Below are 65,114 nucleotides of genomic sequence, written 5' to 3'. Positions count from 1 at the left end.
AATTCTACAGTACAAACGATATGGAGAATCCATATTAATTCCACGTTAATGTTACGTTAGTCTGTACTTAACTATGTATTTCACTAAAAAATGCAACATTTTAACTCGGTTTTTGGTAGATTTTTACGTGACTAACATAAGTCTACTGTGGAAGTGCCCATTTCGGTTACAACGACATTCGTTTATAACGACACTATTTTTAGGTCCCTTTGATGACGTTATAACCAAGTTCTGCTGTGTATATGTTAGCTGGAAAAGCTTATGGGAAGAAACAACTTCGTAGATATAGCAGTGGATGGGACAATAATATGAAGTCCGATTTTCCAGAGTTAGGTGGTGAGAACGTAAACAGGTAAACTGACTCAGGTTAGGGTCAAAGTATTCATGAAATATCTGGTTCTGTAAAAGCAGCGGACACTCTCACCCTCTCAGTACCTTCTCTTCCCTTTGGCAGATTAGGGTCATTGGCTTGTTCCTATTCAGAATAAATCTGAAATTGTGGATCTCATAGACAGTCGGTATGACTCCTTGGACGGGAGATCAGCCCGTTGTAAATCCACTACCTACACAGGACAACAGAAACACAGACGACATACGTACATTCATGCTTCGAGTGGGATTTGAACCCACAATCCTAGTGTTTGAGCGGGCGAAGACACTTCATACCTTTTCTCTCGCTGTCACTGTGATTGGCCTGAATAACTTGCAAACGATAAAGAACATTTTATTATACCGCGGTATGTGTAATTTAAGTGTAGATACATTCAGGATTTAACTGTGGCCGTCGTAAAAGTGTTGTTGCTTATTTGAAAACTCGCCAGTAAAGAAGATACCTAGAATCGCGTGAAACGGGGGGTTTCATCATGTACGCCTATGGCGAAATGTTAAGACAAATATGACTGCTCGTTGCATAAATAAGGGTGCACCTAATCTCCAAACTCCCCTTGTGGAGATGGGTTAGGATGCCTCCACTGTAGCCCTGCGAGTTGTAGAAGGCGACGAAAAGGGAACCCAGTTCTTTGGGCCATAACCGAGCCACCCAGTCACTGGAGAACTTAAATAGAGAGACCTGGTCCTCCAGGTTGAGGGTTGGATGCAAGGCTAACAACTTTTTCTCTGTAAAAAATTATTGTTGTGAAATCCAAGGAAGTGAAATCAGAATGGTTTAATTCAAGATAAACGTTGCAAGAACTTCTAGGGAAGAACAAAGCTAAGAACGGGCTGTTTTCTCAATGATGACCATGAATTTCCAAACTTTTTCTGGAGCAATATATTTTACAGTTTCATTGTGCTTTCCCGCTTTCCCTTAAATCTCTGGGCGATTACATCAGGTAGGGTTTCGATATTAGCGTTCGTGGCATATGTCGCGGTGCTGTTTCTAATAAAAAAGTCGGAAAATCCAGAATTGAAATCTAAGCCCGGGGATTGGCTATTGTCCTAACTGAGGAATTTTTTTGTCTTTTCCAGGTCCCACCACAAAAATAAGGGAACAGCACCTCAAATTTGACGACTGTTTTATTTTATATAATTTTCAATTCATTGTTCAATCTTCATTAATCATCCTAGCATTCGACGCTATATAATCTAATTGACTGACACCTTCATTAAACAAACTTATGTACAGAGCGAATCAAACAAATAAAGCAATCGGTCACAATTTGCTTCAATGCAATCATACCTCTTGCAATACTCCACTGCGTGTCAGACGGCTCCCGACCTACCTTACCATGACTTACCTTGTTTAGAATATTTCTTCTTATCGGTACCGACGACTTTACTATCATATCTCTTCGTGATTAAATGTCAGTGACTTCGTCTGGTATTTTATACCTCCCTGACTAACGTCACTGAACTTTTCCGGTAGGTAAAGGTCTACATTATCATAATTTAACGTCGCAAATATATCAATCATTAATTAACTAAATGGACCAAATTTCTTCTTCACAAGCCAATAGTGGCTCATGTAATGAAGAAACTCTCGGCATTCTACGAAATTGTGTTTCACAAGAACCGTGTCCTGAACCGGAGGAACCCAGTTTATATCCTCGAAATCTGTTTCTTTATTGTAATAATTTGTTTTGGACAAAGCAAGCTACTTATTATGAACTTTGAAATAAAGACGGTACTTAACGAAAATAAGTTTATATTTACTAAAACATATGTTTACAATATGGCTGGCAAAAACCATAAGGCACACCAACAGAAATATACAAGCTAGAGAGAAACTTTCTGTTTTTATTAAAATATTCAATACCCAAAACCGTGACTCGTTGAATTTTTTTTTCCAGATATGGAATCAGCACAACAGAATTAATTTAAGATGTGGGTTTTCTTTTATTTCACCATAGCCTTGTTGCCTATAGTAATTTTATCCATAAATATTCTGAAAAATAAATTATTCATTGACTTTATTTGATATTTTATTTTATATTCGTATGTCGGCCATTTCCTAGCCTATTGTACCAGCCCCGGTTGATACATGTGTGTCTAGCAGTCGGTGGAATGAGAACTGCAGGGGAAATGGAAGTACTCGAAGAAAACCTGCCCCAGTACCACTTTGTCCACCACCAATTCCACATGACCTGACCTGGGATCGAACCTGGGCCGCTGTGGGGGAAATCCGGCATTAACCTCCTGAACAGATCGAAGGTGTTTCAGAGCGGGGTGCTGAGAGGAATATTTGGACCGAAATGATACGAAATAATAGGAACTTGGAGAAAATTCCACAAAGATGAGCTTCACAACCGCTACTCTTCATCAAATATAATTACAATGATCAAGTCAAGGAGGATAAGATGGGCATGGTATGTAGCATACACGGAGAGAAGAGAAGTGCATGTAGGATTTTGGTGGGAAAGCCAGAAGGAAAGAGACAACTAGGAAGACCTAAACGCAGGTGGAGGATAATATTAAAATATATCTGAGAGAAATGGGATGGGATGGAACGAACTGGATTCATCTGGATCGGGATAGGGACTAGCGCATAGCTATTGCAATATGGTACTGAACCTTCGGCTTCCATAAAGTACTGGTAAATTTCTTGAGCAGCTGAATACCTGATGGTTTCTCAAGAAGGACTCGGCCCCAGGGAGTTAGTTAACCTAGGAACGCAAGATCTAAGAACGAAACAGAATATTATGTAATTGTCGTCCAAATATGTTTATTGCCATTTTATTTGTGAAACAGACGAGAAAGAACAGAACACTGATAACCCTTTAAGCACAGTGGTTATTAAATAGTCCAACTTCTTTACTATGAAAGCATCCCCCATTTTCCGAATAGAATGTATCTTGGGGCTCTGTGTGGCTTTCACAATGCACAGCGATTACTTCGCTAACAGCTTTACGGAGATGCACCATGCTTCCTCTGAGACAGGGACTGAAATTTAAGTATTATTTAGCCAATTTTTTTGGCTCAAACACAGCCCTCTCAGTATAAACATCAAAATTTCGCCCTGACGCAGCCCTCTCAGTGTTACTGAATCTTTCCCTCTAATGCAGTCCTTGCAATTCAAATTCCCATCACATGCAGTAAAATGTAATGTCTCCCTCAGCCCCACTACTTCCTCCTTCCCTCCTCTCTTGTGCTTCGAAGGATGCAGATAGTTGAAAATCATTTTGTTCTTACAGAAAGTCATACTAACAATACGTTTTACATAATTTTAATTAGTCCTACAACCTTATAACCAGGGCCCGGATTTTGATGACATGTCATCTTTTTTTCCTTGTATCCTATGCGATGCTCTTAAATATATAAATCTCGGATATGAGCTGCTGGTTACAGAAATGTAAATTTTATAGGTATTTTTTTGTCAATTTTTGACATTTTTAGGTTTAAGGTAATTTTTTCATTTTGGGGGTAATTTTTTGGTAAATATTTGGACTTTTAAGGGGCTTTCTTGTCATTTTTGGCCATTTTAGGGAATTTTTCTTCATATGTTTTCTGAAATGTGAATAACATGGAAGTGAAGTGTTCTTTCTTTTCACCTTTAGGTCATTTTTCTGGATTTTTTCGGTCATTTTATAGGTCATTTTTTTAATATTTTCAGGTCATCAAAATCCGGCTTTAAAAGTTCTTACGGCATGTTTCGACCAAAAGTGGTCATCATCAGGTGTTAACAGTTTGTGATGAAACTGCTGTCTTTCTACGATGAAGCTCAGTTGTTGAACACATATGCACACTAGGGGAACCATACATCAACAGCTGAGCATCAACGCAGAAAGAAGGCAGTTTCCACACCCACAACTGTTAACACCTGATAATGACCACTTCTGGTCGAAACATACCGTAAGAACTTTTAAAGTGACTAGATTTTAATAAGTTTTAATACATTGTTGCATATGAGACTGTAGAACTAATTAACACTAAGTGAAAAGTGCAACAGGATACTACAATATAATATTACGTTTTATATAGTTATCTGTGGAATAAAACTGAATGCTCTATATTTTTTAACAGGACCGGTACACTTTTCAGCATTTTCTTCATAAAAATGTGGGGAGATTACAATTTTTCTTGGTTCAAAATTTCTTCATTGACGAGTTTAATGAGCTATCAAGCCGTTCGCAGTTTCTTTCATCTAACCTCATCCTATCAACAGTTCTATACAGAATATACACCTCTACAAGAATAGTATTTTCTTTTTGGAATGTTCTAAGAAAACTCTTATTCGAAATTTATGATAAAAACATTAAATATCTCAAATTTAGCAAGCTATGAAAAACATAAATTGTTATAGGAATATAAATTGAATATTATCTGCACTAAGAAAAACTGAATGAACTTGTATATCTGCCAGTAGGCCTAGAGTCAAACGTTAAAATAAAAAAAAAAATATATATAAACGCAGTAATTTACAATATGCGCTACTGATGAGTCAAGCATTTCTTAAGCCTGAATATAGTAAAGCTTATTTGTCAGGGCCATGTAGTCGAAATTTCGGGTATAACTTTCTTACATAAAACTAAAATGAAAAATTTGAAATAGAACAGAATGACAAATCGCAGTGCTCTGCAACAGTCGCCCATTGGGTCTACACTCTAAGGTGCATTAGAATTTCCTTAACGAAGAATTTTACGAATTTTTTGAAACCTACATCTCATGTTGATCATGTTTTGGGGCTCTGGATGTACTGCCGACGTTTAGGAGATCTTTCTTTCCCCCATCTTCGAAGTGGTCTCGTTGAGATATCGATGATACAGTCTGCATCTGCACCGTGACATCATCCAGAAACTGGATCCAGAGCCTCTGAGAAAACCTGTACTCTGTGGTGTCACTGAACAGTTGTAAACATTGAGTTTCGCCTGTTAGGGGCGTGTCACACTGTTGTACATTTAGCAACGTCATTTACAAACTGCTAGATTCCTGATGAACCAAAAACCAAGCGCAGTTTGAGCTCCTAAGGCCGAAATACACACTTCGTAACTACGAACTCTGCTACGTGGACTGATACTTGTCCCACAACAGGTATCTCCCTTACCGACAGACCCTGGAACCTGAAACAAAAAGCAAAATCGATAGGGCAAAAACAAAACAAGCAAACTCAGTGCCTTCAGTCCGCAAGCGAAATATACCGACCGAGCGACCGCCGCTTGTCGGCGAGGTTAGTGCCAACTTTAGCGGATAGAGGTTGTCGCGTGGTCAGCTCAACGAATCCCCAAGGCCGTTAATTTCGGTTTTCTAGACCGCAGCCGCTATTTCCTTGAAATAATTCCTAAATTATCCTCACGATGCTGAGTGGATCCCGTTCCAGACCCACTACTTCTCAGAAAATCTTGTAGCGCCGGGAATCGAACCCTGACCTCTGTACCTGTAGGCAGGAACTCTGACCACTAGACCACAGAGGCAGTCAAGAATCGGTTGGACACTAATAGTTTCTGTTACGGAAACTCGCCCCGGAACATCTGACTCCGTTTTCCTTGACCACAGCAGGGATGGCCAACCTTTAAGCTGCCTGGTGTCACATTTACGCCAAAAGTTACTCACCGATAAGAAGCTCCAATGCTTCCTGGTAAACTTATGACGTCTACTGCTATATGCCTTGAGACAGTCCTTCGACTCTTATCCTGTGCTTGTTTTTAACAGGGACATATATGAGACTATCTTTGTTTGTGGGAAGGTTTTTTAAATTTGACTTCAGGTCTTTCATTGTTCAAAAATAAATCCTACAAGATAACACAACTTTGTGCTTTCTTGTAGCCATTATTCCTGGGATAACTACACTTCTTACTATTCGGGGCAAGGGAAAGGGATTCCTTTGGCGCTACAGTCCAAATTTTGGCGTTGGCCTACCTCCATGAAACCCTCTGTTTCACTTCGGTTTACTAATCTTAGACATTCGGTAGGACTCCTTGGGCGGGCGATCAGCTCATTGCATGGCCTCTACCTGTACACAAAAACAGAAAATGCACACACGCACACACACACCAAATATCCATGCCCTGAGTGGGATTCGAACCCACAATCCCCGCTTCCGAATGAGCGGAGACAGTGCTTGCCTTAGACCGCTCGGCTACCGTGACAGGCTGAAAAGGAATTATGGATTGGTAACAATTATGAAATGGCTCCAGGTGCCAATATGGACAACATCTGAAATCATCAGTGCCAGTCAATATTTCAGAACATGTCAAATTTGTCACTGGTGCAAATGCTGAGCAGAGTTTCTGATGCAGAAATGGTTAGTTGCATATGTTGATTATGGATCGGATTTCGCTGAAAAAATGCAGATTTTCTTTGGTAATAAGGAATACTGAGTTATCGCACACGTGATTGGAAGAGGCCGACACTAAGCCCGTCAAGTCGAGTCAACCCACAATGCAGAAGCTGGATTCATGTTGACCTGTCTAGAAAACTCACAGTACATCCAGGCTGAATCTGTAAAAAATACTAACTTATCAAGAGTCGTTATGATATATGGCAAAATTCAAACAGTGCACCGTGTGATTTTGTTCATATATCAGAACACCTCTGTCGTCACTGGAAATTTTGCTGGAAATAATTTTTGGGAAGACCTTTCATAATCTCCGTCACATTACACTGTATTTCGGTAACACATTCAAAATGAAATCCTTAGAATTCAATTTTCAGTTCTGGAAAGCGAAAGCGCGTCTGAGCAAGTATGGTACTTTCCAACAGCGGTTAATTTTTAGCACTTGTTTCAGTCCTTATTTAGCTATGATAATCTGCCACGCAGGAACAGAAAAATGTAAAATATCTGGTACAAAGTGTCCAAATATTGGCGTGTCACACACTGATCTGCCATGATTCATGATAAAGCAGAATGGCAAAGAACAAAACTTTTAGTTTAGCAAATAAATTCCAGGAATATAACTCCAGCGTAGAAACTTCCGTTTACAGTGCCTAAAATATTTATTGCAAATCTCGTGTTTGTCATGCATTGTTATATTAAATGCCAAGTAAGTGAGGAAAATTATAAAAAAGCAAAAAATATTTCAGCAGCGCTCTCAGAATTGCTAATATCTGTAACAAGATGTTTAGAAACATCCGTGAGAGAAATTAATCCTCGAAACTGTGAATCAGAAATAAAATTGCAAGGAAACAAAAACAATTTATTCTTCCCCGCCTGTTACATAAAATATAGAATGATCAAGTCAAGGAGGATGAGGTGGGCAAGGCATGTAGCACGAATGTGAGAGACGAGGAATGCGTATAGGATTTTGGTGGGAAAGCCAGAAGGAAAGAGACCACTAGGAAGACCAAGGCGTAGGTGGGTGGACAATGTTAGAATGGATCTTAGAGAGATAGGATGGGATGGTAATGACTGGATTGATCTGGCTCAGGATATGGACCAGTGGAGGGCTCTTGTGAACAGGGTAATGAACCTTCGGGTTCCATAAAATGTTGGAAAATTCTTGAGTAGCTGCAGAATTGGCGGCTCCTCCAGAAGGGCTCAGCTGCATGAGTAAGTACGTAAGTTACATAAAATAAAATTGGATGATTTGATAATTTCTGATGATGTTTCTTAAAATATATTTCAAAATTTTATGTTCTGAATCACAAGTCCGAAAGAAATAAATCGGAATATGATTATTAATTTTTAACAGAATTTTACATAAAATCATTGGCACTAATTAGTTAATATTATTATTAACTGCATGGTAATTAAATCCGTGCAGAAAGAAATAATTTAAATCGCAAGAAATAAGAAATGTAAAGAATACCATTCTTCATGTATTTATATTTCCCTTATTTTCTTTTTAATTTCAGTCGGCAGTTTGGTAGAATTGAATAATTACTGGTGTATTGTGTGACAGCCGATCACGGTGACTGTGCGGTCTAAGGCATGAACTGTCTTTGCTCGCTCGAACGCTTGTATCGTGGGTCTTAATCCCACTCGAGGCTTGGATGTGTGTGTGTGTGTGTGTGTGCGTTTATTCTGTGTTTGTGTTGTCCTTTGTGTAGGTAGCGGCCTTCAGACAGGCTGATCACTCGTCCAAGGAGTCCTACCGTCTGTGTAAAAAAAAGGTTGCGGAATTGAAGAAGTGGCCAGGGCCCATGTAGAGCTATTGATGGATGAATGAATGAATGAATGAATGAATGAATGAATGAATGAATGAATATTGTGTCAGGAACTAAAGAGAGGGAGAGACAAAGTTCATAGAACGTGTCAGACAAGCGGCTTTATACGTCTGTTTCGAATATTCTTTCCTTGCTAGTGGGGTGGGACTAAGTCCCTTGTACTGCGGCCACTTCTGGACTATTGCACCAGCCCCAGATGATAGGTGAGGGTGATTGTGGAGCAACTGGTGGAATGAAGATTGGCAGGGGAAACCGAAGTACTCGGAGAAAACCTACCCCAGCGCCACTTTGTCCACTACAAATCTCACTTGACCAGACCGGTAGGAAGCCAGCGACTAACCGCTTGAGCTATGGCGCGGCCTCTGTTTGGAATAAGAACTGTAGGAATTACGAAGTCCGTGTATGCGACTCGTACCGTAAACAGAACTTCGGAATAAAGGTCGATTAGCCACACTTTGAGCAATCGAACACGTTGTTTGAATGACTAATCATGTCTGCCAGATATTTACGAAGTGGCCACTAAACAGGTGGCTACCCCAGGTGTGCTGTGTGACGCAATATCTGGGTGCACTTGTACTCACTCGGTACAACCACACAGGATGGATTCACACACACCACGTGTCTTCGTCAAGTTGCTGTGAGTCACATGACATCTGGTGCGACGAGTGCAAAACCTAGTTCATATTGAGCCGACAGATTTAGGGTTGATGTCCTGATTATTGAACGACATTTTTCAACAACATACACCTCACACCCCGAATGAGATACGATGAAGGCCGTAAGATCTGGCCGAAGCCTCTACTTCCCCATCCGCAGAAATCATTAAGAAACCTCTGTTACGTTATTCATCGGTATCCACTCCACACTCGAATCCGGGACATCCCAAATACAAATCTAACGTGTTATGTTTTCATTAGGCCGCGCCATAGCACAAGCGGTTAGTCGCTGGCTTCCCACCGCGGCGGCCCGGGTTCGATCCTGGGTCTGGTCAAGTGGGATTTGTGGTGGACAAAGTGGCACTGGGGCAGGTTTCCGCAAAGTACTTCGGTTTCCCCTGCCAATATTCTTTCCACCAATTGCTCCACAGTCACCCTCACCTATCATCTGAGGCTGGTACAATAGGCCAGAAATGGCCGCAGTACAAGGGATTTAGTCGCACCCCACTAGCAATAAAAATAATATATTTTCATTAACGGTAAGGAAGCTGCAAAATTTTGAAGGCTCACAACTCCGAGCCAGTATCTATCCTACTCAAACTGCGTCAGTGCACATGCGCAATATTCCTGTTATGATATCATGTCTACTCTCTTCCGTCTGGACGAAACAGACAGTGTCTGTAGGGTCCTCGCAGGAACTTCACAGAATGGCGGCCAGTACGAAGCCATGTGTTTTATGTTTGACCGCCCTTCCGGTCTAGTGGTCAGAGTTCCCGGCTACAGACCCAGAGGTCCCGGGTTCGATTCCTGGAGCTACAACATTTTCTGAGAAGTAGTGGGTCTGGAACGGGGTCAACTCAGCCTCATGAGGAGAATTGAGGAGCTATCCGGCCTAGAAAACCGGGATTAACGGCCGCGGAGATCCGTTGCGCTGACCACGCGACACCCTCTGTCCGCAAAAGTTGTCACAAGATCTTCGACAAGCGACGGTAGTTCGCTCGGTCGGAATAGTTCGTTTGCGGACGAATGCCACGGAGTATTTTTTGTTTTGTTTTGTTTTATGTCCACTCTATAGACACCGTGAGAGCAATATAAGGCAGTTATATCTGTAACCACGAGGTTTGTTTTCATTTTTCGTGACTGCTAGGTTGTGTACGAGGGGAAGCATAGCAGGAGTAGTGGGTGTTGTGTTAAGCCTCAAGAAAGGGCTGGTTCGGAGGATTCACAGCTTCTCCTTGTCTAAACCTCGTGTTCCCTTAATCCTTGTTGCGCATTCAAATGACATCGGTCACGCTTAAAGAACAGAAACCTACATTCTGATGTCCAATTACGTTTACAGACATTCTGTCTGTTTACTAACGGACTGCCCATAGGAAAGAGTGTGAGCCGTCATATTCCTTGTACTGGGTGTCGAACCCGGCCATCAGACCCATAGTGGGTCATTTTATTGACTGAGTTATTTCAGCTCGCCATTTAGGATCATTTATTACTGAGTCTTTAACGAAGACGGTCCAACTACAGTCATTATGTAAGGTCGAATTAGACGAACAGATACAACTGTTGACTTTTGGACATTATCCGCCGTCCTGTTTTTATTTAAAGACAACGTTCCGAGGACTGGAGGCTGCCTCCGTCCTCAGATCATTGTTCTTGTTTCGTAAACATGTTGTTAGGGTGCTTGAACTGGGCTCCTGCACTTTAAGACGATGCACAATGCAACTCAATGAAACACAACCAGAGCCACTCACTGTACTTCTTCAACTGAACTTCTGCTATCAGCTACAGACGGCGCTAGTGCCACCTGACGCACATCTTTCATGTTACAACAGTGTCGCCACTACTTTTTATTGAACCCTTGTATTAGGCCAAACTGAGCAAGCTTTTGCCTTAGCACGGAGATGACGTCCGGTCTCCGAAACCTTGTTTTTAAATAAAAATAGGATAATGTCCAAAAGGTCAATAACTGCATTAATATACCTCCGCCACAGGCTTTTAGACCTTATTTGCGAAGAGATGACCAAAGTGTTAAGGATTTGGAGAGAGGGAATTATGGCATACTTGAAGATATTTTTCCCAAGTCACTTCGAGAAGCAGGGGAAAGTGAAGGAGAACTTGAGTTGGGATAGCCGATAGTCTATCCGATAACTGAAGCGGATAGCTCCGGAGAACGGGGTCATTTGTCACAGTTCTCACCTTATCGTCAAGTACATTAACTGAAATTACTTCATTCTGATAAAAGGGGGGGAAAAAAAAGTGAGTGCCGGAGATGCTGGCACGTCAGGGGCATGCGCACCTGATGCACTGAATCCTACATGTCTCAATGCAGCAGTTTTAGAATTTAACAACCGACAGTTCCACTGCCCAATTTACACATATGAAGACACGCGGTAGCGTAGGTGTGAGACACTATACTAGAAGCCGGAAGGTCGCAGATTCGACTCCCCATGAGGTGCATTTCTTCAGTTGACCTAACCCTTCGAGCTGCACTATGGCCCTGGGGTCGACTCAGCCTCTAACAGAAATGAGTATCAGGAATCTTCGGGGGGGGGGGGTTAAAAGGCTGCCAGCGCGTAAAGCTGACCTTACAGCCATCTGTGAGCCGAAAGTCTAAAGAAAATGTGGGAGTCTCGATGCCTCACAACCCTATGGGCCTTTACGGCCTGTTACAGGGATAGCTTTACGTTTACCTTTTTTTTTTACTTTACACACCTGAATGACGTAGAACGCTTTTGTACGTTTTCGTGCAATATGGTTAGAATACTGTTGTATGTCGTTAGGTTACACACTATATTCCAAGTAACTTCTATTTACTGGAACTGGATTCATTCAACCTGCACCAGGGTTTTGACACTGCGTTTCCGCGAACAAGGTGAACTACTGTATTCTTAGGAAATTTCTTGATGAGATCAGCGACCATTAACTGCTCCTGAAAGCCTTGAGCGGGGAGTCACTTAGATTCTGAGGAATTTATCAATTTTCCACGTGGTGGAATTCCAAACGACGTGTTCTATGTGTGGTGTGGCATGTACATCTGCATGCTACTGTATTTCTACACACGGTTCATGCTGATTTATTATATTTCTTATATATATATATAATAGAACAATTTAGGGGCAAGTAACGAATATCGACAGTAACAGACTGGTATAATGTTAAGATTAAAACTGACAGCTCCCGAAAACAGCGCCACTAATCCTATATCAAAGATTGTTAGCCATAACACAACGCTTCGCACCACCATGTATGATGTGTTTAACGTAACGCTTCACACAACTTTGTGTCTACGTTCATAGTCGTTGTTCACGCCAGTCGTTCTTAGTTAGCTACATGTAAAAGGTAAACTTGTACCTCTGATTAACTAATTAAGCACTACGCCATGAAGGCGTATGTGGGAGTGGATGTAGATCCACATTTTCTTGACCTCGTCACTAATTTGAGGTGAGTGGTCAGCTTCACGCCCCGGCCGCTTTACTCCCAGGGAAAGAGCCCCCGGTACCCATTGGTTAGGGGGTTGGGTGGACCCCAGTCACTATGGAGAAGAGAGAAATGTCTTAATCTTGCCAGCAATAGAAACCCAGTTCCTCTGTTGTCCAGTCCGAAGCCAGGTAGCTGAACTGACTGAGTTACTCCTGGAGCTTCAGTACCGGTACTGGAGTTAGCGTCCTTCCCTTCACCAGCACTGCACCCAGACGGGTATGGCACTGCTGTAACAGTGCTTTCCATGGAGTCCTGTTTGATAGTTGAATATTGTTCAAATTCTTTAAGACGTCTTCGTAACTCCCAATGCATTTCTCTACCTTCGTACATTTAGTAAATGCTGATACAACACACTAGACCCTATCTCTGTTTCAGTACTGTAGACGTGACATGACTGCGGGCCGGTAAACTTGTACGCTCCTTCAGGTCCAAGTGCAACATATCCATTCCTGTAATTCTTTTTATTGCTAGTGGGGTGGGACTAAGTCCCTTGTACTGCGGCCACTTCTGGCCTATTGTACCAGCCCCAGATGATAGGTGAGGGTGATTCTGGGGCAATTGGTGGAATGAAGATTGGCAGGGGAAACCGAAGTACTGGGAGAAACCCGCCCCAGCGCCACTTTGTCCATCATAAATCCCACTTGACCAGACCCGGGATCGAAACCGGGCCGCCGCGGTGGGAAGCCAGCGACTAACAGCTTGAGCTATGGCGTGGCCTTCCATTCCTGTAAGGCTTCACAGTGCAGCTCAACAGCCGTGATATTGCTGCGACCTAGTACGGGCGTTACCTCCGGTCAAGGTAGCCGAGCGGTCTAGGGCATGTACTGTCTTCGCTCGATCGGAAGCCGGGATCGTGGGTTCGAATCTCACTCAGGGCATGGATGTTCAGTGTTTTTGTGTGTGTGTGTGTGCATTTTTTCTGTGTTTCTGTACAGGTAGAGGCCTTGCGACGAGCTGATCAGCCGCCCAAGGAATTCTACCGAATGCCTAAGATCTAGTAAACAGAACTGAAGAGGAGAATTTTGTGGAGGAAGGCCAAGGCCCAAATTTGGGCCGTAGCGCCAAAGGGGGGGGGAGTATGGGCGTATGTACTCAGTACGTTCTGCTAAGTCCACCTTCAGCATAAACATAACAGGGGACAATTAATTGGGTTCCGCTACAGACCGGCCCAACTTATAATGCATTTGTGTTACATGCTTACGTCGAGAAAAGCCTTAGGTACTCTTGTGTGAATACAACTTTCTGCGTCCTCATTGAGGGATATTTTGCTTGGTGCTGGTTATGTATACGTTTTCTTACGACGTGTCTCACTCTGCATTGCAGAACTATTGGACATGCCAATGATCTGACATTCCTGAAGACACGTATTTAGCCAGCTCTGCGACAGGAATACACTTGTATCATATCTCACCTTGAAATTCAGTAGGCCTCCTCTTTCGCCTCCTGTTGAAGTCTCTTTATGTACAGTTGACGCACATACCAAGAGCCACCCGCCGCCACCAGCAAGAAGGCGATTCCTACAGCCACACCCACTGCGATGGCGCGTATCTGTCTGTAGCCTGGCACGTGTAACATGTACTTATTGCTTGCAGCTTGGAAGTCGTTATGCGACACCGCCAGGACCTCGAAGTAGTACGTCTTGTCCTCTTCCAGGCTCGGCACTGCGAGAAACGGGGAACAGAGTAAGGGGTCAAGACTTATCATGGCGGACTTTCGTCTTCAGTTGTATGTTCCACACGAACAGTAAAGCATGAATATATTACAGAAGAGCTTTCCTTACACTCACACTATCAAACACTCCCAGGGCAAATATAGAAGTTGTTTCTAAACGAGGTACCTCGTTCCTAGCATAGAAAAAGGTTAATTGCAGATGTAACTAAGCGACAGGTATCCCTTACAAAAAAAACAATCTTCGTGGTTTTTAGTCCGCAAGCGAACTATACCGACGGGAGCGACCGCCGCTTGTCGGCGAAGTTAATGCAAGTTTAGTAGATAGATGGTGTCGCGTGGTCAGCGCAACGGATTCCCATGGCCGTTAATATCGGTTTTCTAGACCGCAGCCGCTACTTTTCCATTCAAGTAGCTCCTCAATGATCCTCATGAGGCTGAGTGGACCCCGTTCCAGACCCACTACTTCTCAGGAAATCTGGTAGCGCCGGGAATCAAACCCGAGACCTCTGGATCTCTAGGCAGGAACTCTGACCACCATCCCTTACAAGAATATTTACTGCTACTCAATTAAACTATCTGAATTTACAATTAGTCGAACACGCTTCATAACAGTTAATGACAAGTGAACGTGACGTTATAACTTACTCATGACATGAGATTATAATAGTACTTAATAATAGACAGAGCTACTGGGTTTTCGGACTTTATCCATTGTCCGGATTCTAAGTAACTAAGAAAGAAACACAATATTCCGGAAACTGGATCTGTTTCCGTCCTCAGGTGAGGAAAGACACCTACTCTGTTGGGTCCCTTAGAAAGAGCTAGCCTCAATCACTGGCCCTCACCTGAGGATGGAAACAGATCCAGTTTCCGAAACGTTGTGTCTCTTCTTAGTTACTTAGAATCCGGACGATGGACAAAGTCCGAAAACCCAGTATCTCTGTGTGTTATACACCATCGTCAGAGCCCTATAGTATCTAGTAGTACTTAATAATGCTTAATGACAAATACTCGTACATTCTTGCAGCGAAGTTTGTGGGCCCGCGTGAAACTTTGGTTATACTGTATTATGCAAGTCACACGTACATTTTTATTCTTTCTAGCACCATCTTCCGTCCTTTGAGCCTGATGTTTTCATAAGCTTCGGAATATTGAACAGGTAACTGATTATGTGTGCCGGTCACGGTAGCCGAGCGGTCTAAGGCATGCACTGTCTTCGCTCGCTCGGAAGCCGGGATCGTGGGTTCGAATCCCACTCAGGGCATGGATGTTTGTGTGCGTTTTACTGTGTTTGTCTACAGGTAGAGGCCTTGCGGCGAGCTGATCACTCGCCCAAGGAGTCCTACCGATTGTGTAAGATCTAGAAAAACCGAAGTGAACGGAGAAGTTCATGGAGGTAGGCCTAGGCCCACTGGGGCTCTAGTGCCAAGGGGGGGGGGAAACTGATTCTGTGTAATTTTATGGTTAGTAATTAATCTTGAATGCCAGAACAATCTTCATGAAAGTTGGTATATACGTATATCATGCCATCTGAGGCCATGTCAACGGTGGATCTCATAAATCACTCCCATCAGTAATACCAACATTGGGCCGCGTCATAGCTCAAGCGGTTAGTCGCTGGCCGCCCACCGCGTCGGCACGGGTTCGATCCCGGGTCTGGTCAAGTGGGATTTGTGGTGGACAAAGTGGCGATGGGGCGGGTTTTCTCCGAGTACCTCGTTTTCCCCTGCCAATCTTCGTTCCACCAAATTCTCCACCATCATAATCACCCGGGGCAGGCTACAGTAGGCCAATCAGAGATCGCCGTGCCGAGTGGACCCAGCTGGACTCCACGAACACTGCAGCCTCCCAGATTATTCTGCTTAATACGAGTAGACTTCATTACGCGTACATACAAAAGATTTTTCTACTTGTACGTTACCGCCATGTGCCGCTGGGGAGGTAGGGATCCTCCGTTGCGCAACATGTCACAATATATTAAAATTACAATGACAAAAATGTAGGCAATTCGTTCTTCCAAGAACTTCTTGCTATTTATGTGCCTACTTTCCTTATTTTATGAGATCACCATGCTGTCTGTGTGTCCCTTCCTACTAACTTTTGAATGCCTGAATGAATCTTTACAAAAATTGGTTACTTATATCATGGCACCTTAACCCATCTCAACGGCGTACTTTACAAATTCCCCCCATCAGTCTGTGTCTGTATGTGTATGCCCTTATGGCTGCTAGGCAACGGCTCGTTAGAAACGTTACCAGGGCAACGACTACACAAGCAACAATTGAAGAATTGTTGGACACGTTGTTTTATGTGCGGTCCGTGTCGTATCAAACGAAGGTAGGTTATTAGTTCTTCCCAGAACTTCTTGTTTCATTTTACATAATGCAGAATTACTTGGTACTGGGAAATTGTTTTCTTACAAAAATGAAACAATTACAGCAAGAGATGATAAAATTGTATATCACATAGTATTAAAAATCAATAGATCGAAATACAAAATAAGACGCATAATTAATGATGCTTACACTAGAGTTTTGGCAACCCGAAGACAGAAGCCCTACGCCTCTGAAGCCTGGCTGACCAAGCCCCCCCCCATAATACCTCCATGCTGAACAAATATACGAGTAATATATGGAGGTCGTAACCTTTGTAATAACATTTTAACATAGCTATGGTTAAAATGCCGCTGAAATCCAAAGGGTGATTAAAATGAATGCGATACTTTGGTAAGAATGTCATAGAGACTGATTATTTCTCAACCCTGTCAAAATAACGCGTCATTACTAGGCCTCACATCCACGTGTTTATTTGGGACAGTTAAAGAGATCTAAAGGTCTGAACACAGGGTCACCTATAAACATGGTGTCCTGGGTTTCCGCGCTGCCGTAGAAGTACTCCATGGACGCCTGGGTCCATCGGACTCTGTATTCCCGGAGTTCGTCACGACCGAATTCCGGGGGCTGCCACGTGACCAAGTAACCGTCTGCTGTCAGACTCACGGATACATTCCGAGGCGGGCCGATCTGCTGGAACTGACCTGGAACAATCATTCGATCCTTGAGTATGTACCCTTGGAACGCCTTTGGTTTGTAGAACAATTACGCGGTTTGCTGAAACTGGTCAAAGTTCCCCCCCCCCCTCAAATTTGCTGGAAAATCGGTCTATCTGCTGGAACTGAAATTGATGCAGTCTCATGAATTTTGGTATTTACTCGGGGAAAATCACGAGATCTGCTTCAACTGTCCTCTTCCTACGCGTGACTCGGTGTCATCTGCCAGAACTTGACCAAAACTAACCTGCTGACTAGACAAGGCCAATTGCTGTGGTGTAGAGGAAAATAACACAGCCTGCGTCAACGATGATGTTATCGTCAGAAAATGGACTACATCATGTGGTTTTCATTAATTAATCAACATTAATAATTTCACCAACTGGCGGAAATTCAAATTTAGGTACGCATTTTTATGCTCTCTAAATGAAAAATTATAAATAGGACTGCCTGTATAGGGACTATTGTATACAAAAATATAAAAGTTACCTTCTCTGTGTAAGATTTGAGGTTTTCACGACTGTGACTATGAAGAATGCCGTCTTCTGGGATGTGGCGCCGTGCAGATCCTGTGTAAACCGACGTTTCGGAGGAACATCGGTTCGCACAGGATTTCACGGCGACACATCCCAGAAGACGGCATTCTTCTTAACTTCTCTACTTTTGAATCTGACGAAGTGCGCTGTCAGAGGTGAACCCCCAGCAGAAAACCGAACCTGTGGCAATGCGCTGGCAGGCCGAGCCTGACGCACAATTCAGAGGTGACGATAAATGTGTTTTCGCACCACAGTCACCCTGAGAGCAGAAAAAAGAATCCCAGATTATGGTCTTATGGGATGTGATATCATAAAGTCTCGAAGAAATGTACTAAAATTTCGGAAGAACATGTTACTTCAGTCTTCGGAGAAACAGTTAAATTTTAGACCCTAAAAATAGAGGCAGTACTTTCCTCCGAAACGTCGGTATGTTCGAGTAAATACCAAATTAGAAGTCATCGCCTTTCAGAAGGCCGTTATATCAATAACCACTTTTCACAGTGAGGGCCTTAAACCTCACAAATACGCCTTAATGCTTAACATTTAGCAACTGTGAACTTCAAGGGCCGCGCCATACCTCAAGCGGTTAGTCGCTGGCTTCCTACCGCTGCAGCCCGAGTTCGACCCCGGGTCTGGTCAAATGGGATTTGTGGTGGACAAAGTGGCACTGGGGCAGGTTTTCTCCGAGTACTTCGGTTTCCCCTGCCAATCTTCATTCCACCAATTGCTGCACAATCACCCTCACCTATCATCTTGGGCTGGTACAATAGGCCAGAAGTGGCCGCAGTACAAGGGACTTAGTCCCACCCCACTACCATTAAAAAAATGTAAACCTCTACAAAAGCATGGACTAGGAGGCTCATATTCCATATCGGCGAGGGGCACACACCATACATGAACTGGTCCCAGTTTCAGACTTGTGTTTTACTCACCCAGCGGCGTTGTTTCATGCAAGGAGACATTGTTACTCCTCCATCCTGCAAAGAAAAAAGCACTTTATCACTAGTGTTCAATAGGACGCAATTACACTATTACAGAATTGAAACACGACGTCGGGTGGCTATTATTTGCACGGTAGTGAGCACGTTCAAGTTGTGAGAGCTAAAGCAATCAGCGTGAGGCTCTGTAATTCGCATTATCCAATTTCACGATTTAATGCAGATCATCTGAGGGATGTGCTGATGTCACAGCGGTGGTTAAGAAGAGTTCCTCTGGCAGAAAGCGACGCTATACTTTCTGCAGGCTACATGCTGGTTTCTTGCTTTTCTTACACTTCTACCATAAAGCTTAAAGTGACATATTCCTCCGAAACGCCGGTTGAACTTCAACGGAATACATGGCGTTATATCCCAGAATATTGAACTCTTCAAAACTACCGCTGTGAAAACCTCAAATCCTATGACACGACTATTTCCTTTTAAAATCCTTTCAGTTCACTACTACTAATCAGCCGACTATTCGATATTATCTACTTACAGATACAGTGTCGTTAAGTAAACCAAAAATAAATAAAGAAAATCAAAGTCCACACATGTTCCAACCAGATGCGTTTGTGTGGTCATTACTCATTTTTATGGCCTGTCAGTCTATCTGTCTATCTATCTATGGCTCTACAGTCCTTTTGGGCTTTGTCCGTTTTTTCAGTTTCTTAATCCACACAAGGTCGGTAGGATTGCTCAGACGGGTAATCAGCCCATTGCAAGGCCGCTGTCTTCATACAGAACAACACGAACACAGAATAAACACAGACATCCACGCCTCGCGTGGGATTCGAACCCAAGATCCCAGTGTTCGAGAGGGCGAATACGCTTCATGCCTCAGACCGTGCGGCCACTGGGACCGCTGATCGGCTTATGGTGCTGTCAGTACCCCAGACTCTACAGAGTCGAATGGTAAGGTAAGTAATGCATTGTGAATTTGAAACGCTGAGTGAACAAGCTGCCATGACATTTATAAGGACACTATTCCCGCATTTGTCTCTAGGGAAACCACGAAAACCTAGTCAGGATAGTCGATGTCCGACCGGAATTCAAACCGGACATCTCCCGAATACAAGCCAGAATCGCTACTGCTCGAGCCAAAGTGCTCTGTTAAATATTGATGTTGCAGCTTCAGAGGATACTCACAGTGGGATCAGCTGGAAAGATGATTTATAATGTCACGTGGGTATGCAGTTGGCAAGAGATGGCCGTCATATATTTGGACCTACGTTTTTTTCGAAATTCGCTCCAACACATGAGTGTGTATGACATGATATTCATTACCCAATCGAGATTCGAACCAGGTAACTTCCGAATACAATGCTGCAGGTTTTCCGCTACTCGGACCGAGTAAGTTGGTTTATTGATAACATTTTATACTCGTGTCCCGGGGGTGCTCGGTTCGAATCTTGGCGGATACATCGACTATTCTGATTGAGTTCTTGTTTTCTTTCCTCTTGCTCCCACTTTGGAGCACAGGGCTGATTTCTCAGTTTCATGATCATTTTACAGACGGTAGGGCTCCTTGGACGGGTGATCATCTCGTCGCAAGGCCTCTACCTAAACACAGGACAACACAAACGCAGACTAAACGCATACACATACCAAACATCCATGCCTTGTGTGGGATTCGAACCCACGATCCCGGCTTCCGAGCGAGCGAAGACTGTACATGCCTAAATGGGCCCATACACGTACGAGTCTGGTTCGCGAGTCCGGCTCGGCGAGCTTGACTCCGGAGCCGGGCTCGGATTTATTTCACGACACACTCATGAGCTGACTCCAAACTTTGCGACCCACACACGGACGAGTTTGGCTCATTGGAACCCGAGCCGAGTCGGACTCGCGAGCCAGACTCGTACGTGTATGGGGCCCTTTAGACCGTTCTGCTACCGTGACCGGCGAATGAGGTTTTAGTGGTTTTCATTAGTGACTACCAGGAAATTATGGCGAAAGTACCTCGAGTAGACCACGACCTTTTAATTTAAAGTCCTTTTCATTAGTCGTCAGTCGTCCTACCCCTCGCTACGTAGTGCGGGGCAGCGACAGCCTCGTGAATTAAACCACGCACAAAAACGAACAGACGCTCTTTAGTTAATAAACCAGTGAAAGGAACAAGCAGTGAGGTATCCATATTGTCGAGCAGCTGCGCCAAGAGTAGACGTGCCTTTGGTAGAGACACGGATGGCCTTGCTGAACATGCCGTCGCCATGTCTGTCCTGGCTCAGCACCATAAACTCGTACAGACGTCCGGGGCTCAGGTTCGAGACCGTCTTCTGGTTCGCGCCTTGGTTCGTAATCTTCGTGGTCCGCCACTCGGGAGTGTCCGCGGCTCGGTACCTGTAAGAGGAGTGTCTGAGGATTATGTACAAATTTATTCCATGGTACATTTGATAGTATATTCACCCGAAGAGACTGAGGAAGCACAATAACTTTCAAGTGAGAATAGCTGTCAATCCGGGCTAGACTCTAGAGAAGGTTCTCTCAAAGGGTAGCTCACTGCGGAAGGGGTCTGAAGCTTTACAGCACAACACACTGATATACGCGCAGATTTCCTGGCCACGGCTTATGAAGAGTTAGAAAATAAACGTTTGAAATGTGGGATTAATCCAAATGTACTCTGTCATGACGAAATAGTTTAACAAGAGGTGTCATCCGTTGCTGGGCAATGGCACGGTAACGCGCTCCTACTTCAGCAAACAAACAGGCCATTGTTAGGCAACGAATAAACATGCAACAGTAGAGGAGTTGTTAGTGGCGGCGTTTTCTATACGGTCCGACCCCAGGCAATTTAAAAGACTGTGCTGAAGAGAGCAGATACCTACATTTTAAAATTACAGCACCTGTTAAACAAGGCTCCCTGCACAAATGGAAATTTTCCGTGGTGCACATCGGTCCGCGAGTTGCACATGGCTATCAACTTTCCATATGTTTAAGATTATGCAACAAAATTGTGCAGGCAACAAACAGAAGTCATACAAAATTATGAGAATGAAAATGTTCACAGCATAGGGAAAGGAGCAGCCAGATTTAGATAATATAAGAGGCTTAAACTTGACGACGGTCAAGCTTACGACCGTTCAACTGGATAAGCTACCGTTGTAGCATAAGATAAAGTACACTGTTCACATTCAGTAATTACCAGACGCTGTACTGTAGAGTGACCCTGTTCACATCAGTACTCACCAGACACTATACAGTGACCCTGTTCACACTTAGTACTCACCAGACACTATACAGTGACCCTGTTCACATCAGTACTCACCAGACACTCTACAGTGACCCTGTTCACACTTAGTACTCATCAGACATTATACAGTGTCCTTGTTCACACCAGTAGGCCTACTCACTAGATGCTGCACTGCACAGTGACTCTGATCACACCAGTAGGCCTACTCACTATGTGCTGCACTGCACAGTGACCCTGATCACAGCAGTAGGCCTACTCACTAGATGCTGCACTGCACAGTGACTCTGATCACAGCAGTAGGCTTACTCACGAGATGCTGCACTGCACAGTGACTCTGATCACAGCAGTAGGCTTACTCACGAGATGCTGCACTGCACAGTGACTCTGATCACAGCAGTAGGCTTACTCACGAGATGCTGCACTGCACAGTGACTCTGATCACAGCAGTAGGCTTACTCACGAGATGCTGCACTGCACAGTGACTCTGATCACAGCAGTAGGCTTACTCACGAGATGCTGCACTGCACAGTGACTCTGATCACAGCAGTAGGCTTACTCACGAGATGCTGCACTGCACAGTGACTCTGATCACAGCAGTAGGCTTACTCACGAGATGCTGCACTGCACAGTGACTCTGATCACAGCAGTAGGCTTACTCACGAGATGCTGCACTGCACAGTGACTCTGATCACAGCAGTAGGCTTACTCACGAGATGCTGCACTGCACAGTGACTCTGATCACAGCAGTAGGCTTACTCACGAGATGCTGCACTGCACAGTGACTCTGATCACAGCAGTAGGCTTACTCACGAGATGCTGCACTGCACAGTGACTCTGATCACAGCAGTAGGCTTACTCACGAGATGCTGCACTGCACAGTGACTCTGATCACAGCAGTAGGCTTACTCACGAGATGCTGCACTGCACAGTGACTCTGATCACAGCAGTAGGCTTACTCACGAGATGCTGCACTGCACAGTGACTCTGATCACAGCAGTAGGCTTACTCACGAGATGCTGCACTGCACAGTGACTCTGATCACAGCAGTAGGCTTACTCACGAGATGCTGCACTGCACAGTGACTCTGATCACAGCAGTAGGCTTACTCACGAGATGCTGCACTGCACAGTGACTCTGATCACAGCAGTAGGCTTACTCACGAGATGCTGCACTGCACAGTGACTCTGATCACAGCAGTAGGCTTACTCACGAGATGCTGCACTGCACAGTGACTCTGATCACAGCAGTAGGCTTACTCACGAGATGCTGCACTGCACAGTGACTCTGATCACAGCAGTAGGCTTACTCACGAGATGCTGCACTGCACAGTGACTCTGATCACAGCAGTAGGCTTACTCACGAGATGCTGCACTGCACAGTGACTCTGATCACAGCAGTAGGCTTACTCACGAGATGCTGCACTGCACAGTGACTCTGATCACAGCAGTAGGCTTACTCACGAGATGCTGCACTGCACAGTGACTCTGATCACAGCAGTAGGCTTACTCACGAGATGCTGCACTGCACAGTGACTCTGATCACAGCAGTAGGCTTACTCACGAGATGCTGCACTGCACAGTGACTCTGATCACAGCAGTAGGCTTACTCACGAGATGCTGCACTGCACAGTGACTCTGATCACAGCAGTAGGCTTACTCACGAGATGCTGCACTGCACAGTGACTCTGATCACAGCAGTAGGCTTACTCACGAGATGCTGCACTGCACAGTGACTCTGATCACAGCAGTAGGCTTACTCACGAGATGCTGCACTGCACAGTGACTCTGATCACAGCAGTAGGCTTACTCACGAGATGCTGCACTGCACAGTGACTCTGATCACAGCAGTAGGCTTACTCACGAGATGCTGCACTGCACAGTGACTCTGATCACAGCAGTAGGCTTACTCACGAGATGCTGCACTGCACAGTGACTCTGATCACAGCAGTAGGCTTACTCACGAGATGCTGCACTGCACAGTGACTCTGATCACAGCAGTAGGCTTACTCACGAGATGCTGCACTGCACAGTGACTCTGATCACAGCAGTAGGCTTACTCACGAGATGCTGCACTGCACAGTGACTCTGATCACAGCAGTAGGCTTACTCACGAGATGCTGCACTGCACAGTGACTCTGATCACAGCAGTAGGCTTACTCACGAGATGCTGCACTGCACAGTGACTCTGATCACAGCAGTAGGCTTACTCACGAGATGCTGCACTGCACAGTGACTCTGATCACAGCAGTAGGCTTACTCACGAGATGCTGCACTGCACAGTGACTCTGATCACAGCAGTAGGCTTACTCACGAGATGCTGCACTGCACAGTGACTCTGATCACAGCAGTAGGCTTACTCACGAGATGCTGCACTGCACAGTGACTCTGATCACAGCAGTAGGCTTACTCACGAGATGCTGCACTGCACAGTGACTCTGATCACAGCAGTAGGCTTACTCACGAGATGCTGCACTGCACAGTGACTCTGATCACAGCAGTAGGCTTACTCACGAGATGCTGCACTGCACAGTGACTCTGATCACAGCAGTAGGCTTACTCACGAGATGCTGCACTGCACAGTGACTCTGATCACAGCAGTAGGCTTACTCACGAGATGCTGCACTGCACAGTGACTCTGATCACAGCAGTAGGCTTACTCACGAGATGCTGCACTGCACAGTGACTCTGATCACAGCAGTAGGCTTACTCACGAGATGCTGCACTGCACAGTGACTCTGATCACAGCAGTAGGCTTACTCACGAGATGCTGCACTGCACAGTGACTCTGATCACAGCAGTAGGCTTACTCACGAGATGCTGCACTGCACAGTGACTCTGATCACAGCAGTAGGCTTACTCACGAGATGCTGCACTGCACAGTGACTCTGATCACAGCAGTAGGCTTACTCACGAGATGCTGCACTGCACAGTGACTCTGATCACAGCAGTAGGCTTACTCACGAGATGCTGCACTGCACAGTGACTCTGATCACAGCAGTAGGCTTACTCACGAGATGCTGCACTGCACAGTGACTCTGATCACAGCAGTAGGCTTACTCACGAGATGCTGCACTGCACAGTGACTCTGATCACAGCAGTAGGCTTACTCACGAGATGCTGCACTGCACAGTGACTCTGATCACAGCAGTAGGCTTACTCACGAGATGCTGCACTGCACAGTGACTCTGATCACAGCAGTAGGGCTACTCACTAGATGCTGCACTGCACAGTGACTCTGATCACAGTGAGCACTCACTAGACGCTGTACTCTACAGTGATCATGTTTACACTGGTACTCACCATACGCTGTACTCCACTTTTGGGCGCTCGAACCCTGGTACCCATGTAAGCGTGACGGAATTCTCGTTGCTTGTGGCTGAGAGGTTGTAGGGCGCGCGTGGCGCCACGTTGTCGATCATAATCTCAGTGTCGGACGAGATTGTGGCAGCCTCGTTGGACGCGACGCACTGGTACAGACCCCGATCGCTGTCCCTCAGGTTCTTAATAGTCAGATTGCCATTCTGCATCTTTATCCTGTCCAGTGGAAGCGCCAAACTATCTTTCTGCAAAGGCAAAGAAAGGCCTAACCGATTTCACAATATTTCGTCTGCAGCAACAGACCTCGTACTCTCGCGTTCAGGCCTTCATACATCGAGACGAAATTGAAGCAGTACTGTAGGAATGTGGGGGCACTATGCTACAAGCCGGAAGGTCGCGGGTTCAAGTCCCGATGACGTCATTGGATTTTTTTCAATTGACCTAATCCTTCCGGCCGCACTGTGGTCCTGGGGTTGACTCACCCTCTAACAGAAATAAGTACCAGGAATTAATTAAATAATTTTCCTGGGGAGTAAAGCGCGGCCGGCGCGTAGGGCTCTTACCGCCATATTTGAGCCGATTGTTTAGATAATGTGGGACCCTCAACGTCTCACGACCCTATGGACCTTCACAGCCTGTTACAGGAATAGCTCTACTTTCATTTTTTTTTTACTTTTACTTTGGGAATGTGTTAGTCCCTGCACATTAAGCATTTAAATATTGCAGAAACGGAAATCAACAAATTACCTTACAGACAGGTTCTTAATAAAGTATAGCTCCTTTGGAAATCATAACATGCAAACAGGTCCAGTAAATACAGCATAGAAATTGTTTCCTGTTGTAGCTGTAATTTTCCGAATTATATATGGGACACAAAACAGATGACTCTCCCATATCTGCTACGTGAACACAGGGAGAGCGTGGAAATTGATGCTTACATGAAATGGGGTAACACCTTCTGATTCTATTAAATGGGACTCAAGCGTTTATGGCTATAGAACCCTTAGTAGGCATTTTACTATGCATGTTGATCGGGAATCTGTACACAACGTGAACAGTGAAAATGAAAAATGGTGTAATTATTTTAATGTCATTATGGAGGGTTTTATAGCACCAGTTTCTTTGACTTTGTTGTTCAGTGTAGTTCTTCAAAGAATGATGATATACAAGCAAGATCGCCGTCATTACTCCAGTATTACTTTGTATCTCCGTAAGTGGCCCTGCAGTTTGGGGGTTGGACTTAAGGCTGACGACCTTGCTGAGTGAAAACATTATTGTTGGGATATCCAAAGATATAAAAACCGGATGTAATCTGACAGAATTTTCTAAGAAAGGCTATGGCGTAAAGGGCTGCTTTTATATTGATGATGACGATGATAATGATCTCCGTAAGTTATCTATGTAACCGGAATTTGACTGGTGCAAAGCGAAATATCTATAGAAGGCGCAAAGCCAGTTTCTCATAAATTTCGCACAGGTTTAGAGGGAAATATTCGTGGGCAACGCAAGTTTATAATCTCATTTAGAGGGGCTCTGTTGCCTAAGAATATGTCAGCAGTGTTTCAGTTTGTGACATCGTCAAACGGAAGAATGTCTGCACAAAAAGCAGAGAACAATGATAATAAATACAGTGTGGATCTTGTAACTTAACTCTTGCTGTACGTATCTGTGAAACTTGCTTTATATTATCTGAGAGAAGAGCATACAGTGAAAATGTATGCAAGCAGAAGGATCGGAAGAAAATTTGGGCCTAAGAAAGAGGAAACAGGAGGACAGAGATGATTACATAAAGAGGAGCTTCACAATAACTACTCTTCATCCAATGCTTATTTTTCTTTTATGGAGTATTCTTTAATGCTAACAGTAGCTAGACTCTACGGCGTCGAATGAAAGGACGGTTCATGAATGATGAATGTGCTGTTGATACGTACAGCGCCATAGAGTGTTTTGCACTTAGATCCACAGCAACTCTACAGCAAGTTCCTCTTACTGTTTAGCGCCTGAAGATGGCCCCGAAGGGCCGAACCATGTAAATAAATATAAATAATTGGATTATTTATGCTAAACTGGGGGGTTGACTTTGTTACGCTGTTCTGTGTGTGGTGGCTGCTCACCCTCAACCAGGCGATTTTGGGTTTGTGGTTGTCGTCCCCGTCGACGGCGTCGCAAGGCATCTCGAGAGTCTCGCCCGACTTCCTGAGGTACAGGTTGTGGGGCACGATCGTGAACATAGGGGGTCGCTGCACGATCACGTTGATGGGGGGCGAGGGGCCCTCCGTTCCGAGTTCGTTTCCTGGCGTGCATGTGTAGCGACCGCTGTGAGACTCGTTCACCTGCAACATGTTCCTGTGTTCAGTGAGGATTTGCTTGTGCAGCCCTGTCAGTTACAAACATTTGAGCTAATTGAGAGAAGCCTTGACGCTCGGTATATTACACTTCATGCTCTGTCATAAGCAACATCACGGTGAAAAATACAGGTTTCTCCTCTTTTCAGCCTCCAAAGTTTCTTAAATTCGCTCGCTTTCTTTCCCTTTTCTTTCTCTTCCCTTTCTTTCCTCCATCCTTTGTCTTCGCCTTTGTATTTTTTTTCAGTTTCTTTCAATATTTCTGAATTCCATTTGCCTCTAATTTTTTCTGTTTCTTTCTTTCATTCCTTCCTCGATTCATTCCAAGGTTTACATAAACTATAAGATAATAAAGGCAAACAAACGAACACATGGAAAGGTGATTCGAGTGTGAAGCAAGATTATGACAATCTGCCTTGTTGAGCTTTATGTGTAGTTTTAGTTTATTCCAGATAATGGCAATATTAATGAGACATAATAACCACACTGATTAAGCAATCTATTAGCATTTCAGCGGCATCGAAAGCCGGTACAGATGAGGCAAACATCCATTCACTTCGTATGGATACATTTACAACTTCATGTAGTTTTCTTTAGTGGGGGGTGGGGTGAGACTGAGTCCACTTGGTACGTCAGCCACTAATGGTTCGGCCACACAGAGCGCTACGTACGCGACGCACGCTACGTACGCTATGTTCGCTATACGAACAGAAAAATATCTCCCTTTATTGCCAATGTGACTGGCCACACAGACTTCCGTACGCTACGTACGCTATGTTCCCTACGTTAGGTGCGTCGCAGAGTGTACACAGCGTACGTAGCGAACATAGCGTAGCGCTCTGTGAGGCCGAACCTTAACTGGCTTATTGTACCAGCCCCGGATGATAGATGATTTAGTGGAATGATAACTGGCAAGGAAACCGTAGTATTCAGACGAAACTTGCCCAATGCCACTTTGTCTGGCACAAAACACACGTGACCTGACCTAGGCTCGAACCCGAGCCGTCACGGTGGGAAGCAGGCGACGAACACCCCGAGCTATGGCACGGCCTCAAAACTTCACGTAAAGGACATGGAACAATTAAATAGAGACATCTTCTCATAGAAGTAGATGTACTATATCGGTAGGGTCTACAATCAACAGAGAGCCATAAATAAAATTTTACACCTATACAAAACGTAACTTACAATAAAATACAAAGGGCAAATTTTTTCTCCTGATATACAGATGTTTCCGAAAGCTACTACTTAAATCCGGAAGTGGCGGTTACTCAGTGGTTTCGAAATACGTATCTTGAAGTGGTAAACGAATTAGGAGTATACACAATATTTTATGGTATAATACCGTATTTACGCATGTATAGGCCACGTGCGTGTATAGGCCGCGGCACAATTTTCAGACAGAAATTATAGGAAAAATAATTTTCTTGGAATATTATTTCAGGAGTAGAAATTATTCCGAAATTTGGCAACGTTAATTTTTTTTAAATGAAGTGTGATTTCGAATATTTTGAATATAAGCCGCATCCCAGTTTTCCTCTTGAATTTTTGGCAAAAAATGTGCGGTCTATACATGCGTAAATACGGTATATAAAGTACAAACCTGCTCTGGGTTCCACCCAATCTCCTAGGAAATGGGTATCGGGGGGTCTTTCCCAGGGGTAAAGCGGTCGGGACGTGAAGCTGACCGCTCACCTCCAACTAGTGTCGAGGTCAAGAAAATGTGAATTTATACACTCACTCCCCCATACGCCTTCATGGCATAGTGCTTAATTAGTTAAGCACAAGGATAACTTTACCTTTGTAGTAAAGCGTAAAGTGAAGGTATCCCTGTAACAGGCCGTGGAGACCCATAGGTTTGTGAGATGTTGAGGTTCTCACATTTTCCTTTATTATAATGTATAATGCTGATGGAGGTCGGGAGTTAGTGTCGAAATAAATTATTGATTTTTTAAAGATTAAATTCGATTTTTCAAGCAATATATTTCGTGAAGTTTAGTAACACCCGAAGTAGCTCAAAAGAGAAAGGAAAATATTTCTGGACGGAATCTGGCTGATTGTGTACAAAAGTGGGGACATTTTTCCTTTATCAGAGTCTTCAGGTGACCTTTAGCATTAGAGTCTGTGATTTCCAGTACCTTGGTGAAGTAAAGTGAACCGTTCTTACGGTAGAAGACCCCGGGTACGTTGTAGGGGTCGAAGAGGAATCCATCTTTCTCCCAGCGGATGTTGGTGAGCGGTGGGTTTGACAGGAAATGACAGTCCAGGATTCCCGAGCGTCCGTAAGGTAGGTACACCTCAGAGAGCGACTTCACCACCTTCGCCTTATCTGTAAAAACATCGCTCAACGTTGGAATGATTTCAGAAAATACATGGAAGCAAATAGAGGCTTCAGACGCCGATAAAGTAATCAGCCAACTAGCCAAGCAAGTGACCACCAATAAGCCACAGAACTTTCCAGAATATAATGCACACTTCTCGTTGAAATACTTCTGGAAAATGTGATTGAGTGTTGTATTCAAGTACGTTCAGTTTTGTTATGTATATTAGAAAAAATCTCTCCTCCCGAAATACTTATTTATTAAAATCGACTCATTACTTTCATGATGAAACACAATAAACAAACTCCGTGGCCTGTACTCCGCAAGCGAACTATACCGACCGAGCGACCGCCGCTTGTCGGCGAAGTTAGTGCCAACTTTAGCGGATAGAGGGTGTCGCGTGGTCAGCGCAACGAATCCCCACGGCCGTTAATTTCGGTTTTTTAGACCGGAGCTGCTATTTTCTTGAAATAGCTCCTCAATTATCTTCACAAGGATGAGTGGACCCCGTTCCAGACCCAGTACTTCTGAGAAAATCGGGTAGAGCCGGGAATCGAACATGGACCTGTGGATCTGTAGTCAGGATATCTGACTACTAGACCACAGAGGAGGTCTGTTCATAAATGTTTTAATATATCGATAGTTGTGTTCTGTGTTTACACACATGCTACAAATATTGTACTACTCACATATAAACATAGTTTCTTTCCTGCTTCGACCATTCAAAATAGGGACGCATTACATTCAGGAGTCCATTAAATTCGGTGAACGTCTTCCAACAGATGTTCTTTTCCCAAGAGTTAGTACGTACGAGTTAGTCCCGCAGTATTTTCTAGTTTGACGTCTTGCCGTGTGGCGTTTCCTCTATTCGTTTGGCTTAAGCCTGCATGTATAGCAATTACCATCCATCTCCCGACCTAGTAAATTTTGTCTGTTTTTCTCAAGCTATATTTTAACTTTTACATATTTTAACTTGTAACAACACAGTATCACTTTTACTGAACTTTTGATATTCTCTCCAATACGTTCCCGAATCCTACTGATGTCTCAGTGCTACAAAGTTGAGTAGATACTCTTCTTTGAATTCCACATTGTGTATCTTCTCTCTATTATATACAACGTATTTCTATTTTTCTGACAGCCTCTAACCACTTTCCTAATCATCAGATAATGGTTAGTGTCCCAGTTTGACGAATATTAACTACACTTTATTTAAAATTCAAAATTGGACTAAAAATTTCTTTTGGCATAAAATGTGGACCTAATTGAAATCTTCTTTGTTTAATACACCGTATGTTCTTTAAAAACACTGAAATATGTTTTAACTATGTGAGCTAAAGTGAAATTAATTATATGACAAAATGGCTCTGCTTACAACATACAGCCAATGAGATATTCATTCGTAAAGAAGGCATACGACATATATTTCTATTTTCTTTTTCGAGTATGCCTTTAATCTACAGTTCTCTATCCATAAATTTGCCTTCAAGAGACCCATAACAGACTCCGGCGCAGCGTTACTCCTTTGTAATGACAAGGCCTGTTTCCAGTTGCCATACATGCATTTATACAGCGAAGCTAATGTGTGCATTGAAACGGTCAAGCGCTTGTACTCACACTGAACGTTCAGATAAGCACTCGCTGTCTGTTTGTCCCCTCGAGAGTTTTTGACGGCGCAAGAATATTCTCCAGGATCAGTCACGTCTGTTGGTGAGATGATGAGCGAGCCATTGCTAGTAGAAGCGCGGTTGTTCAAGTCCGGGATGTTGCTCAGCTGTACGCCATCTTTGTACCACGTGACGACCGCGTCTTTGTCCTTAGAGACACACGTAAACTGTGCCGTTTCCCCTGCCAGCGTCGTTTGATTAATGGGTGGAATGGTGAGCAGAGTGCCGCCTGCAAAAGATGTAACATTACTATCTCTGGGATGTGATGCCGTGCTGTACCGACGTTTCGGGGAACATGCTGCTTTCCGACGACACGGCATAGCATTCTAGAACACAGTCACAGTCACAGTCACAGTCACCGCTGTGAGAACCTCAGAACGGCAACGATTCTTTGTTGTTGCTGTCGTCATCGTTGTTGTTATATTATTATTATTATTATTATTAGTTATATTCTGAGCTCTCACGAAGTAGAAACTTTTCGAGAATGCATCCCAGTCAATTGCTTTGTTTAAAACATGTACTCGTACATATTTTGTGAGAGCCGGGAGAGGGCAGTCGGTATAGTGACTTGCTACGGGCTGGACGACCGAGAGGTCTGAGTTCGAGTCCCGGTAGGTTGAAGAGATATCTCTTCCCCAATTCGTCCAGACGGACCCTGGGGTCCACCAAACTTCCTACCCAATGGGCACCGGGGGCTCTTTCTCGGGGGGAAAAGCGGACGGGGAGTGAAGCTGACCACTCACCTCAAGCTAGTGCCGAGGTCAATAAAACGTGGATCTATACATCCATTTGTCCATATGCCTTCATTGCGTAGTACTTAATTAGTTAAGCACAGGGACAACTTTATTTACTTACTTACTTTACACCTTTCTATTGTTATATGTACCCAACGGAATAGGTTTGTGTGTGGAGAAAAGTATGTTTATGTGTAATTTTTGCAGATTTTTACCAAATTGTTACTTTTGCTATAATAATAATAATAATAATAATAATAATGCAATTCAGTTCTTCCTTTATTTACGTGCTGAGCTCAACAGTCAATGGTCGACGATGATGATGATGGTGATGATGACAATACTACTACTACTACTACTACTACTAATAATAATAATAATAATAATAATAACCTACTGCCAGAATACAGTATTATTACATACTCTATACATTTTTATTTTATCTTTTAGGTTGGTTATTTATCGACGCTGTCAGTATTGAGATGATGATACGATGATTAATGAACATGGAGCAGTTTGTGGAATGATACACGGCAGAGAAGACGGGATTTAAACCCTTCCATTGGCCGTACAATAGCTCAGGCGGTCAGTCGCCGGTGTCGAATGATGGATGCCAGGGTTCGATCCCAAACCAGGTCATGTGGAAATTGTGGTTGAAAAAGTTGCACTGGGACAGGTTTCCTCCGAAAACTTAGGTTTCCCCTGCAAATTCTCATTCCACCGACTGCTCGACCCACATCTATCAGCCGGGGCTGGTACAATAGGCCAGGAAATGGCCGACATACCAAGAGGACCCAGTCTGACATATTCGAGGCTGAAGAATTCCAGCAAGCAGAGTGCTGAACATGGATTGTTTCTCCGAAACGTCGGAAGCTTCTATTAGATTGCAGGGGATCACATATCACAGGACATAGCATTCTCATACTCACATCTCACAACATTACATATGCCTGAGGAGAGGGTGGTGAGTTGAGATAAGCCATTTGCATACACAAGCACCTACATAAAATATGTCTCAACATACTATTTTAACCGGGAAAGAGACATAGCACTATATCTATGTTATTGTCATGGCCAGGGGTTGAAAAATCCTTTCGCTTGCTTGCCCAAGGTTCTTAGACTTTACTGCCTGGAGAGAGGCAACTCAGTTATGCCTTCAACTAGTTTGCCTATGGTCACCGAATATTCTTCACAATTCTGGTCAACGTTATGGTAAAGGTAAAAAAGAAGAGGCAAAGCTAGCCCTGTAACAGTCCATGGAGGCCCACAGGGTTGTGAGACGTTGAGGGTCCCACATTATCTAGACAATCGGCTCACAGATGACAGTAAGGTTGTCAGCCTTACGCGACGGCCGCCCTTTACCTCCCAGGAAGATTCCTGGTACTCATTTCTGTTAGAGGCTGAGTCGACCCCAGGGCCATAGCGCGGCTAGAAGAATTAGGTCAATTGAAAAAATCTACCTCATCAGGACTCGAACCCGCGACCTTCAGGCTTGTAACATAGTTCCTCAACCAACTACGCTACCGCGTGCCCGTTATTGTAGGAAAAAAAATTCGTTGCAACTGAGTGGAAGGGATTTAGTGGTTAGAATACGATATTAACAGTGAAGCAGCGAAATACAGTGTGTGTTCTAATTTCCGTGCATCAAGTAACCAAAACGTTAAACACGTTTTTGCTGTTCCATTTAAGGTAGCAGCTTTCGGATGCCGTTTGTTTTCGGTACAGCATGGTTCATAGCCAAAAATAAAAAGCTAGAAACTGATATGGAAGAAGTGTTGAAATAAGCAAAAAATTTGAGTTTAAAAGTTCTTAATCGGAACAAAAGCAATAACTACTGTACATAATATGCCAAATTATTTGCCGAAATAATGAAATACGACACTGAAAATGAAGAAAATAGATCCAAATCGATGTGTTGCTGATCAAATTGCACTGTATGCAAAATATTTTAATAATGGCATAGTTAGGGAGTAGCTTCTGGGAGTTACCGAATCAAAGAACACTACAGAGGAAAGACAGTTTCTAAGAGCAGAGCAGAAAACGAGCTAAACAATCTGGGACTTAATACGGACGATAATTTGAGTCTAGCAGAGCTGGGCACAGGTGATCTGCAGTTTTAATGAATTATCAACAAGACGTATGATTATTTCCAAACACTGAACTCCTGTGAACTGTACTGCATGCAAGTTACAATCGTGTATATTGAAAGCATTGCCATTCCGAAATGGAAGACTTCTGGTTGCTTTTTACAAGTTTTATGAAAGTTCTTACAAAGGAGAAGATGAAGTAAATAACACTAACAGTCAATCCTAGAATTGAGTGGTCGGTAAACCTGAGGCTTAATGGCTTGAGAGTGGCGTCTTGCTCATCTGGAGCCTACTCTAACATCAGGGAAGTGTAAGAAGTTTCTGCAGGAAATAAATGGTTGAAATTTTATACTAGCAGTTCATGTCTGTTGGATTTTCTGTCCTTAAGGTTCCAAAGAGAGAATCTAATGTCGAACCTTGTAAAAGTATGTGTTGAAATTGAGTTTTACTCCTAACAGAAGGTTGAAGGCGCTGTAGGAATAGAAGAGGAAGACACTTATGAGAGTATTTCAATGACAGCAAAACCTGAAGGAATTCAGTTGACTGGAATAACGCAGGAAAAACAACAATTGAGGCAGACAGAAGACTCACTAAATCGAGAAAAAAAAAAGGTCTTGAATGAAACGTTTTCTGACGCCACCATCTGTAGAGCACTGCTGTCTACTGTGTGGCTGGCACTGTCTCGTGGCTATTAAGTTAAGATGTTTTCATCGTTAGGAAGTAATTATTCTCACTTCCCACTTTCACTGCTTTATTCCAGTTCATTCACTTGAAATGGTTATAGAAGACATTTTGACGTATGGTATGAAGCCAAGAAAATTTGGCAGAGAATGAAACTTGAGGACACTGGCATCTGCCTTGTCACAGGAAAAGAGATCCGCATTCCTCGGCAAGACAATGTCAACAGTTTCTGTCATACCAGCTTCTGCGTCATCCTGAGAAAGAGGATGTAACGAGATGAATCTTATAACGAATACGCTTGGGTAAGTATTGCACAGTGTCAGTTTAAAAGATCGTTAATGACATATCTGAAGGGTCCACGAACTACTGTGTATGATTGGATGTTGGTACCGAGCAAGCAAAATGTTGTACCACATTAAGAGCAGCAGACGCCATTTGTAGGGACACAGGGGTATGCAAGAGGCACTAACTTAACTAATTAAGCACTACGCCATGAAGGAGCATTTTCTTGACCTCGACACTAGTTGGAGGTGAGTGGTCAGCTTGACGCCCTGTCCATTTTACCCCCGGGGAAAGAGGCCCCGATACCCATTGGATAGGAGGTTAGGTGGGCACCAGAGCCGGTGTGAACGATGTGGAGAAAATTCTTGTCTTTACCGGGACTCGAACTCCGACCCCTCGTTCGTCCAGCCAGTAGCCAGTCCCTATGCCGACTGAGCTATCAAGGCTCCCAATATAATATAAGGTAATAATTAATATGAAATGTGCCGACTGATATTTCGAGTCCGCTAAATTCAGAGCAAACCATGTCCTACGTACCTATTCACCTAAATTCCGTCGAATGAGAAGAGGAACGTGAAATGGAGCCGACGGGACCTGAGTCAAGGTTCTGTTTCGGCATTTGTTTCGAGCGACTAAGGAAAACCACGAAAGACCTAACTCGGGATAGCAGGTCTCTGGGCCGAAATTTGAGCTCGAGTCTTTATAATACGGAATAGAAACGAAACAAAAACACACTCTGTGGTTTCAGTCCGCAAGCGAACTATACCGACCGAGCGACCGCCGCTTGTCGGCGAAGTTAGTTCCAACTTTAACAGATAGAAGGTGTCGCGTGGTCAGCGCAACGAATCCCCACGGCCATTAATTTCGGTTTTCTAGACGCTATTTCCTTGAAATAGCTCCTCAGTTATCCTCATGAGGTTGAGTGGACCCCGTTCCAGACCCACTACTTCCCAGAAAATATGGTAGTGCCGGGAATCGAACCCGGACCTCTGTATCTGTAGCCAGGAACTCTGACTACTAGACCACAGAGGCGGCCAGAATACAGAACAAGAATGCCAATTATTCTACAGCGACTTTAGGTGTCATCATCAGTGAAGAGCTACTCTTGCGCTATGAGTTAACCCTTCACTCAGAAGTGCAAGGAGATGCCAGTGCTATTATAACAGTCTCACGCGGTTACCTTCCACAGAGAGATGAAACCAGGTGCCGTTGGGCCGGGTGCTGGGTGTTCTGTTGGGGAAGAAGACGCTGCACTCGTACCAGCCTCCATCTGACTCCCTGATGTTGGTTAAGTTGATGGAGCCTCGTCCGTAGGAGGTGTCCGGAGACACTAGGCTGATGCGACCCGCGTACCCCTCTGTTGCCTGCAGCCCACCGTCATAAGACGAGAACACAAGTGCCCCCTGCACATAAAAAGTTACATTACACATCGGCCTTAAAGGAGAGCCAGTTCACCCAGCGATTGCATTCTGACGACTTACAGAAGCATGTTCACGACTTCACACAGATAGCAATCAATCACTGTTCTGACAATGAAACAAATTATATCACTGAACGCTTATTGTCCAAGTTAAGTGGGTCCCTTGTCACCACGGCATGGCGCGTCCTCAGGTTGCGGTTGGAGGGAAGCTGCGAACATATTGAATAAGCAGTAGCGGACAGCCGACAAGGGGTGGCCCTCCAGCTTGGGGGTTGGGCGTGGGACTAACAACTTCTCACCTTAAAAAATGATTATGTTACGAAAATGAACACAAAGCCTCGGACCTGAACGGATTCCTTGGATAAACGACCTAAGCTAATGAACATCGCAATGAGGATGAGGTGGGCAGGTCATGTAGCACGAATGGGGGAGACGAGGAATGCGTATAGGATATTGGTGGGAAAGCCAGAAGGAAAGAGACCACAAGGAAGACCAAGGCGTAGGTGGGTGGACAATATTAGAATGGATCTTAGAGAGATAGGATGGGATGGTATGGATTGGATATATCTGGCTCAGGATAGGGACCAGTGGAGGGCTCTTGTGAACACGGTGATGAACCTTCGGGTTCCATAAAATTCTGGGAAATTCTTGAGTAGCTGCAGAATTGGCGGCTCCTCCAGAAGGGCTCAGCTCCATGAGTAAGTAAGTACAATAGGCAATGGCTTATACTTTTAGGAACCGTCTATGACCACTACACAAAGCAAAGTTAGGGGTAAGGGGCACCAGTGCGCATCAATTAAAGGAAAAAAAAATTCATGTTCCTATATTGGCTCATTTATTCTGATGTACTCGTATGTGTATATTTCCGTCTTAAATGCGACTCAGTATCTAGTCAACCTTCTTCCTCACTACATATTTCGGCCATGCACGACCACAATCAGGTGTTGTCTTGCTAAATTTGTTGCGCTGGATGTCAAAGCTCTGTATCGCGTGTAGCATATGTTTTGTTTGAAGCAAATTAAGATTGGATTCAAAATCAATTCATATCTTAATGTTATTTCCATTGTGGTCGTCATTTACTCTTTTAGAAGACATTTGCTTGAGAGTATTTCTCGTTGTTGGATTTATTCGCGCTGCATTCCATTTGCGGCGTAGGTACTCTGCTTAGTATTTTTGCAGTTCTTAAGTATGTCGATGTATTGCTATTAACAGTGTTGTTATACACGTATATGCTCCATTGGCTTTTAGGTTTTTCCATTCTCTTGGACTAATTACATTGTTAAGTGGTTTGTGTGTGCAGATTTATTCTGAGCTGTATTACTTCTAGGTTTAAATGCAAATTCTGTTATGCAGATGTAGAGTTGTCCTTGTGCTCAATTAATTAAGCACAAGGCTATGAAGATATATCGGAGAGTAAAGTTATAGGTCCACATTTCCTGATCTCTGCACTAGATGAAGGCGATTGGTTAACTTCACCTCCCGCCAGCTTTACCCCTACATAAAGATCCCAAGGCACCCATTGGAGAGGAGTGTGGGTGGGCCTCAGTGCTGGTCTGGACTCTAGGGAGAAGACAAAATTCATTAACCCTGTTGGGAATTTAATCCTGGCTGTCCACTCTGTAGCCCGTCACTATACCGACTGAGCTATTTAGGATCGTAAAACCTGATACGTACTTAGTTTTCTATGCTTTAGCAATCAGTTTATGTTGTTATTAATAATTCTATAATTTATAGTTTAGTTTATATTATATATGAAGTTTTATATCCATGACCTCCATTTTCTCCTAGACTCTAAGATGTTAGGAATGAAGGTCACCACCGGAGGAGACTACAAATTAACGGGGAATCCCAACAGAAGCGTGGCGCCCTCCGTTCTCAAACGCGCAACATTCTACAGTCTGTCGTGTAGATTAATCCTCTCATCAAACAAAGGATCACTCCCTGGTCACGAACTCAACTCGGATACGGGACTGCAGTAGATGTAATGGCAGCTCGACAATATGCAAAACGCTGCACCCTCCCGTCCTGAACGTCAGCTGCAATTTCAAGTATCTTGGTTTAAAAATCCTGATGAATACGTGTCTGCGACAGGTTGTGTGTCCTCTGGAGCCATTCAGTGCATGCTCATCAGACCGAATTTCCGCACCTGAACGGAACCGAAAGGTTAGATTTCGTGAACACAATATTGCGACACTGGAGTTGAGGTCACAGCGGTGACTAAGAACAGTTCTCCCTTCTGAGATATAACGGCGTATAGTCTGGTTAAAGTCAACCAATGTTTCGGAGGAACACGTCGTCTCCGTCTCCAGGGTAAAAGCGTAAACGGAGCGAGAAAGCTGTGTGAATTTCACCGAGCTACATGACGTTATATCCAGGCAGAGAAAGTCTTAATAAAATTGTGAATTTTAATATTTTAAAAATAGAATTGTCTATATGTAATTTTAATCTATAAGAGATTAAGTTTTTTATCATCATTATTATTTTGAATTATTGGTCTACAAGGGCATGATAATTCCTGTTCAATAAATGGAGACGAATACATTCCATCGTTATTCAAAAATATTTCCCGAAACGATCTACGAAACCATAGAACTAATTTTACCGTCGGAACCTTATTTTCCTACTTACGCTTCGGCGATATGTTCGTATACTTACTTTTTCTTTATTGCTAGTGGGGTGGGACTAAGTCCCTTTTACCGCGGCCACTTCTGGCCTATTGTACCAGCCCCACATGATAGGTGAGGGTGCTAGTGGAGCAATTGGTGGAATGAGGATTGGCAGGGGAAACCGAAGTACTCAGAGAAAACCCGCCCCAGTGCCACTTTGTCCACCACAAATCCCATTTGACCACACCCGGGATCGAACCCGGGCAGCCGCGGTGGGAAGCCAGCGACTGACCGCTTGAGCTATGGCGCGGTCCTGCTTACTTATTTACTTATGGAGCTCAGCCCTTCTTGAAGAGAAGCCAAATCAGCAGCTACTCAAGAATTTCCCCCCATTTTACGGAACCCGAATGTTCATTACCATGTTCACAAGAGCCCTCCACTGGTCCCTATCCTTAGCCAGATCAATCGAATCCATCCCATCCCATCCTATCTCTCTAAGATCCATTTAATATCGTCCACTCACCTTCGTCTTGGCCTTCATAGTGGTATCTTTCCTTCTGGCTTTCACACCAATATTCTATATGCATTCGTCTTCTCCCCATTCGTGCTACATGCCCTGACATCTCATCCTCCTTGACTTGATCATTCTAGTTATATTTGGAGAAGAGTACACGTTATGAAGCTCCTCCTCATGCAGTTTTCTCCATCCTCCTGCCACTTCATCTCTCTTCGGTCCAGATATTCTCCTCAGAACCCTGTTCTCAAACACCCTCAGTCTTCCCTTAATGTCAGAGACCAAGTTTCACACCCATACGATATATTCGCGTAGTGAATTAAAATAAACTTCTGTACATCTATGAGAGTGACGATTTCGAAAATGTCATGTCTAAAATATTGATAAATAAGTAGCAAAAGAAGTCGAAAAATAAAAATGAAGAAGACAATAAAAATTAAACGAAACAGTAATTGTATGGAGAGACGAGATATCAGTTTTCACCTTGATCTAAAATGATTTTCCAGAAAATCCAAGCCCTAAGTAAATAACCAGAACGTATATTTCTAATACAGCAGGAAAAGGGAACATATTACGATGTTGTAGATGTTGTATATAAGGCGTAATCACGGACATTTTAGTTTCCAATTGTGGAGTGAAGCTCAGCATACAGTATGCTAGGGAAGAGCATCCAGGATCCAGACACTGCGCCTGCCGCATTCAAGCAGACTGTTCGCATACATCGACATTGGGCATCTTCAGAGTGAAATTCTAGACTATCTAGGTAATGTACTTTCGAACTTCCGGATGAACGAGAAGTTATATTCTGCGAAGACGCCGAGCATATCTAAACACCAGCCGCCATTTTGCATGAACATCTACATGTTAGTTGTGACCTTCAGCAAGAATCTCTAGATACTTCAGGATAAATATAAACAGCCACTAAACATTAGGATAAATTCGATTCACTTGGACACAAAGAAAATCAGCTAGTACGGCGTACTCAGTGGTTCAAAAGCTATCCACCTACTATTTTGGTAAGGCTGGCCCATCCACAATAATACATATTTTTATTGTGACTGTATTCCAACCTAGTGCACTGCATCGAATTATGCAAAATATCTACATTATCCTATTCACCTGAAAGCCATAGGGTGAATAGAGTCACTACTTGGGGTGAATGGGACCATTAGAAATGAAACGCATTAGTGAAAAGTTCAGCTTTGGTTACATATGTATAAATGGCCGCGTCATGGCTCAAGCTGTTAGTCGCTGGCTTCCCACCGCGGCGGCCTGGGTTCGATCCCGGGTCTGGTCAAGTGGTATTTGTAATGGGCAAAGTGGCGCTGGGGCAGGTTTTCTCCGAGTACTTAAGTTTCCCCTGCCAATCTTCATTCAACCAATTGCTCCACAATCACCCTCACCTATCATCTGGGGCTGGTACAATAGGCCAGAAGTGGTCGCAGTACAAGGGACTTAGTCCCACTTCACTAGCAATAAAAAAAATACATATGTATAAGCTTCTGACAGTAACATACAGGTTCTGCATTGTATTCTTTAACTCTTCCTTATATGTACTTCCCTTAAATAAATCTGTCATTGCTTTTTGCAGCAAAGCACTTCTAGTGGTATCACATAGCGCATTTCATATATCGTATTCAGTCTCTAAATTACGATGGATTCCGAGAGTAATGTTGTTTATTTCAAAGTCCACAACTTGCGTCGTCGTCTGAGTTTTCAGCGCCAACCTCATCAGCATCTGAGTTTCTCTTATGGACATCTTTCTTCTGGTCATTCTTTACGTTCTTTCCCCGATATTTTTCGCGGGCTCCCTCAATGTACGTATGTACGTAGCAGAAGTCAACACTGCACTTCACTGTATCCATCTTTTAGTTACCTAAACAACTGTTTTTCGTGTAGGGAATAGAACGTGGAAGGACGGGTTCTACTGGGATGAACTCTGTCCAAGTGAACTCGGCTCTCTTCAAGGAGTTCATGTTTTGGAGGGTCCTGATTTTGTATGCGATGGCTCCTTCACGGACGTGCTTGTGGCATTCGCGTGTTGAAAATCCAAATCAGACAAAACGCACGGATTCTGTGGTAATAGTCCGGCTGATCGAAATCTACTTTCTGCATTATCGATGGTAGCTGATTTCGACCAAGCTTTTTGGAACACTTGTCCAAAATTAGACTTCGTGATTTTCCTACAACTGTGAATCATTAATGTGTTACATTCTCTGTCACGATAAACATTCAGGGGTTTGAAGACGGCTCTGTAATAGAGGAGTATTTAAGGTTGAAGCCCTAAATAGGTGAGACAGCCAAAATATGATTATTAAGAAATAATGAAACCCTTGACGTTAAAAAACAAGGAAATGATATAAGAATTTTGATTTGTTTCATTCTGATCCGTCACACTAACAATTACAAATATAAATCACTCCGTCCAATGTGACGTGTAAGCTTTTTTACTACTTGAAAACTTAACACCCGTACATGTTTCGGTCTCTGTGGACCATCTTCAGAGGGCAAACATCACTACAAATAGGAAACCACCATCACAAAAGTTGTTTAGACGTAAAGTACGTACACTTATATGCTACAATACATAGTACACAAAATAGAACATTTCACAAACATAGCAGTTTCCTGGGAATGTAAAGTTTTTAAAAAAATATTCCCAGGAAACTGCTATGTTTGTGAAATGTTCTATTTTGTGTACTATGTATTGTAGCATATAAGTGTACGTACTTTACGTCTAAACAACTTATGTGATGGTGGTTTCCTATTTGTAGTGATGTTTGCCCTCTGAAGATGGTCCACATAGACCGAAACATGTAAGGGTGTTAAGTTTTCATGTAGTAAAAAAGCTTACAGGTCACATTGGACGGAGTGATTTATATTTGATATAAGAATTAAAAGGAAAACGCCAAAAACTTGAAAATCTAGAATCTCACAACCAACATTACTCGAAGACTATTATTTTCTGAGATGTAAAGCTGTACTCTTCATAACCACGGTTGTGAGAACCTCAAATCCAAAATTACTTGATCCAGCATTTGCACACTCGATGCCTGCAAGGCGTCTCAGCTTGCATATACAAAAGTTGTTATCCCAGACATCGTCAAGTAGAAATTCTTCCGTAATAAGTTAATAGTTTTTAGTAATAGTTATTTGGTTATTAAATTGTTTATTGATGCTGTATTACCTACAGATGATTTTCAGTCTCAGAACTGAAATAAAGTAAGGAGGAATTTGTCGAGACACGTTTAAAGGGAGGTTGATATCCGAGCATTTTCTTGAAAGAAATTAATAGAATTGATGACATAACGCAGCTGATATTCTGATCAAAAATTGGGCCGGACAACTCCTGAGTACTGTTCAGATGCCTTACCACTTGAGCTAACCTAACCCATCTCAGTTTATGTTGATAAAGCTGAAATATCAAGTGACTGATTGTCGCCATGCCTGTTAGTTGCGTTGAACTTTTCAAGGCGTATACAATAATATTTTTAATGGACGGGAAGTTTAAAACGAAACTTTGACAAAGCAGTTTGTGCTTTTAACTATCGTGAAAGAATGGCTGAGCCAACGATCCAGTGTTGGGTTTCCAAAGCCCGTATTGTGTCAGGAAGTTTCCATGGTCTGCTGCATACTACATTGAGATCAATTTGCTAGACGGGGATCCCACCTCCACAGTCCCAGCCAACGCCTTGCCAGCAGTGACACAGATGTCTCCAGTGTATGTGCAATGTTCAGGAGCACAGGTAAACCAATTCTACGTCTATCCGACTTATATTGTAGTAAACATCCAACTATTGGTAATACTGTAAAAAAAGTAAACTTCTGGTAAGAATTAATCGCCTACTTTCATTTGATACGACACGGACCGTATAGGAAATGACGCCTCCAACAATTCTCCTATTGTTGTGTGTATTCGTCGCAGCGGGAACGTGTCTATCTAGCAAGTGTAGGAGTAATTTACATACAGACACACAGACTGTTGGGGGGGGGATTTATGAGGTAGGCTGTTGAGATGGGCTCAAGTGCCATAATATACATACCAAGTTTCATAAAGCTTAGTTCAACCATTCAAAATTGATGGGGGTGGGGTTGATACACAGACAGCAAGATTATCTCATAAGCCTCACTCACTCACTCACTCATGGAGCTAAGCCTTTCTTGAGAAGCCGCTAATTGTGCAGCTACTCAACAACTCAACAACAACAATACTCAGTACTGTACATTCCTCTTCTCCCCCATTCGTGCTACGTGCCCTTCCCATCTCTTCCTCCTAGACTTGATCATTCTAATTATACTTGACGAAGAGTACAAGTTATTAAGTTCCTCATAATTCAGTTTTCTCCAACCTCCCGTCACTTCATCTCCCTTCGGTCCAAATATTCTCCTCAACGCCCTGTTCTCAAACACCCTCAGTTTACCTTCCTCCCGTAATGTCGGTGACCAAGTTTCACACCCATACGAATCCACGGGCAAAATTACATAGTTTTGTATATTCTAATTTTTATGTTTTTAGACAGGAGACGAGAAGACAAAAGGTTCTGGTCTGAATGGTAGCAAGCGTTATCCGAGTTCAATCGCCTCTTAATTTCCTCCTTAATGAGGTTTTGATTTGTTATCGTCGTTCCCAAATATCTGAACTATTCCACATTTCTCATAATCCTACTTTTATTTTTTCAAAATAAGGAAATTAGGTAACAACAGAAATCAGAAATGAAGCTACTTACAACATTAACAAAAATACGAATTCTGGAAACCATTGTTATATTCGGTTCAAGAATTATTATCATCGTAAGATCTCGACAAAACACTAAATCAACTGAATACACTTTTCCTGCTTGCTTTATGAGGTTGGGAAACATGGTCTGTTACTTCGGGGGAAGATCATAAGTTACATATGTTCGGAAATAAAGCAAACTGAAAATATTTGGTATTAGGAGAGATAAATTTGGTAGGAAAATAATGATTTTTGTTGACAAAGAACTAGGTGTTTTATAGACCTATAAACCACCTAGTATCAGTAAAATAGGTACATCAATAAGATTAAGACAAGATTGAGAATGGTGTGCGGATGGGAGAGACAAGAAATACAAACTTAATTTTATTTCGGAAACATATTTTTGAAAGCTACCACTCGGAACACGGTGAAGGGGTTATAGTATTAAGATGAATCTTAAAGGAAAGGCTTGTTAGGGCGAGAGAAGGGTGGAATTGACTCAGAATTGTGTTCAGTAGCGGGCAGTGTCCAATGGTGTTTTAGGATGGTTAAGAGTCGGCCCTGGGAGGAACGTTTCGTGCGAAGGCACCTGCAGCATTCAGACCAAAATTTTACACTTGACCAATCCGAACACGGTTTGGCCCACAGCAACCAAATTGAAATACACGTATGTGAAAATAAAGACCAGACAACGTTACGGTATATTAACTGGTTTGACACCCCTGGTGTGGATTACTGCTCTTCAACATCACATCGGATTATGGCCACACAAAACATTACGTAACTCAGCCAGAGGCTGGACCACTCCCATCTCTCGTGCGTTGATAACGTAGTTGTCTCTCACAGACCGATACGTCAAGACATGGAACGTCAGTGCTTAAATCGTCCTTCATACGACAAACTTCTTCGAAAATAAATGTACCAAAACTATAAATAAAAGTCTTGTTTAAGTTCTTGTCCATATTTCCTCTTAAATTTAAATTTACTAACCACGCATTTCTAAGAGACCAATTTTAGTGTTACTCTCGCGTCTATGGATCCTCGCTCTCTACCAAAATAAGGTAAACTTGCAGAAAACGGAGCAGGTTGGCACTGTAGCAACACATCTGATTTGTGCTCAGGGATATCTGGTTCATATCGTGATATGGGAGGTGCTATTCGAAGGTGATTTGCGACTTTTATCAGCCATTATATGTGAATTATACACAGTGCATCGCATTGGCGAGTTACGGTTTCTTCCAGAGTCCTTCCAATTTCACACCATGTAATAGATCTCTCCGATGTCATCCATTTTGTAGTCAGTCTGACAGATGTCGCCATTTTGTAGACAAAGGCATGGTCTCATCGTCACTACTGAATGAGGAAACGGGTCCTATCTAATATTTGTTACTGTCCAAGATCCTGAATTCCCATTAAAATATATGTGCTCCTACCATCAGCCCGAGTGCTGAACCAAACAGCGTACGATACGTTTTACGTAACAATAATAAAATTAAAGCATCAATGCGATGTACCTGTAATTGCATTTAGTCTACTCAGTGTTTTTTTCTGTTGCAGCAACGTATACAAATTTAAAGTTAATTATATGCATATCCCCCTCGTTGGTGTCTCCACCTTATCGTGGTGAGGGGGTTTGAGTATGCCAAGGACCCTGAGAGCTATACCAGCGGTAGCGTAGCTACTGGCAGAGCCTCCCTTGCTGGACAGGTCAAAGGGTAGGCATCAGACGAAGAGAGACACCAAAAACTGATGCCGGAAGCAGCGTCGAGATGAGCGACTTGAAGCACAGAGCAAATAATGCTCGAGATGGTTCAAGTTCGTATAGCAACAGGCGTGACCAGAGTGGTTTGAACGGCTGTTGTACTGCGATGTGGAAAGCAAATGGAAAAACTACCACATTATCACTTTTCCTGGATAGTCTCTTTCCAAAAACAGAGATACCATGTATGCGAGATGTTTCCTCTGGAGGCAAAACAATCCGGAGGTAAACTACTCCCCCAATCGGATCTCCGGGGGGGGATGTTTCTAGAGGAAATGTCATGCAGGCGTTACAACAAGAAAAAGTGCGAAGATCAGAAGAAACAGCATGGATACAAGATTGGAACATGGAATGTCAGGACCTTGAATCAAGCAGGAAAATTGGAGAATTTGAAAACGGAAATGCAGAAGAATGAAGTGTCTGTTCTAGGTGTCAGCGAAGTGCGGTGGAAAGGACAAGGTGAAATAAGAAGCGGTGATTATACAGTGTATTATTCCGGAGGTGAACGGGCTGAAAGAGGTGTGGCAATAGTGGTGCATAAAAGTGTAGTGAGGAGTGTTGTTAAGAAGATTGCTTGTAATGACAGAATTATTGCTCTGAAGTTAAAGGCGGAACCGGTAGATATACTGATTATACAAGTGTACATGCCAACATCAGAGTATGAAGATGATGAAGTGGAAAAAGTGTATGACACAATTGAAGAAATTCTTCAGGAAGATGGAAGAGGAGACACAAACAGCATCATATTGGGAGACTGGAACAGCATTGTTGGAGATGAACCATATCAGAATATTGTTGGATCACATGGACTAGGAAGACGGAATCACAGAGGTCAAATGCTTATTGACTTTTGTGAACGAAATGGATTGATTGTTACCAACACTTGGTTCAAGAAGCCAAAGAGAAGAATTTACACATGGAAGGCACCTGGGGATTGGAAGAGGCATCAGCTGGACTACATCCTTGTGAAACATCGATTCAGAAACAGTGTGAAGGATGTGAAGACGCTTCCTGGGGCAGACATTGACTCTGACCACAACTTGCTGGTTGCCAAGTTCCGAACCAGGTTGAAGAAAATTATAGGATTTCGAAAGCGCAGACCCAGATGGGATTTGGAGAAGTTATATGCTCAAAGACAAAGCGTGCAAGAGACTCTAGAAGAGAAACTCGGTGCAATTGAAGGTGAAAGCGGAAATGCTGAAGCGCAGTGGAACGATATAAAAGAATGCATGTTAGATACTATCAGTGATTTGGTAGGTAAAGTTGAGAAGATAGCAAGAAAACCATGGGTTACACAGGAGATGATGAGTAAAATGGAGGAGCGAAGGAAATGGAAGAATGTCAACAATGAAGAAGGCAGGAGGAAATACAGGAGACTGAGGAATGAATTGAAAAGAGCCACGGACAGGGCCAAAAAGGAATATCTTGAGAAGATATGTAATGAGATTATGGAATTTCAAAGAACAGGCCGTTATGATTTGATGTACATGAAGACAAAAGAACTAGGATGGAAAGAGAATCATGGGATTCAAAATGTTGGCATCGAAGACTCCCAGGGGAATAGAATAGTAGATCAGAGGCAAGTGCTGAAAATTTGGGAAAATTATATTTCAGAACTATATGATCGACCTAATCGGCCAGAAACCTTAGAAGTTGAACCGGAAGAAGAAGTAGATACAGACGAGAAAGGACCATATATTTTACAAAGTGAGGTGGAAAAAGCTATCAAGGAAATGAGGAAGGGAAAGGCTACAGGAGATGATGATGTACCTGGAGATGTGCTCAAGTTACTGGGAGAAGGTGGTTTGAAAACACTGACAAAACTAATGAACACCATATATGAAAGTGGAGAGTGGCCCAAGGACTTTACAGAAGTTACAATGATTGCCTTAAAGAAAAAGACAAAAGCTACAAAATGCAGCGACCATCGCACAATAAGTCTTATTGCACATACAGCAAAGATAATAGCAAAGATACTTAAAAGAAGAATTGAAAGGAAAATAGAGGATGTACTTGGAGAAGATCAGTTTGGATTTAGAAGAGGAAAAGGAACCAGGGATGCAATTGGGATGATGAGAATTATAGCGGAACGAACTTTGGAGATAGATGAAGAACTGTGTGTTTGCTTCATAGACTGGCAGAAGGCATTTGACCGGGTAAACTGGACCAAATTAATGCAGATCCTGAAAGAAACAGGTATCGATTGGCATGAAAGAAGATTGATTAGCAAATTGTACATGGATCAGAAAGTTAGAGTACGACTGGACAGGGGGGAGACAGGAAGTGTGCAGATTGGAAGAGGAGTTCGACAAGGATGCTGTTTATCACCAATTCTGTTCAACTTGTACAGCGAATGCCTTACCAAGGAAGCTCTGGATGGGCTCGGTGACTTCAAAGTAGGAGGGCAAATTATTCAAACTGTGAAATATGCAGATGACCTTGTGTTAATGGCTAAGGAAGAAACTGTGCTACAGGGCATGATTGATAGACTAATTGAAATTGGAAGGTGCTATGGCATGGAAATGAATGTGGAGAAAACAAAAGTAATGAAAATTTCGAGACAACCAACCCCAGTCACAATAAAGATAGACCAAAAACAAGTGGAGAATGTGAAATGTTTTAAATATTTGGGTAGCTTGTTAACAGATGATGGAAGGTGTACTTGTGAAATTAAATCCAGGATTGCCATGGCAAAAGCTGCATTTAGCAAGAAGAAGAATCTTTTTACCAGCAAATTGGACTTAAATTTGAGGAAGAAACTAGTGAAATGCTACATTTGGAGCATAGCTCTGTATGGGGCTGAAACATGGACACTTAGGGCAGTAGATCAGAAACATCTGGAAAGTTTCGAAATGTGGTGTTGGAGAAGAATGGAGAAGATCAGTTGGACCGATTATGTGAGAAATGAAGAAGTGTTAATTAGAGTCAGTGAGCAGAGGAATATCCTACATGAAATAAGAAAACGGAAGGCTAATTGGATTGGTCATGTTTTACGCAGAAACTGCCTTCTAAAAGAAGCTATCGAAGGAAAGATAGATGGGCGGATAGAAGTGACAAGAAGACGAGGAAGAAGACGTAAGAAGATGCTGGATGACCTTGGGGACAGAAGAGGATACTGTCATTTGAAGGAGAAAGCTCTAGATCGCATTAAGTGGAGGAATTGTTTTGAAAGAGACTGTGGACCTGTCGTCTTGACAGATTACTGATGATGATGATATGCATATATAATAAAATAAATCTCAGCAATTAACACTAGGTCCTTCCTTAAAAATATGATAGTTACTCAGCTCCTCAAGAAATCCTGTGTTTCCACAGCAACCGCGCAAATTGTATGAAGCGGCGACGTTTCAGGCTTATGTTCGAATCTCAGACGGAACAGGAACAATCCTGACTGTGATTTTACTTGATTGTCTTCAGTCTCCAGGCAGATGTTAGGATCGTATCTGCAATTAAGCCACGACCTCTTTCTTCAGCATCCTTTCCTGTGCGTTACTCAGTATGTTTCCAAGCTATATAATTTCGATACTGATAGTGTCCTTAAATAAATAATAATAATAAAAAAAGATTCTCTAGGACTATAAACTGAGTTACTTAAAGAAATATTAAATAATCTAGAAGTAAAACATGGAACCTGGAGGTTCATTGTTGTGTTTAGAGGCCCGTAACTGAACGCTAGCCCAAGCCAGTTAATTTCCGTACGGATATTACTCCGATAAGATGCATTTCAATGATTATTAGACTACTATACTCATATCTCCATGCTTACTACATGGCCTGCCTATCTCATCTCTCTTGTTAAGTGAATATGATAATTTCTGCGAGACGACAAATTTCATAAAAATTTACACGTACACTTTCTCAATGTCGAGCATCTGGAAAAGGCCTGCAGATGTTGGAATCTTAAGCCAGTTTGTCCGTTCTATATCCAGTATACATCAGTATTGCCTCTCGATGATGGTAAAATCATCATTCAATGCTGATGACTTTGCTTTACAGTACTTCGAGTTCCTCTTACTACTCGTAGGTCGGCGCCTCACGCTAAAAAATAAAATATCCGGCTGGACAATTCAGGATCCTTCTTCATCAAAATGTTATCTAGGCCACACTCGGATACAGACCTTTCCCACGAGAAAAGGGACCCGGAGCTTGAAGCCGATCACGCAACTGTGCCTACGATGTACGGAGCTACGTCTCCTGGGCTTCTTGAGGGCGCGGTTCTCAGACACAGGAACTTTTATCCTAATTATAATGATGTACTTTTTTTGATGACTCGACTACGCCATCAGTAGTTACATTGCAACAAGTCGCACGTGATGTGAAAATTATTCAGTTTCGGAGCAATTAGAAGAACTCGCGCTTGCTAAGGAAGTCATCAAGGTCTGTGTAATGAACTGAAACCTCCATGCGGGGAGAGGAACCCCGAGGCACGCACATTTCAACTTCATTGAAGCCTGAAGAGCATCTTCATGAAGTCTTGGCATTGCGTCCATTTCGTTGGTTAAGCAGCAAGGAACCTTCAACAATTGAATCTTAGAAAATCAGCGGGCGAGCTACAGTAGCTTCTTTCGGAAATAAGAATCTGGTCAAAATATCCTACATAGGTCCCAGGTTGCGCTCTCTTCTATTTGAATGCGAAACTTCATACGTCACTCAAACAAATGAACATTCATGATAACGCTATTGCATACAACAATTAACAAAGAATTCCGGGGAAATCCCATAAAGTATCTATTTCTTTTGTTGCATAGACTAATAATCTTACTACTCCCGTGCTTTTAATACCATTTTTGATAAAGTAAACGTATAGTCGAACATAACAATTTTAATTTAGATCATGGACTAGCGTGATGAACGCATGCGCCAATGGTTAGACGAACGAATCCTGGTCAAATCAGAATATATATTGCTTTCAAATTTAAAAACTGTTACAGAATATCGCTAGTGCAGTACTATTACTACTATTATTATCTAATTGTTTTCCTGCTAGAAGCATGTTATTATATGTATTGGACATATACTTAAATATTCGTGCAACTGTCATGTTTTATTATTTATTGAATTACAATTTGTAGGAATGTTTATGTCTACCTCCAACTGATTATATGTTACACCCATCAGACCGAAGAATAATAGGTCTACAGAATTCATGCGGCAGTCTTGTTGTTGGTCTACATTCAATAAAGAAATTACCTTACAAAAGTTGCACAACACATAACATGAAGTGTTAGCGTTACTCCATTCCTTCATTACAAGTTCGCGACTACGCCATGTTTTTATTATTGACTTCAGAAAATTTGAAATTACGAGTTTGGGGTAGCCTGCATTGGCATAATATATTCACCAAATTTCATGAAAATCAAGCAATTGTTTCATAAATTTAATTGGAGATACATGTTCGAAGACGTCATCGTGGTATTCGCCTAAGATTCCCCTTACGGAAAGAAAACAGTCTAGAAGCTGTCATGGGATAAAGTGCAGATTATAAAGAGTGGTTAATATTGTTAGACTAAGCAACCAATGAAGTAGCAACTGCTACAGTAGAGTCAACGAAATAATCGACACGGGTAAGAGGAGAGAACTTCGGCGGCTGATTGCTCACTTTCTCTACCCATACTGCATTGGGTGTGCGCGATGGAAACTAGAAAGAGTGGGGACAGCACGCTAAGGGGAAAATGTCTGTCAATTCTTCTGTGGATCCCCGACTATATTCAACAACCTGACTTACCCAACAAACAAAGCAAATAACTAATCAACCAATCGTTTCACAAAGCAAGTGTCTGGTGTTAGAACATGAAGTTTGAATCCCCTATCTCAAAATCTAATTTCTACGTCCAAACTAAACCAAATTAACGCTATCCACAGTAACACATCTTACTCTAAGATACTCTCACTTCGGTCTCTGCCCTACATGTCAGCCAATGCACAAATCCTACCCATTGTACAAAGCTGAATTTACTTCATGAATAACTGGAGGTAAATATCATTATGATTTTTCTTGTTTAGAGTACACTTTACTCCATCTCTTCCCTAGTCTACGTCTGATAAGCCATTGTATATATTACGTCATTCTGAGGTCACACCGCCAACTGTTGTAATATTCTCCGGCTTCTGGTCTACCTCAACCAGCCCAGAGCACAGATTCGTGGTCCAGAGCGCTTGTCATTAGGTAAAGTTGTCACGTGGTTATCGTTACCAATATTCATGTGAACAGAACGGTTAAATGACTGGAGGGGAATATATGGAAGTACGCCGGAGGGAAAATAGCAGTTCTGAGACGTCGGGGTTATCGATTCATGGGACTGCTTTCTGTGGCCTTAGCTAGCAAAGGGATTATTAGGCACGAGATTAGCGCAGCAGTTAAAACGAACGTAGAAACGAAGAAATAAAAACAAAAAGTTGAAGAGTATGTCTTCTAGGTTGTTCGGCGAGAGACTGACGTTTAAGAGGAATATTTCACCTCCATCTTCAGGATGAAGAGTAAGCCAAGCACATCTTGCCACCCGCTTCTGCTGGCTCACACTTCGGCCCTGTTCTTCCGAAATGTCAGTTTCTCTCCGAACTAGACTTGGTTACAACCCAGAACACCTTACTCTTCATAGTCACAGAACCTCAGATTCAATAGAATAACATTGTGGCCAGCAAGCCCAGGTGAAGAGAACACAAGACAGTCCCAAACCTAGCCGGATGACTACATTAAATTCGAAACTCTAAGAAACAGTGTGTGGTCATATGGGAGAATGTTAGGGAGTTAGTTTCTTAGTAAAGTTAATTGGAAATTAATTAGGCAATCAGTGCCTAGCCACCATCACGTTAGGAAATTGGGTTCAGCCCTGTGCTTGACTGCAATGGCACTGAAACCAGACACTACACAGGAAGGGAAGGGCTTACCTCCTTGTTCCAGCGCAGAATGTAGGGTATGACGTAGTCATGTGGGAAGTCCAGGGGACAGTTGAACACAACGTACTCCCCCACTTTGGTTGACAACATGGTCGCCTGTTTCTCTTCCTCCATCAGCGAGAACACGGCGCCTTCCAACAAATCACCAGTCACCAATGAATGAAACTTTGAAAACCACAGGAGATTTTAGTGACTTTGTACAGGCACTGCCTCCAATTTTTAATAAAACACCCACCAAGAATTAAGAACTTGTGGCAACTTCTTGCACAATTTGGGTACTTACGTCACATTTATTGACTGGACCAACCAGTAGACAAACCTTACATTTCAGCGTGCTGTTGCACAGGTTAATGGTTTAAATTGCAGGGTTACAAAAACTGGAACTGTAGTTTTAACGGAGTTTAGGGAAGTGAAATAGAAAATGCAATAAAACACTGCAATTGCGTAAAAGTATCTACCTGATGATCTTACAAGAACTGAACATGCCGTAGAAGTAACGTTTATAGAAACAAGAAGTTACACTATAGCACACGAGCAGTTTACAAGCGCGACAGGAAGCTGTATATTTTAAGACTCTCCATGCAGATTAAATTGTAGACAAATATTCATGCGCACGAAGATAATAATTCACTGATAGTTGGTGTAAAAATGTTCAGCAACATATATTTGAAGTTACATCCTACATCATAACATTTTATCATTTTAAGCATGAAATTAATGTAGTTCTCTTTTTCAATTCAGCTCATACGTACGCCCTAAGAGGAAACTCACTGTGTCTCCGTTAAGAATATCGACCGGATAAAATCATTTAGGCAAATAATCACTGATTATTCTTAGAATCATATAAACATGAAGCAGATAGCAAGTAGAGAAAACCGTTTGTTGAAAGCGCTGATTGCCCTCCTTGCTACCTGCTTCATGGTGAGTTTTTGCTTTGCTTATTCTTCTACTTGCTTCAAACCAGTTTCTTGCTTGGCTTATTCTCAGATCATGAAGATGGAGGCGAAACGTTCCTCCGAAAATTCGACTGTCTTTCAACGGTTTGCACGGCGTTGTATCCCACAAGATTGAACACTTTATGTCATTAGACACAAAATAAAGCCAGTACCTGGTTCAGCATTGTAGCATAACCGAATAAACAAATAACGAAGTGAAATCTTTAAAAATGTATGAGCCGTATCCTACACTCACCTCTTCCAATTAAAAGTAGCAGAATTGTGGAAGAGAAGGCGTGTCTGTTTCTCGATGACGCATCCATGTTGATACACGAAATTAATAAGCACACGTAGAGCCGGAGAACTTTCTATCCATGTAGCTTTCCTGCGGGAAATGGAAGATCTCAATTTAAACTCCAGATCTTCAAAAACGTACACAACTACGTCATACTCCCCCTGTCACATGAAAGCGTATTTCAGTTGTGTACGCTGCGTCAGCACCTCTGGTATAATTACTGAATAGAGTTAACTGCAAAGCAACTTCGACCTTCTGGAGTGATGGAGCGAGAAGGAGACTGGTCTGCCTTGTCGATATCTTCTTCAAGCATTTTTGTTTTTTTTTGTGGGTTATTTAATGACGCTGTCAGTAGCCAGACTATGTCACTTCGAATGGCAAGGTGATAGGTGAATGAAGAGTCGGAAAGGATTTGGAAGGAAATGATAAAGTTGAAGTAATGTCCTGGCATTTGCGTGGTGGAATTTAGAAAAACCGTATAAAACCTCAGTCCGGATATACGGTTTCGCTGCCGAGATTCGAACCGAGTACCTCTAGAGTAGTATCTCTACACCAGCGATTTCGGTAATCTGGTGACACTGTGTTACGCAGAGTGCCGATAGAAATGCCAGGGGAAAAGTTGTTCTAAAATGGAAATTTCTGAATCCCTCATTTTCATATTTTATAAAATATACATCTATACATAAAATGCCGGTCACGGTAGCTTAGCGGTCTAAGGCATGTACTGTCTTCGGTCGCTTGGAAACTGGGGTCGTGGCTTCGAGTCCCAATCAGGGCATGGATGTTTAGTTTGTGTGTGTGCGTTTTTCTGTGTTTGTGTACAGGCAGAGGCCTTGCGACGAGCTAATCACCCGTCCAAGGAGTCCTACCGAATGTGTAAGATCTAGAAAAACCGAAGTGAACAGAGAAGTTCATGGAGGTACGCCTAGGTCCACTGGGGCTGTAGTGCCAAGGAAAAACAAAATATATAAAATATTTTACAGTGCTTTCATATTTCTCATATATGCATATACAGGGTAAGCTATCCTGTAACAGGCCGTGGAGGCCCAGAGGGTTTTGAGAAGTCGCGGCTCCCACATTTTCTAGACAATCGGCTCACAGACGTCGGTGAGGATGGATCATTGAAATCAATGGTAAATTGAAAATATCCGTACTGGGATCTTATCTGTTGCAGCTATCTGATTCCAGAGAAAAATATTTGTTATTAGGATAAATACAGATACAACTTAGAATGGAACTTCTTAGATGAAATACGGCTTAGAGGTTTGTTGTAATGAAGGGCGGTGCCATTCGTGAATATTTGGACTCCAACATCGTTGCTATTGCAATAAAACTTACGCGCATCACTAACTAACGAAATACCAGGAAACAGTATGCCTGTAATTATTTCTAAACACTGCAAGAAGCAATCCTGTGATCATAAAACCATGATGTCGACCATAGCAGCGAAGTTATTCGTGAAAGATAATAATAATTGTAGACCCAATGCCGTATCAGTTTTCTGGGAAGACATATTTTCCAGCGGAGTTTCGAGTTCCATCTAACATTTTTCTCTTATTTTCTAGAGGGACTTGTTATTGAGGTCACTATTGGCATCAGGCATATGCACCACAAAGGGTCACGTAATTTTGTTGCTGAATATGTTTGAAATTAACACGAGGAGTTCAAGACAGGAACTGCTCAAACACGGCCAGCTGAAAACAAGGATAAACTAAAAATATTAATACAGGAAGCCTGTTTCTTATACACAGCCAGGATAGCGCAGTCGGTATGGCCACTGGCTGAGGGCTGGACGACCGAGGGGTCGGAGTTCGGTCCCGGTAGGTTCAAGAATATTCTATTCTCCATGTCGTCCAGACCGGCTCTGAGGCCCACTCGTCTCCTATCCAACGGGTACCTGGGGGTTATTTCTACGGGGGTAAAGCGGCAGGGTCGTGAAGCTGAAAATTCACCTTCAGCTAGTGCCGAGGTCACGAAAATGTGGATATATATGTCCACTCCCCCATACGCCTTCATGGTGTAGTGTTTAATTAGTTAAGCACAGGGGACAAGTTCACTTTACTTCTATGGCTCCGGTGATTTGTTAATATCACAAACTTAGGAATATATTTGGCCAACGTAGATACAGTTTTGCCTTCGCATCTTGAGCTGACAAACCCAGTAGTATATTTAAGCACACGTAGTAAAGAATAGCAGCGGCACGCACACAGGAAGACTACACCTATACAGTGTGGAAACAAGAACTAGCCGCTGCAGCACTTTAGATATAGGGCGAGTAACCCTAACAATTTTAAATTTAAAATTTAGAGAAAAATTTTAAAGGATTTTAAAATTAGAACTAAAGATTTTATAGTGCTACTACAGGAACGTCAAAATTAACGCGTGTAAAATAATCTACAAACCAGACAGATATCAACGAAGTAGATGTTGATAACAACAAGGAAAGTGTTTTAAATGTTAAATTTTGGGCTGGGTGCAGTGTGACAGCAACGTGAGTGTTATACACCTGATGATGGCCGTGTGAGGCCGAAACATGTAGTGTAGAGGAGCAATATCAAGGACACATAATATATTGTTTGCACTTGGGACGGAATTTGTATCATTATATCATTTATTGACAAACCCAGCTTTAACACATTACACTCAAATTTTGGGGTTCTCGTTTGGGAATTCAGCTGTGTTACCAACTATACCGACTAACACTTTTAACTGTGGGAACTTAATTTCCGTTGCATTATGAGTCACAGAGAGCTGTATGAAATTTCAAGTACTTACGGTGGCGTGTAGCATATCAAGATTAAGGTCTTCTGGGATGTGACATCAAGTAATTTCTTACGTTAGTACTAACGTTTCGGAGGAACCTACTGCCTCCATCTTCTGGGTAGAAAAGTGATCCTTGAAAATGGAGAGAGCAGGTTCCTCAGAAATGTTTGTACACTTTTACTAAATTACACAGCAATCCAAGAAGCTTATAATTTTCATACGAAGCTGTTTCTTTCCGCATATAACGCACAGGGTATGTCCCGTGATTACACAGCAATCCAAGAAGCTTATAATTTTCATACGAAGCTGTTTCTTTCCGCATATAATGCACAGGGTATGTCCCGTGATCACATTTAATAAAGTAAGTAAGTAAAGCTATCACTGTACCAGGCCATGGAGGCCCATAGGGTTGTGAGACATTGAGAGTTCCACATTATGTAGACAATCGGCTCAAAGATGGCGGTAAGGTTGTCAGCCTTACGCGCCGGCCGCGCTTTACTCCCCAGAAAAATTATTTAATTAATTCCTGGTGCTCATTTCTGTTAGAGACTGAGTAGACCCCAGGCCGGAAAGTTCAGGTCAATTGAAAAAAAAAATCGATTACCTCATCGGGACTTGAACCCGCGACCTTCCGGCTTGTAGAATAGCGCCTCAATCAACCTGTCGCATTAGAAAATGAATAATAAAATGACATTAATATAAATGACTGTTGAACATTATTTCATCCTTCCATTGCAGTGCACTACGCAACTGATTCAGCGACGTGTCCCGCAGCGAACCTAATTCGGAAGACAACCCTTATGCTTCGTGCATCATTGAGAGAGTAGTAGCATTAGAGATCACACTTGTACAATTAACCCGGCAAGTGCTCAGGTCCTTCCATGCTGCACACGTATTATCGCGATTAAAGGCACCGTCTCCTGTAGAGAAGATTTACTTCATAAAATCACAGGAAAATATTTATGAGCAGGATTGTTACAGCCAGCTGTTCGTGATAAATGAATGTTTATTAAATTTTAGGCTTATACACAAATTAAAGGTTAGTTTTATTTATTCATTAAAACACAACGCGATTAGACATCACCACGTATTCTAATACTAAACCACTAATCACAGACATAAAAATCATATTGAGTTTTAGCAATTATTCTGTTCATCTCTGCTCCTATACATAAAGCTGAAGCACAAAAAATTGCCAGTTATATTGATTTTCCAGCTACTGCTTTATTTATTTATGTCCTATAATATTCAATTGAAGCAAAAATGATATATTGATTTACAGAAACTTTTTAGTTCAGTTCTACAGTAATATATTATGACGTGCATACACATTGCTAGGCAACGATTCGGTAAACAGGTGCCTGCGGTATACATGCCTCAACAATAGAGAGGCTGTTTTCTATGTGGTCCTCGACGCTACCGTTGCTATGCAATGGTGCGGTAAACACGCCTAAAACAATACTGGATAATAGAAGACGGTGTTTTCTACGTGGTCCGTGTAAAGTGGTTATACAGAAGTGTTCGGCAGCATACAGCAGTAGAAAATGAAGTCGAGTTTTGAGACGCCAGACTGCCCGAATATGAACTTGGGAGCAGAGGAAATGAACTGAGTCGAGTCTTAGGAATTGGCACCCGCAGAATAATGGCAAGAAAGGAATTAGGAGGTGCAAAGAAGATTTCATGTGTGATTTGAATTGACAGAGACTGTTATAAATCCGTTGCCAGAATACGACTAGTGAAGACTGAGAAACCTAGTGCGTGTGTAACGATGAACTGTACAGTGTGGAGATCAGCGATAGTGCTGTAATTACCTGTAGTCCCTAGTTGTGAGTGTATAAAGTTGCAATCTATGCCTAGGTATTTTTAGTTATCTCTGTCCATCAGGTTTTCTTGCCAAAGTTTTATATACATTTTTCTTCTCTCTTATTTGCACTACATGTCATATTTGTATCTTCTTCCTTGGTCTGGTCATTCTAACAACATTTGGCGATATATACATATAACGTATTTCTTCATGTGTATCAAGTACTATTCCTTTATGTAAATAGTATTTTCAAAATTATCATGTTGTATTGTATATTGCAGCTTAGATCTAACTACATCTGTGTCTATTGTATGTTTTGCGAACTGAAGTTTGTCTGCGCAAAGGCTGATCTAGGTGTGTGTTCTCTATACTTGGCTATGAACCTTCTTCCTCCCTGGACTGTGCACATTTGTGCAATGTTTAACACTGAGTTCGTGAATTAGATTTCTGTTGCGTGCTTTCGTCACATCTGTCTTTTCGAGCTCACCATGCTGTTCGGTGTTCGGCATGTGTACTCGGAAGGCATTTTAATTTGATATATTTAAATTATTATATTATTATGTTTAGACTAATATTGTGATGTTAGTCCTCCGCTTTGATTAACTTAGCCATTAGCCGAGGTTCTCACTTCGTATTCTATTCTCAGAAGATTTGTAGACGTGATGCCTGTGGCATGAACATTTCACGCATGAGCCTGCGAGAAATAAGAATTATAAGGGACAAATTTAAATGTTTAGAGCGACCTGGAAAGCAGATTACTGAGATGCCTTTAATTTCTCTCCTCGCAAAGGGCATATGGATACAACTAGCAGATATAATTCTACGAAGCTAAATTAAATTATAATACAAAATTTATTCCAAATCAGTTCTTTTTGGGGAGTTTTAATTGGAATATGGTAAAGGTATCCCTGTAACAGGCCGTGGAGGCCCATAGGGTTGTGAGATGTCGAGGCTCCCACATTTTCTAGACAATCGGCTCACAGATGGCGGTAAGGGTGTCAGACTTACGCGCCGGCCGCCCTTTACCCCCCAGGAAGATCCCTGATACTCATTTTTATTAGAGGCTGAGTCGACCCCAGGGCCATAGTGCGGTTGGAAGGATTAGGTAAATTGAAAAAATCCACCTCATCGGGATTCAATCCCGCGACTTTCCGGATTGTAGAATAGTGCCTCAACCAACTACGCTACTGCGTGCGCCTTAACTGTGAACATAAGTGGAAATAATTCCCAAATTAAAGTGGTCTTCATTTTACACATTTCAGTGTAGAACATGTAGTGAATATTTTAGGCGTGTTTCGCGTAGCAAAGACTATTCTATTATCAATGTAGGTAACCAATAATTGTCTCAATTTTGTCCTCATGAAGTACGTATTGATGGAGCACATTTTAAAAAGTAAGACATGTTGTTTTGAAATCCCACAACCACAAATATTACCTTCTCTATTCCCTGTTTTTACTATCATCATCATCATCATCATCGTCGTCGTCGTCGTCGTCGTCGTGGTTCCAATCGTCTTAACAAGCACCAATTGGAGGTTCATAATATTTCTTCAATATTATAAAAAGACCGACAACAATATAAATTTGGTACGTATCACAAAATAATGACCACCATTGAACCTGAAGACGTACATTGGCTGTTGAACATATGTCAGTCACTGCGAGTTGGCCCATAAGGCCTAAAGTGGTGGGAATATAGTTTCAGGATGTGGCACTAAATGGATTTGAAGGGGGAAAGACTACTCTGTGACCTCAGTATGCTTGCATGCGACATCAGAGTTCCTGCCACAAACACGCAGTGCCAGACATTCAAACAACATACAATATTCAGAACTCCGTTACCTTGTTCAGATGCGTCAGTTTCGTGCAATTGAGATCTAATGAAGACAATTCCTTGAGCTTTCCTTCCTGTCACAACTCTGCGCAGTTCAACATTCCAGTGTCCAGTACTGAGGATGGAAGCTTCATACTTTACTAAGAAAAACTGTTTGGCTTTTACACAATCATAAAGCACCAGGCACTTCCGTCAGTGGAAAATGAGCGGACCAGAGCGCAGCTCCCCGGCCGAAGCATTACGTAGGGACAGGACAATGATATAAGAGGCGTTTTAACTGACAGCATGACGACAGCAGCCGGACATTGGGCGGAGCTGTCCACACTGGCTGCATGATGGAACAGCAGAACGCTGGCCGCAGGGAAGGATAGGAGACAGATTCTCTTCATATTAAGCGCACTGACAGAAGAAAAGAAACAACTTCCTCTACATCTTTTACGAAAAGAGGGACAGTGAGATAGGGTTCTGTCCACCCTGGCTTAACGGAAGGACGAAAACATTTATTGATCACCTGATTGACTACATCCTAATTGCATGAAAGGAATCGAATTAGCTCTGTCGGTATAGGAACGGGCTACGGCCTACAATAGATTCCTTGCAGTGCAAGATTTTTCTCCTCTCCCCAGCGCCCAGACCGGCTCTGGGACCCAACCAGTCTCTTGTCCAATGGGTACCGGGGCCTATTTTTCCTGAGGGGTAAAGCGGCAGGGGCGTGAAGCTGGCCACTCGCCTTCAACTAGTGCCGAGGTCAAGAAAGATGAATCTATACATCCAGCCCACCATACGCCTTCATGGTGTAGTCCTTAATTAATTAATTAAGCACAGGAATACTTTTACGTTTTACCTTCACCTGTTCTGACTTCGCAGAGGTAGATTCATATCCACGCTGACCAGAGGCATTACCTGACTGTCCATCGAATCTGGCAGCGTAGAAGGATAGGTAAATATTCCCATCAGGCTGTCAAGTAGGGAGTGAAATAGATATAATTTGGGAGAGTCGCAGAACAAGCAAATGGATCGAAACATGTAAATACCAACAACAACAAATAAAAATCAAATGTTGACACAGCAGTGTGTATTTTGTTTATTTTTGATTATCTGTTGTACGACTGCCCAAATTATATGTATTCGTAAAAAACACACAATATGGAGTGTAAACCTGGCTCTCCAGCCTGTCTGAAAATATGGGTTGGACTACTAGAACTGAGGAGGTGAGGGCGAAATAATTATATCCGAACTGACTGTCTGCCGTACCTGGTTAAAAGGAAGGATCGTGAAGAAATAGCTCTGATTACAACGGACGCACTTGCGGATCGAAAAATAAATTTTTCATCCTGACTGGCTGCTTGGAAGAACCGTAAAATCTGAGAGTCTACTCTGACTGCAGAAGGTGCGATCTGGAAGTTACCTGTCCCCACTGTAGATGCAAAGCTGCATGAAGTGACTGTCCATACTTCAAGTCAACATGAAGATACACGAGAGATTTCTTTCCAGAACGGCTCTTGACTGTAAGGGATGAAATGTTGTTGAATGTTTACAGAATTACCTCGTTGTACAGAGGAAATGACAGCCCTTGTATGAACTATGTAATTATATGATCGGTACTATCTGGAAGGAAGTTTGAGGAAGTAGTAAGCTTTTGCTGATTATGATGATGACGCAGAGAACAATATTAACAACAAGGCACTTGATCAAGTTCCTCCCCACCCCAATCCCCTCAAACCTATCACTAATATCAATCTTACTGTTGCCCTCCATTCTCATTCTTCCTATGCCAAATGTGTTTCCTACCAAAATTGTGTATGTATTTTTTTACACCATTTGAATTCTAAATCTGGTCCGCTGCAACCTTGATTTCACAAGAAGAATACCGTACACTGGTATGTGGCGCCGTGTAGATATTGTGCAAACCGACGTTTCAGAGGAACGTATCGCCTCCATCTTCAGGGCAGAAAAAAAGAAAAGGAAAAATCCTCGAGCGAGGAACCAGCGTGAGCAGGTGGCTTACATATTGATTTCACAGTTTTACTAATATTACGAGAAAGTTCCTCGTCGTGTAATTTCATAAACTGCTCACTTCTTTTAGTCTTCTCTGGTGTATGTTCCTGAGAGCTTTGTTTTTAAATATTTGCAACTTATATTTATCCCAGAAGAAGCAGAGACCGCATTTCACAACCACAAATAAGAGGTGGCAAAACTATTGTCACAACACATGCACACAATTATCGCGTTAGCGTGACTAACATAACGGCATCTGGATTAGATGACTGGATTTATTGGCATAACCAATTATATCAGCTTAAAATCAATGGCTGCTTACGACTCGCTCCATTCGTAACTGGACTACGGGTGCCTTCTTCTCCACTGTGACCAATGCCGAACGAAGAATCCCTTACGAAAGATTTCTGCCAAGCTTTCTCATGTGTTCTCCTTTTATAACTTCGCAAGAAAAAATAGAGATCACCACTTCGAACATTCTTTTTATTGCTAGTGGGGTGGGACTAAGCCCCTTGTACTGCGGCCACTTCTGGCCTATTGTACCAGCCCCAGATGATAGGTGAGGGTGATTGGGGTAGCAATCGGTGGAATGAAGATTGGCAAGGGAAACCGAAGTACTCGGTGAAAACCTTCCCCAGCGCCATTTTGTCCACCATAAATGCCACTTGACCAGACCCGGGATCGAACCCAGGCCGCCGCGGTGGGAAGTGAGCGACTAACCACTTGAGCTATGGCGCGGCCCACCTCGAAGAGTTAGTTGGCATTCTGTTGTATCCGTTACAGCTAAAACACGTGCTAAAGAGCCGTTGCCTAGTAAATGGAGTTCCGATTTTTCATTGCTATTCCGGCTTTCATGCGGTGTTTATCGAACCGTTGCCTGTGAATAGTCATATTGGTCACACTAGCATGCATATTAATACTTATTTATTTGTTTGTTTCTTTATTGTCGTGGATGATAAAATTTGAAAACTCATTAAGAGAAGAATTTAATAACAATTGCAAAGACAATATTAAAATCAGTGGCAGGAAGAGTGCAGAGAAAGCAAACTGGAGGGTCTTGATTTCCCAGCACCTGCAGTGAACAGCGCTAGCAAGACCCGGACTAAACCCACGCATCCCCGCGATTCCTACGCGTGCATACTGCGGTAGCAGGGGAGGCGCGATCCATTTTGGGCAAAGAGACAAACACCAGTTTTGGCTCAAAGACTTTAAGGATTTTTTTTTTACGATGACGACCTGTTGTCGATTTTCCGAAAGCAACGTGTTTTGTTAATTTTTTATTTGGTTAATTAACGACTCTGTATCGAGACTACATAGTGTCAGGTGATAGGATGAATGTGGAGCATTTGGTGCTATCACAACTGGCGGGAGATATCTAAGTATTAGGAGAAAACACATTCCTTTGTTAACCACAAATTCCACATGGCCTGAACTAAGATCGAACTCGGGCTGTTGTGATGGGAAACCAGCGACTAACCGCCTGCACTATGGCACGGCGCACGTGTGTTCCAGTATTTGCGATCTTGTATTAATAATTGCCTTTATTATCATTATTCTTCTTATTATTATTCCCTACTTTTAAGCTTGAAAATTTATGTTATTTTTCTACAGTAAACTAAAGTAAAAGTAAAGCTATCCCTGTAACAGGCCGTGGAGGCCCATAGGGTTGTGAGATGTTGAGGTTCCCACATTTTCTAGACAATCGACTTATAGATGGCGCAAAGGTTGTCAGCCCTACGCGCCCGCCGCCCTTTGCCCCAAAGAATTGTATTGTCCCCTCATGTTATAAACTTTCCTTGTCTGTATCAGTAAGTTCCACTGCCAGCGGGTGAACACCCAATTGCAGTAAAATAATAATAACATTCCAAGAATATTCCTGATGCTCATTTCTGTTAGAGGCTGAGTCGGCCCCAGGGCCATAGTGCGGTTGGAAGGATTAGGTCAATTGAAAAAATCCAATGACCTCATCGGGACTTGAACCTGCGACCTTCCGGCTTGTAACATAGTGCCTGAACCAGCTACGCTACCGCGTGTTCCACTT

The 65,114-nt window shown here is 42.7% G+C and overlaps 1 protein-coding gene across 2 annotated transcripts; it reads right to left on the bottom strand.

Annotated features, from left to right (window-relative positions):
* Window positions 1–4,379: 4,379 nt before the first annotated feature.
* Window positions 4,380–61,330, bottom strand: LOC111872524 (protein borderless). 2 transcript variants are annotated; one of them, XM_023866528.1, is made up of 13 exons: window positions 61,084–61,330; window positions 54,636–54,764; window positions 53,436–53,575; window positions 36,712–36,934; window positions 31,698–31,976; window positions 29,898–30,088; window positions 27,529–27,747; window positions 25,397–25,659; window positions 21,075–21,247; window positions 18,860–18,904; window positions 17,194–17,379; window positions 14,083–14,332; window positions 4,380–5,495 (listed from the first exon to the last, which is right to left on the bottom strand). In XM_023866528.1, the coding sequence occupies exons 2-12, from the start codon at window positions 54,700–54,702 to the stop codon at window positions 14,091–14,093; spliced, it is 2,028 nt and encodes a 675-aa protein (XP_023722296.1). In that variant the 5' UTR covers window positions 54,703–54,764; window positions 61,084–61,330; the 3' UTR covers window positions 4,380–5,495; window positions 14,083–14,090. The 2 variants fall into 2 exon arrangements, with proteins under 2 accessions (XP_023722296.1, XP_023722297.1); XM_023866529.2 differs by lacking the exon at window positions 61,084–61,330 and having other exon boundaries at window positions 54,636–54,905.
* Between the last annotated feature and the right edge of the window lie 3,784 nt (window positions 61,331–65,114).

The sequence above is a fragment of the Cryptotermes secundus genome, unplaced genomic scaffold (genome assembly GCF_002891405.2).
Source record: "Cryptotermes secundus unplaced genomic scaffold, Csec_1.0 scaffold537, whole genome shotgun sequence".
Taxonomy (NCBI): Eukaryota; Metazoa; Arthropoda; class Insecta; order Blattodea; family Kalotermitidae; genus Cryptotermes; species Cryptotermes secundus.
This window is presented reverse-complemented; position numbering and strand designations above follow the sequence as displayed.

Coding starts and splice junctions, on each gene's coding strand:
- LOC111872524 (XM_023866528.1), bottom strand. CDS start 54,702: ATGGATGCGTCATCGAGAAACAGACACGCCTTCTCTTCCACAATTCTG. Junction 25,660..27,528: donor CCAAAATCGCCTGGTTGAGG/GTGAGCAGCCAC, acceptor TTGCCTTTGCAG/AAAGATAGTTTGGCGCTTCC. Junction 21,248..25,396: donor AAAGTGGAGTACAGCGTATG/GTGAGTACCAGT, acceptor CTCCTCTTACAG/GTACCGAGCCGCGGACACTC.